General features: G+C 31.4%; 2 protein-coding genes and 2 long non-coding RNA genes across 4 annotated transcripts; all 4 read right to left on the bottom strand.

Moving 5' to 3' along the window:
• Positions 1-2,833: 2,833 nt before the first annotated feature.
• Positions 2,834-3,752, bottom strand: LOC145323285 (uncharacterized). The gene has a single exon (XM_080165712.1). The coding sequence runs from the start codon at positions 3,732-3,734 to the stop codon at positions 2,958-2,960; it is 777 nt and encodes a 258-aa protein (XP_080021838.1). The 5' UTR covers positions 3,735-3,752; the 3' UTR covers positions 2,834-2,957.
• A 19,163-nt stretch (positions 3,753-22,915) lies between these two features.
• LOC145323284 (uncharacterized) lies at positions 22,916-26,892 on the bottom strand. The gene is made up of 5 exons (XR_013880911.1): positions 26,795-26,892; positions 26,256-26,414; positions 25,601-25,705; positions 23,955-24,044; positions 22,916-23,086 (listed from the first exon to the last, which is right to left on the bottom strand). It is a non-coding gene; the product is annotated as an uncharacterized LOC145323284 (long non-coding RNA).
• lobo (coiled-coil domain-containing protein lost boys) lies at positions 25,879-41,644 on the bottom strand. Its single transcript, XM_080165374.1, has 20 exons — positions 41,610-41,644; positions 40,335-40,368; positions 40,082-40,118; positions 39,399-39,466; positions 38,553-38,629; positions 35,780-35,854; positions 33,210-33,325; positions 32,781-32,883; positions 31,902-32,021; positions 31,512-31,576; positions 31,233-31,320; positions 31,059-31,126; positions 30,878-30,931; positions 30,038-30,074; positions 29,016-29,110; positions 28,604-28,681; positions 27,319-27,423; positions 26,795-26,867; positions 26,256-26,414; positions 25,879-25,884 (listed from the first exon to the last, which is right to left on the bottom strand). Exons 2-20 carry the CDS (start codon positions 40,354-40,356, stop codon positions 25,879-25,881), a joined length of 1,446 nt encoding a protein of 481 aa, XP_080021500.1. The 5' UTR covers positions 40,357-40,368; positions 41,610-41,644.
• Positions 41,645-42,160: 516 nt separating this feature from the next.
• Positions 42,161-43,202, bottom strand: LOC145322986 (uncharacterized). Its single transcript, XR_013880854.1, has 3 exons — positions 43,107-43,202; positions 42,572-42,645; positions 42,161-42,260 (listed from the first exon to the last, which is right to left on the bottom strand). It is a non-coding gene; the product is annotated as an uncharacterized LOC145322986 (long non-coding RNA).
• Positions 43,203-52,607: the final 9,405 nt, after the last annotated feature.

Below are 52,607 nucleotides of genomic sequence, written 5' to 3'. Positions count from 1 at the left end.
ACTCCATTTTATGGAAGCTTCACATAAGTTTGGGGTGATTTTAGGATATTCAATATTTGGACTTAATTCGTGTTATGGTTTTAGGGTAATATATCCGCTTTTCCTAACCTTCCAAATACATAACTCCGAGATGCTAGGGCGTAGTTGCTATTAAACAAATATAGGATTAGGACAATTATATCCATGAGAAGCGCAGAATTAGGATTCAATAAAAGTTTCCAATGTTTTTAAGCTAACAAATGAGAGATCGTGTTCATAAAAAAGTTAAGACAATAATTTTACATTCTAATGCAAATAAATAAAAAGCGAATAAGCATATTTATTCTTTCTTGGTTTAAGTTATCAGATTTGTATCTTTATCTACTTTTATTTAAAAGCTTGGTAATTGGGTAAGGCATAGTATACTTATTCTTGGGTAGTATTTACTTATAATTATTAATGATTATAATGTATTGTAAAAAGCCTTTACGAGATCATCTGTAAGTTTCAAGGTTTTTAGGATAATTTTAAAGATTTTTTCTTTAGGGTGTTGACCCCCCTACATCCACCATCATAAAAGTCAACAACCATCTGAAATACAGACAGTCCCTGTTTATTGAATAACTACACAAATAAACGCAAAAGTCTTTTGAATATAATGCCTATAAATGTTTACCGAAGCTAAAAATCACGAAATCTTTCACAGATGGAAACCATAAAATTATAGAATGTTATGTATTACAGACAATGCCATACATAATACGGACTTTAGTTATAGAGTAGTTGAGCTAGAAAAAATTGCATATCTATGTATATTTTATAGTGTATAACTAAAGTAAAAATTTTCGTTATTGAAAAACTAAAAATTCTTTGAAATTCTATTATATGTAGTTTAAAGAATAACCGCTAGAGGACTCAAATGAAAATTTTAATTTTAAAATAATACCTAAGGCATCAAACAAACACCAAGATAATTGTAGAAAATATAATAATGTAAATAATTTTAATTTCATTGTAACTTATAATTTAAAAATTATATAATTATATTGTGAGAAGAAACATATTAACCCAAAAATCTAATAGATATTTTTGGATACCTCAACGTGTAATAAAACTGTTCACATGAAAGGGTTTTTTGAAGGAGAGTACAAACACAATGTGTATGAACTTTTCGATATATCTGTTTCTGACTTTATTGCTTTAAACTTGATTGTCAGTCTGTCCGGCAGAGGTGTTATCAGTGGTGTGCAGAGGGCTTTGCTAGGTGGTGCGCGATTAGCCGCACCTCAAAATTTGGCACTCCTAACGAAGAGTCTTCGATAATAACAATGAAGTTTGAATGGCGGAAATGTATGAGATAATATAGATCTTTTGCAGATAAAATATCCCTTCCTTGAATTGAATATTGAAACTCCATAAAACACACATATACATAACCTGAATTCATGGTTTAAATATTATGTCTTATCAGGAAGGGAGGGGATATTGGACTGTAAATTATCGAAGCGAAGCCGTTATTTAGTCTGTTGGTTGGTCATGAACTTGTTTAGAAACTAAATGCAATATTTTATGCAATAGCAGATCATATAATATTTTTAATAGCTTTGGAATAGGTTTTTGAAATAATCACTAAACCTCAAAATGGTAATCGACACTTTCAAAATTATTAGCATCCTGCCTTCATGCTATTTTAGTTCGCCCCTAAAATTTGGGGACTCATTATTTGACGGGATATGGAAAGACAAAAGAATAGCCTAAAACTATCATAAAGACATATGACATAAATGATAGCATAAATTCATTCTTGAACCTATTTGAAACTTACTTAAAATAAACAACCTCAATGGGTTTGAAAAAAAACCTTAATACTTAATATATTGCGACTAGTTGCTTCACCCTAGCCTGTAGGGGAGGGCGAGAGAGGTCAGGAAAATAGCTTAAAACCACTGCAAGATATTTTTGAAGCTTACCTAAATTGTATAACAAATTCGGACCAGCAATTTTTGAGATCTTACTACTTTTACAGCCATTCTATTGTAGAAAAAGTTGAAATTATATATGAGGGCTGAGCTATTAGTTATTAAATAAAAGTTTTAATGGCTGACAGTTACCCATATTTAATAAAAACATAACTGCAAAAATTTTCATAAGCATAGGTATACATTTTCTTTTTAACACAATATTGAAATAATTTAGTTCAGGTTTGATACAGGAAAAATGGAAATAAAAGCTAAAAATTATAAAAAAAAAAACATCTTGGATAGAAGGACAAAGTTAATTATAGAATTGCTACGCTTCTACAAACTTTTTGCGTGGTATTGACAGAATTAAAAGTTTTTACATCCCAATAAATATTTCTACCTTAGTGTACTAAAAAACATATTATAGGACAGAAAGGGATATCATATCTGAGGAAAATAAATTCATAAAACTGATTTAAATCTTTTCATTTTGATGTACGCCGAAATCTGTCTATAATACGATGAGATAAATATCTAACTATTGCTGGTTTTGTTTAAATTTTATAGTGATAGTAGAGTAATTGCTTTTAATGTGAAAGAAATACAAGTACCCAAATTCTTTAATTATCTTATTCGTTGGCTTTAAAACTATAAATACCTTTATAATCAAATCTTGATTGGGTTTTAAAAGTGTCGTGTCCTTTTTCACTAATAATTATAATCTAAATAAGTGGTAATTTTGTTCATCATCATTAAGTGTGTACATCAATTTATCGTCAATTGTTTTGTTTATCAAAATTCCTTGGTTTTGTCAATTTCTTAAGATTTTAAGTGTTTTATTTGCTATATTATTTATGGGCGTTGTCAATCTTGTTTTAATAAAAAAAATCAAATTTCATTGGAAGTATAAAATTTATTATGGTCATACATAAAAACATACATAATTTAATAAAAATAATGACTAGAAATCACATTTTTTAATAATTTAAAAGTAACGCAGCTACTCTAATGTAAGATTTACTGCAGATCATATTCCAGCATAGTAGCTAACCGTCTAATATAGTCCTGAGCCAAAAGCAAGGACTCGAACTTTGATAAATCCTTGTTTTTATCCAAACCAGGCAGAACGCGCTTTAGCCTACAAAAGGCAGAATTTATCTTATTCATCCGTTTTCGTTCGCGCATATTGGCGGCGATACGGCGGGCTTGCAGGATTTCCAACGGCGGGATTTTTGGTGTCTTACTGCTGGTTGATCTCGGCGATGGTGAACTCTGGGGTGATGGAATAGCTTGGCTTGTTTTTGTGTTAACATTAAGGAAATTTTGTTTTGTTGGAGGAGAATTTTCTTTGTCTGATTCGGAATTACTTGAATTAATCCCCCATTCGAAGGAACTAGTGTTTGCTGGAGATACATTAGAAAATGCGGGAGATGCTTGGTTTGATGTCACAAATGTCGGTGTCATGGAGGATTGATAATAATTTAATTCTGCTGTAGAAATCACTGTTTGTTGTACCATTGGAGACATTTGTCCTTGGTTATATTCATTAGAATTATAACTATTTTGTGTATTTTCATAGTTAATAAAATTATCATACAGATTTTGTCCATTCTGCATCATATCTGGGCTGCATGGAGGACTCGAAATAGCACTATCTGGTGATACTAAACATGCTGCTGTGCTTGTATTGTCATAGCATGCTGGATTAAACATATTACTACTCTGATATTGATGGCAGGAAGGCAGAGAAGCATTCTCAAAGAAAACATTATTGTAGTACTGAGTAAGATCCATGGTTGGTTGTTTACTCTGACCGCTTGTGTGAATGGTTATGCGCGCGCTTAGACGTGCAACTCGAAACTGACGGTCAACCCTTGGTTGACCGAGGTTTATATCAGTGCACGAATTTTTTCACTTCCCATGGAGCTCGTTATGTTGAGCTGGCTTTTTCATGTGAACATCAAAAATGTTTTATTGTGTTTCATGTTAAAGAGTTTTTAAAATCATTTTCTTAATTTTAAGAAAATAATGAAATAAGATTCAAAAAATTACATGAAAAATAAATGTTTTTTATGTTTCATTAAAGTTTCCGAAGATTTTAATTTTTTTTCTTATTTTGAAAAAATAGGTAATCAGAGTTAGCTTTAAAAAATAAGATACGAAAAAAATTGTTAAAAACAAAAACTTAGCGGTTAGATCATAATACTTTTAATCCCTTATACAAACGCATTAGAGTACTTAAAATGGTAATAAATTCCCCCCCCCCCCTCCATAAAAAAGGGAGATCCCTCCCCAATATAAAAGTTCATTGATAATAACACACTTAGTATAAGTCTATATATCTATTAGACTCATGATGTTTAAAATATTCATTTTTTGTAAAAAAAAAATGTTTTTAAATTACCTACTATGAATTCAACTTTCCTATTTTTCTTGTTGTCTGTCTGTCTGTCTGTCAGGCAATTTGGTTGGGTTTATTCTGGTTTTTCCTATTGCCATCGCCCCTAATATTTGTGTATATTTTTTTGTCTGGAGCTTAATATTTCAATAACTGCTGATACGATTAAGTTAATAATTTACATAGGTTTCAGGGTGGTTTAAGATTTTTATATTTTTGTATTTTATTCTAAGGATCGTTTTAGGTTATTTTAATGCCACTTTCTTACCCCTTTAAACACAGAGTCCCTTGGTAGGTGTGCAATAATGTGCTTAAGGCTTTTTATATATTAAATTTGTCTTATAATACCTCGAAGAGATGTTTCAGTTTTTTTACACTGTTCTTATTACGTATTTGTGTATTTTTCTATTAATTTTTCTATTTTTGTCTATGAATTTAAATCTGTATTTTAGAATTGTTTTTGTTTTGTTTTGTGTGTTATAAAAAATATCTATCCACATGATTTTTTAAAGCATTTAATTGCCCTATTTAATTCAATCAAAGATTGAAATTATATAACTTTACTTTTGGATAAACTCAATAATGAACACTCTTTTTATCTCAATTGCAGCTAAACCATAAAATTCTGTTGATGAATGCGCGCATTAAATCTCCTATAGCGCGCGCCGCGCCGGTCAGATATTAATCTCCCATTCAATGTGAGGATGATAAACAGGATTTAAACTAATTATAACAATAGACTCGGTGGGTTAAGGGTTGACTAATTACTACCCACTGCTAACTGGCTGTTAGTAAATGGAGTACTTTTTGAGATGATACAATTATCATTTTAATATTGATAGGCGATTTAAGACTTTATGTTTTAAAATTCTTTAAGATATTAAAAGTAATATCTATATATTGGTATTTCTTCTATTCTGACAGAGTTACAAACGGACATATTGCAACAAAAAAATGTTAAAATATAAGTTGCACCATTTTACAAAAGTCTAAGTTTACTAAAAGCCGGGTGTTATCATACTTGTTGAATGGACTGAATTGTTATATAACCTATTATTATATGGTGGTATAATAACATGTATTGTATGGGTCAAAGTAGCGCATCCTAACACCCCCCCCCCCAAATTTTTTATTACACCGTTATTTTTACACCTGTATAATGGATGCTGTATTATATAGCTTCTAAGTCATATATGTATTGGTATATGATGGCGTAGCTACTATTTAAACATAAACATTCCGATGGTTGCTAAATTAAATTTAAATCAAACTACAAACACAATGAAAGACTAATATTGGTATATCTACTTGATATTTCTCAAAATTATATTGAAGAAAAGCTTAGGTGTTATTGTTCCTTATTATTGTTGCGCTACTTATGTATATGATAGTCATTGTTAAAAATGATATTTTTAGATTATATTAAAAACAAATTGTGCTACATATAGACATAATTGTCCTTGTTTACTTTATTATGTTCAGATTATATTTAAATTTGCATCTATAACAATTACATGATGTTTTTATCATGTTGCAAAGTCAGGAATTCTAGGGATTAGAAGTTAATATATAAATAAATCAGTGGCGTGCATATTGTTTCAAACAAGGAGATGTGAAACTTTAATGGGTTGAAAGAAGGGGAAATACAGTTCTTCTTAATATCTTATTTTAAGGGAGGTTGTTGTTGACACTAGCCCTACACCCACCTTCCGCAAGCTACTGAAAAAAATCAATCAAAGTCAATCAAGGAACAAAATGTTTAAAAGATGAGCAAAATTTCAGTGTTAGAACTTCCAAGATTATACTACAATGTTACAGGAATCTTATTTGTTTGCTCAAAACTGTGATTTATTGGTTCCAACCTTCCAAAGTATCAAATTTTTAATTCTAATAATTTATATCTACAGGAGGGGTAATTTTGTTTATTAGAATTTGATGTGTACACTAATTTAATCGTCCATTGTCTTATCCCTGAAGATCCCTGCTTGTTATGTATGTAGACATCCTGTAGTATTTTATAGAAAACTAGCGGATTCGCCCCTAGCCTCTAGGGGCTTTGCCCCAAGAGATTATAAAAAAAATAAATAAATAAGAAGGACCAAGGAAATCTCCTGCAAAAAAAAAATTTTAAAAATGGGGGGGTGGTTTTTTTAGTTTTGGGGGGGGTTAGGGGTGTCCCACCCCCAGGAAAATAGCTTAAAACCATCACAGGACCAGTAGGTATAATCCCTAAAAAGTAGAGCCTAATCGGTTCAGCGGTTACTGAGATCTTAAGCTTCAGACGGACAGACAGACGGACAGACAGACAGACAGACAGACATCGTTCTACTTTGTATTATAGATAACAAAAATATAATAAAATTTTAAGTAGCCTTTATTATTGGAATATAGGAGGCAAAACAGGTGAAAAGGTTAGAGCTGAAATTTGATTTAAAATAGCATTAAGATCTCAATGGACAAGTAAAAGTATTATCTTTTTATATAATAGGATAAAATCTAAATTTATTAAAAGTTACAAAAAATAGAGTTTAACCATTAAGAAATAGGGAAAAGATTCCTGTATCTTCCATTTTCCAATCTCTTTAAATATTGAAAGACTTCCCTGAAACTACAATCGTATATAAAATAATTATTAGATCAGCGTTATGATGTAAATAATTATGTTAATGTTTAATTTTGATTACAATTAAAAGTATACGTTATATAATTGTTAAATTTTTTATTAAATCCAAATATTGCCATAAATAACTTATGTACGTAATTATTCTTGGTTACGCATGTACGTACGCCTTTACATCTAGTTATAGAGCATCTACGCTCCAATAAAAAGTTTAATTTGGTTCAGACATTATAATCCCTAAATCCAGATATCAACCTCAATATCTCCGATAAAGGGTTTCTTCAGGGAAACAGGGGTCATATCATTACAAACTCTGTCAAACAAGGATGACAACATCCATTTAAGCAAAGCTCTGAAACGTTAGGACAAACTAACATTAACACTTGTAGAGTGTCAGAACTGGAAAAAAAAACAGAATATAGATGTATAAGCCTAAACAAAATTTTAAGTAAATTTTTAGCAAACAGTTTAAATACATGATACTGTTCAAGAACATACTTACACTTTTATGACTTGATTATAGTGAGGCTACACTTATAACATCTTGTTGTATTAGGAATCAGCATTCCAAAAGTCAGATTTATAGAATAACTATTAATTGTATCACTTAAAAATTGTTGTAAAAAGGTTAAAAAGCAACATGTTTTAAATGAACGTACGGACTTTCCGGAAACGATTATAGAGTTTGTACGCTCTCTTAATCGCACCAAGCTTTATAAGAATCATCATGCAGAGGTTGAAATCGATAGGACAATTCTAACATGTTTGAATTAACCGATACGCACTGACAGACCGATCATAATTATAAAAAAGATTTATTTTTAAAAATTGCGTTTTACCTTATATACATCTATGGGCGAAACTTTTGTTCCTGTCATTGTAACGTCAGGTCCAACAGCTCAGGATGACTGAGGGGAGAAATGTCTCATATTGCGCCTGTTTGAGGGCCAAGGCCTTCTCTTTACTCTTTACTTTTCTCTTGTAGGTTAGGCTTGCTGCTGCGTTGAACAGGTTGCTGTGTCCACTTTAAAGGTTCACCTTAGCCGAGCCGACCTGTTTTCGGCTAAGGTGAACCTTTAAAGTGGACACAGCAACCTGTTCAACGCAGCAGCAAGCCTAACCTACAATTATCTATATATTATATGCAAATATCATAATAATAAATTATTTTAAATATTGCAAACACTTTGTACCAGCATCAACAAAGTGCAAGCGCCCCTAACTTAGAATATTGTGATTAATAAGGCTAAGTTTATTTTAAAATTATTACTATTAAATATGTACACTATTTCTAATATAAGTAGGGCCATATTTTGTTAACGTGATGCTAATGGTCATTTAGGCCTGTAATGCTGCAGTGCAATAAAACGAGGCGAGCAGTTATTGCACAGGAAAATAAATTACAAATTACAAACAATTACATACATATTTTATCACATTACTAAAAGTATATATACTAAAGGTGGCAGGCTGTAACTATCCTGCTTTTGGCTAGATTTATTTAATGTTTTATTTATTACCTATATTACTGTAAAATCTTTTCTTAAATTGTATTTTGCATTATAATATCTGCATATTATTACTTATTATCAGAGATAATAACTCTTCTTTCAATGTTCTTGCTCTTGGCCTTAAAAATTATATTCAATTAAATGTTCCTTTTAATATATCTTCCAATTGCTTATTCACATTTCTCTCCATTTTAATTTACAATTAATATATAAAGAAGCCGTTTTGTTTATTAAATACATATATTGCTATTTTTTATTTTGTGTAAATTGTGATAACTTATGTTTTTACATTTTTCCAATTTGATATTTCCTTTGCCAAAGGGTTGAATTGTTTATACTCTTAGTTCCCATAGCTGCCACAGAGGACTTGTGTTGCTCAGGTCTAATTTTTCAAAATATCTGTTTCTATAAAAATACAACATAATATACTAATACATTTTTTTCAAAAATGTCAAAATTATAGTCTTTAGGACATTTACTATATAAATCTGACATGGATCTTGAAACAATGAAGCAGGCACTTTTTTGTAAATGTTAAAATTTAAAGGCCCTACGAAACAAAAGATTTTGCATATATAGGTATTTAATATTGAGATTTGGTCCAGACTTGAACCCACACTTACCAATAAAATTACAAATTAATGTATGTATATATCAATAAATAGGTAGGCAAAAGGCCGGCGATTAAATTACCTAATACAGTATTAGAGAATGGAACAACTAATGTTTGTGCCTAAGATTAAATTTTCAAGAAAAATTATAACCCAATCTAATTTGATTTGTTTTTTATTACAAAACCTAAATGGAGCCATATCATAAATTTGCATGTTTTTTGCAACTTATTACGTTTAATATGAAATTATGTATCATTATATTTGTTAATATGAAAACCTTCAAGAAAATTATAGTAAAATTAACAATAATTTTCTCAAATTACTTGTAATGAAAGTTTTCTTTTATAATTTTAGACTACCTACCTATGTAATAATGTGCAAAATTATGAAAAGTTATAAGATTAACAACTAATGTCCTTATTTTAAGTTTTGCGCAGAAAATTAAAGCTTTTAATAAGAAGAATTGTTTAATGTCTCTCTTTCTTGTCTCACAGATTAATTGCAGGGAAATAAAAAAATTTTTATTAGTTTGTAAATTAACTTAATTATAATTATAGGCAGAGTAGTGATTTGATAAATTGTATTCACCAATTTTCAATGATTGGGATTTCCTTATATAAAATTTTATTTTCTCCTTTAAAGAAAAGCCTGTAGTGCATTTTTTGTACTAATTTTAACAATTTACAAAGTATTGCCTGCAGTGGATTTTTCTACAAATAATATTTAACTGTATAAAAGTGGGGGTTCTGCCAGATTTCTCTAGACATGGCAGTTGTTTTTGGGGGAAATTTCATGATTTTATCATAGAAACTATATTTAACTTTTTGTATGTTGAAAATAACATTTTATACATCAAAACCCTTTGTAGATTAGAGAGATTTCTGAGCATTATTAATTAGTTTTTGTTTTCAGGAAGCAGATAAAAAATAAAAACTGTTTAATCAATTTGATTATTGTTAACCCCCTACTTTCTATACACACAATGCAAGCAGTTAAGTATCAATATTCAATAATGAGCAACAATTTTCATAAGCCTCTATATGCAGTAAATTATAAACTTTGAGTACATCAAGAAATAAAGTTCTAAACAATAAGAAGAAGACATACAAATATGAAATATTCTCTTTCATATAATCTTTTTGTCATATTTAGATTTCTAAGATTAATTCCAACCTCAGAGAGTAAAAAATGGCTGATGTGTTTACTCTCAATACTCCTAATTTTAAGTATGACACTAGCATCTGGCATTTACATTCTAAGCTTTGATTTAGTGGGATTTTGTGCTTTATTTATAAATGTTACATTCAGCATCACTGGCGTTATCTGTGTTTTCATGAGTCAAAACTTGTTAAATCAGTATCAGGATATTTTCTTAAATAAAGAACTTGAGAGTCCAATAAGAAAATATGTAATTTTGATAGCTTTTATCTGTTTTGTGTTGTGTGAGTTTACATATTTTCTTCAACAATTGGAGACAAGTTCTACTCTAGCTATAGTTAGATATGTAGGTGAGCATGTATGTTCCATCATTGCAGAAATACAAATTTTATCTTTCCTGTTCATGCTGGGATGTGTTATCACTCATTACACAAATTATTTGAAAGAAATTGTTTCTGACAGAGATAGTTTGCTCATCTTCTCTGTTAAAAAAGCTATTGAAAACTATCATTTACTACAGAATTCTGTAAGTGTTGGCCTTTTGTTGATTTTCTCTTTACAAACAGTAAACTTGGCATTTTTCATCTATATTAATATAAAAAATGGACTTAACCCAGTTCCGGCTTTGTGGAATGTTAACATGATAGTTATTCTAGTCTACATTGCACTTGTTGCTGATGATGTTAATCAAGCAAGACTTGGATTTGTTGATAATCTTTGGTAAGTGCTCTGGCATTATTCAATTTGTCTGTCAGTCCATCCACCATTTATTAGTCAGTGATTTCACACAAAATTCCTGCTGAGCACTGTTAACCCCTTTTCTCACTTTTTAAAAAATAAAAGTAAAATCAGGGGGAAGGTAATTTTTTTCCATGTGTCCAGTCCCTATTGGTGGCCCTACATCCGCAAAGGATTAACCTGTTGCCACCTTACCCTGCAGGGCTACCTTAAGTAAAAACTAGTCGCCCATATTTTAAATTTATTTCAAACATAATTGAAGGAGGGGTGGGGATGAAGGTTATCACTACTTAACAAGGTACTTTGTCAGAAAGCATTATGTTATGTATACTCCAAACTATTTAGTCTAATTATACTTTTCAAAAGTTACATTTTTTGGTTTGTTTCAGGGATGAGTATTCTGAATTTTCTAACAAGACTAAATCTATTATTCAGCCTCAAATGAAAAGACTGAAATCTGTGGGCCCAATCAATGCGGAAGGATTCTATGATATTGATAAAAAGCTTTTACTCAGTATTGCTGCAACTCTCCTTTCTTATGTTATTATTCTTTTACAAGCTCAAATTTAATCAGAATTTCATGATTTGAGTATGCAACAATGGTAAATATAGTTGTCTCTAAAAAATCTAATTATTTCTAGTTTCCAGAAATAGCAGGAATTTCTGAAAAATATGTGCTTTTAGTGAGATGTTTAAAATTTTTGGAGACCCAAAGCAAATATAATCCTATTAAATAAAATAGAAAGGTTTGTGTTTTTCTGTTAAGATCTTGCCAATCACTAAACAGATAAAGTTCTCCATTTTCAGGAAGCTTCACATAGGTCTTTCAATGAATTTTGGTCTTTTGATGTAAGGAATTTTAAAGCAAACAAATCTAATTCTCAAAGTGTGGAAGAATCAAGTAAAAAAGTAACAAAAAATTATTCTATGATTCAACTATGCTTTATATTACAACGTGGAATTAACAATATCTTTTGTCTGCAAAAAATGTGGCTTATACATATATTGATACAATAATATACACTGTTTTGTAAAATTTTAAAATTAGCAGTTCATGTGTAATAATAGTTGTCGCAAATATAGACATCAAAAACAAAGGGAAAAGTAGGTGACCGGTAAAATCCGTAAAGGTTGTGTGTTTCAAGTTAAAAACAGTAGTAGAACGATAAAAATTTATTTTAACTTTTTTTTTAATTTTTGTCTATAGTTCTTTTCAATAAGATATACACAAATTTAGTGAATATTATCGTTCTACTACTATTTTTAAGCCTTCTTTTACCTTTGTCACGTAACAAAGTTTCATACTTTTCATTCATGATATTTTTCGTATATTTTTATCTCTATGTGTTGAATTTTATATATTGTATTTTACTAATTCACAGAATAAATGTATTGCTTTTTATATAAAAATTTTAAAAATATATTTGATTAGATATCATGAGAGGCTTTATTTATTTTCGGCCTTTAAAAAACAAACAGACAAAGCATGGGAGGGATTAAATCCAAAAGAAAATTACTTGATAAATTAGTCAAGACTTAATAATCTGTCTTCAAACTATATCCCTTAATGACACCGTAGTGGTCATTTATTAATTCCCATTGTATTTGTGAGGTCTGAATTTCATAGTGTTTTGTCAAAACTAAAAAAATTAAGTTTAGCATAAGATTGAAATGAACAATTTTCCATAATTAGGGCAAGTCCGTCCGTTTATTTGTACGTAAGCGTGATATTTCTATAATTAGCAGCATAAAATCTGTATGTCATATGTCCTATGTTTAAGTAATTTATATAGGGATAGATAGATTTTTTATTCAGTTTAAACAACAATGGAAATTATTTTAACACGTTTTTACTCCACATTTGTTAATGTTCGTCTGTCTGACCGACAGGTTTATTAAGTTTTGCTTCAATGGATACTGTCATTCTTGTTCCGATAAGTTAGCCAAGTGACGATATGTTAAATGCACGAATTGACAAACCGAGAAACTCCGTAGAGCCTGCATAAATAAAACCATATTAATGACACATTGATCAAGGAAGTTCTTTCGCTAAATGGAGCTACTTAAAAATTTTTTGACATTGGAAGAACATTCTTAAAAATTTAAATTGAAAGGAAGAATATAATATTTAAATACACGTCTATACGGAAAAGGTCTAGTCGTTATACAGTCAATTGAAAAAACCAAAACTCTCCCCCCCCCCCCCCTAAACCACTGCTCTAAATTCTTGGCCCGCCCATTCATTTATACCCCCCTGCAATTAGGGCAAAAGTAGACCAAATAATGATTGATTACGAGAAATTAGAGGGGGACCACCCGGCTTCCAGATTTTAAGTAGTCTCAATTCTTTTATTATATAATCAATGAGTTATGAAAAGAATTTATTTAAGCCTATTAACATTACATTTTTGTATGATTTTGTTTTTATTAGATAAAGTGCTTTAAATAGTTTTGGTTTGGTTTCATATATGTTTTTGAAAAAGATATTAAAGTAACGGGATAATTTCTATTTGGAGGGTAAAATAATTAACTGTATTATGCACTTAAATCATACTTTTTTTAGATTAGAATCTTTATTTAAAGATGTTTATTTTTATAGGCAACGTTTTACTAGATATAATAAGGTTGAATCCGTGATACTTAGCATAAAAACTTGTTATGATAATTCCTGTAACTGTTAGATACAATTTAGCAAATCTATAATCATTACCAGTAAAACCGCATGTCTAAATTTAAACATGATTATGTTTAGAATATGGAGTTCTAGTATCATTACGAATAATGTTTATTATTCTCACCTTTTCCTTCTATATGTTTGGCATATTTCCTGATTTTGTAGTGGGACAAAGCGACTCAAAAATCAGCTATGTGAAGTCATAAAAATGAGGCATTATCCATGTCTTTTTTAGGTTTTTTTTCCCACTTCTCCTCTCATTGTTATGACGTCAGATGCTTATTATTAAGTCACTTTGTTCAACTACCTTATTTCATTACTTTTCGATACTCTTGATACTAGAAGCTAACGTCGTAGGCCCATCAAAAACCAATGGGAAAAACATATATTCTACCCAAAACATTACACAATAGACCATAAAAAAACTTAAGCTCATTGAATGGTAAACAAGGACGACAACATAAAAAAGGCAAAGCTTATTTAATAATTTTTTTTAAATTTGGTGACAACATTTATCATTTAGTATTTTCCATTTTGGCTTTGAAATCAATTTAAATCTGCTGGATCAAAACCAGCTCTGAATAGAAATACTATCTCCTAGGCTATCATTGGAAATTTTATAGGTTTGGGCCCTTTTTCATTTCATTTCATGTTTCATAACGAACAGTCAATTCGTTCATCGTTTCATAATGCCAATCATAACTGTCCCTGACGAACAGACAAACATAACGTAATTATATAGTAGCTCCTCTACTAAAAAAACGTACATAAAGATGAAAATCTTTATGATATAATCATTAAAAGACAAATAGCTGTGTAAAGCACAATAAAGGGATAAATATGGGAATTAAATACATACAAATTCTTTGCTCTCAGGGATAAAGGGGATATTGCTGATATAAAAAAAATGGGAGGGGAAATTGGACTTTAAATATAATGGACCCCATAGTTTTATTAATAATTCATATTATTCGATGGTTTAAAACTCTTATTAAATCTTTATTGGTAGGTATAAACTTATGAACTAAAAATTTAATCTGTACAAGTGTTAATTTTGTTTATCATCATTAAAGATGTATGTATATCAATTATCATCTTAAGATATCGGGATAAAATCACATTGATGTAATTCTATCTTTATGACTATAATATACTGTTTTTGATTTTGTATTTTGAGCTGTTTTACGTTTTCTATATAACGAATTAACCTTGTTATAGATTATTAAAAAAATCTTTCTGTACAGCTATACCTTAATCCCTGACCTAAAGTCTTAATCCCGGATAAATCACGACACAATGTCCAGACAAATGGATGGTTCTATAGTCCTGCTAGTACTGTTGTTTCATTGGTTTTAGGTTATTACCATGGAGGGAAGGGACATTGGACTGTAAATTACACTTGTAGTCCAAGTTTATAACCTTGTTAGCTAAAAAACTTTGTGTTTTTCATTTGTTTATACCAAACTATACAGTAGTGTTTACACTTTTCAACCTATAATCTAAATCTACTACAGAGGGGTTAATTTTGAATTTTCATCATTAAGAAAAAAAATATCAATTTATCTTAGGTTGTCTTAATCCTTAAGATCTCTATTACCGACAAGAATTTAGATATCTAAAACAAAAACAATATGAAGAAGTAAGTTGTAAAAGAACAGAGCTGCCTAGAAGCAGTACGATTGTCATGGATGTTTCATAACTTAAGATTCTACAAACACTATGGTTTTTTTTAGAGGCCTAAGCATCCAGAATTTAGTTTACTTTTCCTTCCATCTGCTTGGCTGTACTTTTGAATTTATACTTAAAAGCTTCGCTACTCATAGATGTTTTTTTATCCTTGTTCATAATATTTTCTCCTAGACCCAAAATACAGGGACCATTGTTATAACTAAGTTTGTTAATGTGTTACTATTTTATTGGGGGAGGGGGCATGATACTACCCCCCGTGGGGTGCTGCAGAGGGGGGGGGGATTAATATTCCCCCTGGTGGGCAGTTGAGCCAACCATGGCAGACAAAAGTGTGACTTAACAGGGAATTAGGGATAAGATGAATGGAGATCAATGTGTTTTAAATTCTATTTCTAGTACTAAGAAATGTGAGGTAGGAATTTAAATAATTAAAAATTAATTAAAATTTTATGATTTTTTTACTATTCATGGGGGAAAAGTTACAAATATTACACACAATATTATGGGGATAAGAGTATTTATTCTCTATTGCCCTCTCCCTGAATAGAATACAAATGGGTATATTTTTCTTGGCACCTACAGAAGTCAATTCATCTATGTATTACTGACTTTATTTAGCGTTATTTGCTCCGCCCCTAGACCCTATCAACATTTCTCTTCAGAGAGAAAAGAAGTAATCTAAACTAATCATCTTAATTTAAAATATATTTTTGGATAGGCACCGATGGTTTTAGGTTATCGTTATTTATTTTAGTTTTTAGGTTATATTATTTTGAAATATTCCCCTTTCTTCGTCTTAATAATAGTCATTTATCGCATAGTATTGCAGACAGCTTTTCGTGGATAGTAAAATAAAAATTTAAAATATTAATTCCAGTTTAGTTGTCCCGGGCCATCGGGGTATTGATTATATGATTTTTATTTTATTATTTGCGGAAATTGTCTATAATACAATACGAAACGTGATTTTTCATTAAGCCGCAAACCGGTTTTAATCCAGCCGATATTAATACCATATATTGGGAAAAAATTTGAAATCTTTTCCAAGGATTTGGTTAATAATAAAATATTGACAATTATCATTATTAAGACGAAATGAATTGTTGAAGCAACTTAAATACCGTTTGGTTCTATATCCATAGAATTAAATATTAACGTATTTTCTGTTTATTCTAAGTGCTAAGATAGTTTAGGCTGTAATACTGCTATAGCAATACTCTGATTACAATATTGCATAAAAAAAGACCTACGAAAATACTTTCTTAAATGTAAGTTTTGCTTTTATATAATTGTAACCTAATATACAAACATATGTATTATGTAACTACTTCATTTAAAAATCGAATGCGCCCCTAGCATCTAGTGGCCATGTATTCAAAGAAAAAGAATACGCAGAAAGTAGCCGAAAACCAAACCAAGACATTTAAAATAAAATAGTAAAACTTGCCTGAAACAGAGTATTTGATCTATTAAATTGTGAACGAGACCTGATAAACTATAAAAGTCAAACCATGTTTTTGGGATGTTTCTGTTTCAACCTCCAAAATAGATAAACGACTTTATAGAAATAATCTTATGAAAGGCTATTTTGATTGATTTGCTTTACTGCTACCGGAGCCACCGCTTTTATTTAAAACAGTTGTTGTATGGGCGTGGTTAGCGATGAAATATTTATACTTGTTGAAAGTGGGCGTGGTCACCTATCAAGGATGCAAATGTGGTGTGTGATAAAGTGGGTGGGGTTTGTTTACATTCTGAACATTTGTTAATATCTTGAAATAATTAGAATATGATATCTGCATAGTGTTTCATATTCGAAAAAAGACACAATCTATAATATAAATTAGCTTGATGTCCGTCCGTCCGTCCGTCCCTTAAGATCTCGGTAACCACTAAACCGATTGAATTCTACTCTTCAGAGAATTTACCCACTGGTCCTGTGGTGGTTTTAGGCTATTTTCTTGAGGGTTTGGACAACCCCAACCCCCCCAAAAAAACAATAAAATCCTCCCCCATTTTTATAGGCATTTAATTATTTAAAAGTAGTGGTTAAAGCTCAAGGAATACTTATTTTTTTTTTAATTACCTCTTAGTACAAAGCCCCTAGAGGCTATGGGCGAAACCGCTAGTAACAAATAATAAGATCTGGAGGAAATAGGAAGGGCCAGTTTGTGCTGTTGTAATAATATGCTATTTTCATCATTGGGTAATGATGCATGTGCGGAAGTGAATGAACACCAATTATTAGAATGTTACAAAATGGATGTTTGTTGCTTAAGATCTTTAAATAGGTTTAAACGTGAAGAGACTAGATGAGGGAAGGATTTAAGCTATATTCCATGAGGATATGGATATATCATGGCATAAATGAGATTAAAATTAAAAAAAGAAATTATCAGAGGAAAATATCCATAATCCAATTAAGATATACAAAATTTTCCCTTCTCTAGATATAAAATAAATTATTGGTTTAAAAGTTTAAATACGGCTACACTAGCTTGATCATCCCTTTTTGCATTAAACCGTTTCTAGAGGGATTCAATCCTTGAATCTATGGGCGGAGCCACAACAATTTATTTTATAAATTTGCCCCCCAATCCGACAAAAATTGAATTTTAGACATATTATTAAACATAAAATTATGTGTCTCCAAGATAAAACTATTCTAATTGTATGTTTTAAATGGATAATGATTTTTTCAAGAATTTACGACCTCAAGTTGACCTGCTTATTAGCTGTTAAAGATGCTCTCATAAATACAGGGATAGAACCACGGACAATAAACTAATATTTTCCCAAATTCTGCCTTGGTTAGCTCTTTATTGGGGGGAGAAATGAGTATAGATTGGTATAAAAGCACCCCTTAGGTAGCTATTATCAGAAGCAATAAAAAAGCCAATGAGTTTAGGTATAATGTTGATAAGTTAAGATATATAACAAAAAAATATAAATCAAAAATAAACACTTATAAGGTAAGAGTTTTAAAATATCATTTGGTTTAAAAATACATTACTTATAAAAAAGCTTCACTAAAATTAAAATTGAAATACAAATTGATGAACAATAAAATGACACAGATAAAAATCAAGATTTAGATGGACTAACAAACTAAAAAAATATCAAAGCATTCAGTCTGTTTGTCTGTATGTAGCTTAAGATCTTGCAAACCTCTAGGCTATATGGATTTCCTTTACAGAGCAGGTAAGGTTTATCATTTTTGGGGGATGATACTTCCAAATTACCCCTAGAAAAAGAGACCCAACTAAAAAAATTTACTTAAATCTTTTCTTTAGAAAACCAAATTGCAAGTGAAAGACAATTTTGTATATTTATACCCTTAAATTTATGATAACAAATCTATTGTTATAAATAAGTCAATTCATTTATTCATCCCTTAGTTTAAGATTTATACATAAGGTATAATTAATTATCGGTATTTATTCCCCGACTCACTATGTAACATCCGTAACACCCCCCCCCCCTTTTTTTTGAGGAGGAGGAGGAGGGGTGGGGCGGTCCCTTTGATATCTCGTAACTAGGGTGTAACTATGTACCTATAATTATTAATTGGGTTTGCTGTGCTCAAATCTTTTGAATGTATCAAAAAAATAAAGTAGTAAGTTTTTTTTTGTCTAAAGCGTAAAATCTCGGAAATTGCTGGTTCGAAACGTCTGTACTGTTCAAGGAAGCTTTAAAATATCTTGAGGTGGTTTTCAGCTACTTTCCCCGCCCTCCCCTAGAGGCTAGGGGTGAGGCAACTGGTCTAATATAAAGTAGTGATTTTTTATCCGCAAATAAAGATCTCGGCTTGGTCAGAATTTATTGTTCTTTTTGGAGAAAAACTTTCTATGTGTTTGGATTGGTTTTAGGCTATTTTGTTTATCTCCCCTAACATCCCATGGAGGCTAAGGCGAAACAAATAGATTAAAATAAGCAGTTTAATATTTGTTTGTGTGTCCTCTTATGTATGTTCATTGAGATCTCTAAACCGGCTAGTCTAAAACTTTCGGAAATATTATTATAGGTCCTAATGCCCTAGATTTTAGGGATATCTTATTGCTAGCTCAAAAACTTTCGGTTGAACATTTATTGGTTGGTTCCAAACTAGCAGTGTCCAAACTTTTAAACCAATAAACTTAAACTAGAGTAGTGGTATTTTTGTCTATCAACATTGGGTATGTATGTCAATTGATCGTCCATTGTCTTATCCCTTAAAATCACTGCAAAATATCCCATTGATTCAATAAAATGTGTAATGTTTATTATAAATAATACAATAATATCCTGCAGATATTTCTTATTAAAGCCCCTAACATATATTTTAACAGTTAGTTAGTTGATTTATTTTGTCCATATCTACTACTCTGTATACTGAATTCAAAATATAAATGCCTTGAATTAATCCATGTATGATATTTCAACTTTGCAGCAAGGTATTTAAAAAAATATTTACATTTAACAGACATACATACTTACGTTGGGAAATGCCATAGGTGGTTGCGCTACTTATTTTAGGGAGTTTGAGTGAATGTTCTTATATTTCAATGAACATTTGAAAAAAAATTCAGAATATCAACAATACAAGAGAAGAAGCTTATTATGCCTATAAAAAAACTAAAGTCATGCCAGAATACATTTAAATTTACCTACGGTAAAATATATACTGGCCTATCATTGGTCATTTGTATTGTATACCTTGTATACTGCAGTATACCAACAAAAAAAATCAAGAAAATTTGAACACACACGACGAATAAAAAGTCTTTAATAGGCAATATTATATTCTTAAATGCTTCCCCCACTTAAAGAAAATACTAATCAAAATTTCCCAGACATTTAACAAGTAAACAAATGAACATTTAATCCAGTGGTCAAATTTAGGTTGACCGCTGACAGATTACATGGCTTGTCACCGGGTCAAATTACATCATTTGACAAGATTCGGATCAGGTGCTCCTCACTCTCTCTCTCTCTTGTTTGTTTTTCTCTCTAATTATCATCCATAGAGATCATAGTCAAAGGTTATAAAGCCGCGGGTTGTCGTTTGTTTCAACAAATTATCGTTGAGAAAAGAGCAAAACATTACTGGCAATTATGCAAAAAGACAATACTGATTACAACCAGTGGTATGCTCAGGGAGAGATCAAACCCGGGGTTCAAAAAGAGAGGAAAGCAGGCCTTCCCCTCTTTAGTCTTAATGGGGATGTAGACAATCTAAATTATGATTCAATTTTATTATGAATTTTGCCATCTACATAAACATATTTTTTTTGATGGTTTGTTCGAACAGTGTACACGAGCGGTCAAACTGACATTTGGCTGAAAGGAGAAAGGAGGAGGGAGGGGCGGTAGGTAGTTGTTAGTAGGTGACAGGTGATTTTTGATAATTAGAGACGAGAGGAAATGGAACTAATCAGTAGCAGGGGGGAGGGAAGGAAGGGCTTATTATAAAAGAGAAGAAAGATTAGAAGGGAGGGGGTGTTTTTATTTGTCATTCAAAATACTTAAACATATAATTTTAAAATATATAAAGCAGTTTATTTTTAGAATATTTTTTGTTTTAAATTTTTAAGGTATTGCATATATTGTTTACTAGCTGCGCTCTAAGCATCTAGGAACTTTGGGTAGTAAGCAACAAAATAGCCTAAAACCACCTTATGAGATTTTTAAATAATATATGTATATAAAATAATAACTATTAGACCTCAACAAAGCATTTAAATAAAAATGTACTAAATTAAAACAAAAATGCATGTAACAAATACTTGCTATTTGTTTCTTTTAATATTGAAGCCATCCTGCTTATCGATGTAATTTCATTGTAACAAAAGAAATACTTTTTTTGGCAAGAAAAAAAATCGTACCAATTCTGCAACTAATATAGTTATTTAGTCAACCCACTGAATTATTGACCTATGTGTATTTATAAAAAAATTTTGTAATTCTAACATTAAATAAAATTAAATCAATTTAAGGGGTGAATATACTGCTTACTCCAAGGCTTAATTACTCCTTGCTATCAAATTTATAATATGATTATGTAAATTTAATATTAAAAAGGGGGGGGCGAAAGTGACACTTTTTGTAACCAAAACTAAAAGTCAACAAGGAACTCAACTAAAAAAAGAGTTACAGGTCTGAGATTTTGCATGGCAGTTGCTTTATAGGGGTACAATATGGAACTGTGAAGAAACGGCGGCGCAACCGCCGAAAACCGCCGTTTCCCGCCGAAATTTTTTTTGCCTTTTCTCGGCGGTTTTCGGCGGTGGCGCCGCCGTTTTTTCACAGTTCCATATTGTACCCCTATAAAGCAACTGCCATGCAAAATGTCAGACCTGTAACTCTTTTTTTAGTTGAGTTCCTTTGACTTTTAGTTTTGGTTTCAAAAAGTGTCACTTTCGCCCCCCCCCCCCTTTTATTGCAATAGTAAATAAATTCTATTTCATTATATGTTGTTTTTCTTGATGATGATATTTCTAATGTGTAGATGTTGTTATCCTATCCTTCTGATTAGAGTGTGGTGGTAGAAAAATTAACAATTCTAGCCAATGTATCCAAATTTAGGGTTTTCATGCAAACTTACAAATTTTTTCTCATCTCTATAATTTACTTTGTCTGCCCGTCAGTCCTTCCGTAACGCTATGGGGAAATGAGATTTTCTCAGCTTCTATTAAAGTTAGAACTCTGACTTTTCTTGTTAAAATTTCCATCATATATTTGAGTATATATAACAACCACAGCGGTAAAACAGCCGTAAAACAGCTTTTATTTATTTTACTAATTTTCCAAATATTCTTGGTGTTTTTTGTCCGATTTTTAAAGGTTTTGTGAAAAATAGTATCAAAATTAAACTTTCCGACGTTCTAAGAAATTTTTGTGTTTATAGATGAAGTGAAAAGCTTTATTTACGTTTTTTTGTACACATTTCTCTATTGCTATTCATGATAGATTATTGATTTGTTGTCCAATACTGTTGTTGTATTGTGTAGGCACCGCAACTTTGTTGTTGGCAAATCTGTGTGAAGAAGAAACTAACGAAGGATGAAATCTGCACCCAGAATTTATTATTTATCCCCCTGGACGGGAATTAGATCCCCTATCAAACGAGGAAGCGTTGTATTGACACAAAATTGCATTCAATGTGGGAGAGAGGTGGCAGAGAATTAGCCTAAAAATCCAAAGACCAATGAGAAGCTACCACAAAAAATTGGTTAGCAAAATATTAATGGAAGTAGTAAGTTTAATAGAGACAAAAAGACCGTTATTTTATTGTAAGGAGGGTAGATACACTGCCAAAGGTATTCAACCCACAAAAAATACATAAAAAAGATATAAAAAAGAAAAACTTTTATTGTAAGAGTAGAGTCTTTACACTAGGTTCTTAGGGTATAAGACGTAAGATGAAAAATTGTTTTACAGTGTACATTCCAAAATATAATAAAAATTATCTCTGCCAAAGATTAATATTTTAAGTAAAAAAGGTTAGACATTCTCATTTGTAGAAGGCAAAAGAACAACAACAAAAAAAACAATTTAATATATATATTTATTTATTATGTATAGTTGATCGTTGATAGTTAGATCTAATATAATTTACATGTTTCTTTTTAGTCGGGTTCAAAACAGGTTTTATTTCCAGCAGTTAATTGATCGAATGTGGAGCTGTTTTGGAAAGTTAATCATCACTAGCATGATGTTCATTAAGAATAACCAGTCTGGGATCTGTTCGAATCTTCTTCTCAACCTGAAATAAAAACAAGATTGGTTTGTATGAAGACCAATGTTTTAGAGATTCTTGGGGTACTAAATGTACTTCATAACATTACCGACAAGCTGACGATTGAGTTTTATTGGGCATAACATTTCTTACGGATGAAAAAAAACATGCTGATATTTGAAATTAAAGAATCCTAAATAACTTTGCTTTTGATCCCATCGCAATATGGTCTGAAAAATGTGTGACTCACCTTAAAATGACCATATCAGCAACATACTAAAAGTGTCGCTTCAATCACAATAAAAAAACTGCATTTTGATCCCAACGCAATATGGTCTGAAAAAATGCGTGACTCACCTTAATGACCATATCAGCAGCATACTAAATTTGTCTCTGTAAACACAATGGAAAAAAAATGCTTGATCCCATCGCAATATGGTCTGAAAATTGCGTGACTCACCTTAATGACCATATAATATATCAGTAGCATACTGAATATGTCTCTTCAAAAGCAATAAAAAAAAGTTTATATTTGATCCCATCGCAATATGGTCTGGAAAGTGCTTGACTTACCTTATTGACCATAACAGCACCTTACTGAATGTGTTACTTCAATCACAATCAAATAACTTTATTTTTGATCCCATCGCAATATTGTCTGAAAAGTGCGTGACTTACGTTATTGACTATAACAGCACCTTACTGTATGTGTCCCTTCAAACACAATCAATAATCTCTATTTTTGATCCCATCGCAATATAGTCTGAAAAAGGCGTGACTCACCTTAATGACCATATGATATATCAGTAGCATACTGAATATGTCTCTTCAAAAGCATTAAAAAAAGTTTATATTTGATCCCATCGCAATGCAGTCTGAAAAAGGCGTGACTCACCTTAATGACCATATCAGCAGCATACTGGATGTGTCTCTTCACCCTCGTCTCAACAACGCTGATAAAGAACTTCTTTGTTTGGACTTCCTCCTAAAATACAGAAAGACGACTTTTCAAAACTACATTTTCAAGTTTAGTAGGTTATCTACTTTATAACTATCAGGGAGGGAGGTAACATTGGTATATAATTAACACTGGTATCCAAGGTTATACAACCGCGTAATGTAATTAGTTGGCTCAGAAACATTGACCAACTTTATCAAATTTTGATTGGTTCGTTCGAACTATTTCATTCTAGCAAAGGAGTATTTTTGTTTATCATCATTTGAGATATATATAAATTTATCTTCCATAGCGCTATCTCTTAGGTTCTCTGACAAATATAGAAAGATTTACTTCTTTTTTATTTACTAGCGGCTACGCCCCATAGAGGCCTCTAGGGGCACTTGAGGAGGGGGGAGTCGAATTTGATAACCCAATTTCTTATTTTAGATTTTAAAAGAAAAATTTTAAAAAATATTTTTTTTTTTTTTTTTTTTGGGGGGGGGGTGCCCCCCCCCAATCATTTTTAATTTTAGTTAAAAATGAAAAAAAAAATTTGGGGGGGGGTTGGGGGTGTCCCACCCCCCAAGAAAATAGTTATAAACCTTCCCGGGACTTATGAGAAGCTACCCTGTTAAGGAGAACCCGATCGGTTCAGCGGTTAGCGAGATCCTTTGGTACAGACACACAGACAGACACACAGACAGACTCACAGACAGACAGACAAACATCCTGTTACTTTAGTATAAGGATTTGCGGATTTTAAAAGATTTATCGAACAGCCTGCTTAAATTGTTATGTAACTTTTAATCATGGCTCAGCAGCTGCGCGACTAAGCCACAAATTTGGATGCTTTGGAAAAAATGTTGATAACAGGGATTGCCATTTTTGGACCAGGTTTAGACTTCCAGCTGATTTTAAAATTGTAAAAAAATAATTTCCCTTAGTCTTACAGACGGCTTACACAAGGCTTCCTAGCCCTGCATTTATTGTTCTACTATTCATGGACATTACTTTTTTTATCAAAATATTTGTTTAAAAATTAAATCAATATTCCTTTAGCTATATTAAAATCTTTGTATTGGTTATTCGTTTATTTCTAACGAAAAACAGAATAAGCAAAAATTGTTTTATAATTTTGCTGACTTCAGTTTCTTATTTATAGTTATTCGATTATTATCAAATATTGCTTTTATTTTACATTTGATTTTATAAAATATCTTATTATAGGTATTTATAAAAAGAAGATATTTCAAGATTTTTTACACCTATCTATATGATCAACATTTTAATCAATCTATCTATCCAGATATACTTTTCTATCTATATATTTATCCTCTTTATTAATCCAACCTTCTACCCATAGACGTCCAAGCTTTTTTTTTGGGGGGGGGGTAAAATTTTTGTAAGGTGGGGGGTAATCGCCCCATTACCCCCCCCCCCTTGGACGTCTATGCTTCTATCTATCTATGTTTATCTTATCTTAATAAGTTTTATAGTTAGATCTATATGTCTTTTAACTTATTATCGATAGAGCTATCTAACATGTATTTTGCTTTCAATCTGTAAGTCTGTCTGTATGTCCCACTGTCTTTCTGTCCTACCTGTAATGTAGGGTCTTCATCACTCTTTAACTTGAGAGCAATCATTTCTTTCTTAAGCCCATCTAAATTGCCTTGAAGCTCCAATTCTTTCTCTTTCATACCAGCCTACAAATAAATAACAAGGATGACAATATTCATAAAGAGAAAAAAGGGCATAGTCCCTTTTGTGGCAACGCTCCTTAATAGGCGTTTCTTCGTATTTTCACAGTAGCTTTTCACCTACTTCTAGCCCCTGGGGGGGGGGGGGAGGGTGGCTCTAACCCTGGAGGGAAAATTGCCTAACTCTGCAGGGCAATCAAAAGCCATTTGAAAATAATTAAGGTGCGTTGTCACGAAAGGGACTATACCCGAAAAAAACAAGGATGACAACATAAATAAGAAGCAAAGCATAAAAAATGTGTCTGGACAAACTGACAGGATGGACGATAAAGCAGATTTCAACTTTTCTATGGTCATAAGTAAAGAAAAGAAAAAAAGAAGGATAATAAAAATCACAAATCCTTTTGTAACATAAAGAACAGATCGACGGACCAAGTAAGTTGTATACTGGATGCTTTTTGGAAAGGGCAATATTAACATGTTTTCTTTAGAAAGGCTCAGAACCGGTTATAGTCCAGCCAAAATTAATCAGATTCGAAGTCAAACTAGAAATTACCTTAATGCTAATGAGGCATTCCTCCCTGACGGAGAGAGCCTGCTGGTAGGTCAGGTCTGTAGGATACTTGGCCAGGAAGGGAGCCAGGAAGTCCAGCTCCAGGTCAACTTCACTCTTCTCTCGCTCCTTACGTTCTCGTTGTTGTCTATCACGACCACTCTGTAAGAAATAAAGATTTTAAAAAAACAGTAATCGCTTTCTATTTATATCATCCGTACATAAAAGTGCCAGGATGTCAGTCTGTGTTTCTGTACTATATAATCTTGCTAACAGCTGGACCGATATGGTTGTCCTTGACAGTACCTTATAGGTCCGAAAGATTTACATTGATTTTGTCAGATAGGGACCTCCACATTCCCAAGAAAAATCGCAATTGGAAAATTAACCATAGTTTCTCTTATGTCCAAATTAAAGGCTTTGTTTGGTTTTAGACTATTTATCTGACCACCTACCGCCCCGCCTCCCCCCCCCCCCCCCACAGAATACAGATCTCTAGATACAAACCTAAATTTTAAAATATCTATTAACAATGATTATACCTGAACCCTTTGATTTCTTTTAGTATCAAATAAACCAACAGATAATATTGTTTTGGCTTCCTCTTGTAGCCTCCTATACAAAATATTTATTTATAGATCTTGTTTTAAAAATACTTAAAATAAAATCAAAAATCTTATCTTTAAAAAGATTGACAAATCAATTTTAAGTTAAGATGTGCATTGGAGAGAATGATTCAAACACAAAAAAAAGAATGGATCAGCAATATTTGCACACAAAAAAATTCGCCCTTCTCTATCTAAATTAGTGGAATAGAAAAACATACTTTTACTTTTAAAATTTGATTCCCCCTAGAGCATTACAGACAGACTGACGGACTACGTGATATATAGAATATATGAACATTGGTCAGTTATCATAATCAAAAATCATATACTTGGTGAATATTGGTGAGGGGAATCTACACAAAAAAATCAGTCGGATATGTTGCATAACAGCCGAAGAAAATCACGTTTTCATCGTAACAGATGGGCGTACGGACGGCCATTTCGAACTTTAGAGTTGCATCAATTCTTCAAAATAAAATGATTTCCTGTCAATTAACTGTTGAACTTGTTTTTCCGTCTCCTTAGCTCGACTTGCCGCTGTCATCTGATCTTTCAATTGTTCACTGAAAATATTCAGAGATAAAGGGACATATAACTTGACTTGCTGCTGTCATCTGATCTCTCAATTGTTCACTGAAAATATTCAGAGATAAAGGGACATATAACTTGACTTGCTGCTGTCATCTGACCTTTCAATTGTTCACTGAAAATATTCAGGGATAAAGAGATATATAACTTGACTTGCTGCTGTCATCTGATCTTTCAATTGTTCACTGAAAATATTCAGAGATAAAAGGATATATAGTTTGACTTGCTGCTGTCATCTGATCTTTCAATTGTACACTGAATTATTTCAGGGATAAAGGGATATATAACTAGACTTGCTGCTGTCATCTGATCTTTCAATTGTTCACTGAAAATATTCACGGATAAAGGGATATATACATAGCTTTCCTACAAAGTAATGTTTGAACATTGATATCCCCCCTTCTTATTTTGAATATTAAAATAATGGTATTTTTTTCGTTTTTTTGTTTTATACTTTTATAAATAAGGAGGAAAAAATTCCCACCCCCCTTATTTTAAAATTATTTGAAAAATAAGAGGGGGAGGATGGTATCATTTGGTACTTTTGATAAATATTTGGCTACTAATAATAAAAACCATTTAAAAACAGCAATTTTTCATCTGTTAAAAGAGCTAATGACTTATTTTACTATCCCTGTAGAAAAGTCAGGGAGAAAGGGAATATTGATAAACTGTAAATTGAAAGTTTTAAAACACGAACGACCCTTGGCCTTCATATGTTGGTGCAAAAACTTTCGGTGCTTAAATAAAATTTGATTTTTTGTCCAAACTTTTCCACCATTATCTTTGTTTATCGTAATTTTATGTAAAAATCAATTTATCAACTATTGTCTTATTCCCTAAGATCCCTAATAAATTGTATATGTACATAACTCAGCATGGTTTTTTTTTACTGTTTATTATAAAGTTTATGGTTGTCAATTACGTTTTGGGGGATTTTAACCTGTATAATATCAGGAACAATATGAACGATCAAATATACCATTACCAAATGATGATAAACAAAATTTCGAAATTTGAAAAGTTTGGACCAGACACTGGTAGCTCAAACCATTTACTTAAAATTGAATTCGAGTACCCAGCTTTTTTATTCAATGAATGAGGGATTGCGTTATAAAACTTTGGGTACCTTGTGTATGTCCTTGTTTGACTTACGTGTAAAGTTTTCTGAGATAGTTGAGTGTTGGTGGGGTTTGTCTCGGATCCACCATATACACTTGAATATCATCTAACCTGAACAGGACAAAAGTGTATGAGAGATGCATGTCTTACACCCGCTGGCCCGATTTGGTTCCGTTTAGAAGTAATCAGTCAGAAGTTATTCATTCGTTTTCGAATGTTTTAACTAGAAAGTTAAGACTTCTTTTGGGGGTGCAGCCACTTATCATCTGAATCTCTTTATTTACTTATTCACCAGGAGGCTCAGGAGGCAGGGCATAAAAACCTCTCATTTTCTTATCAAGAGGTACTAGGAGACTTTCAAACATTCAGAAGCAATCCCTAAACCCCCATAAAAAAAATCTTTTTCCTTTTCTTATAGCATTTCTTATATGTAAAAATATTTTACCCAATTTTTTTCTGTCCCTCTGGTGGTTTATGGAAAGTGATGGTCCTGCTTAGAATTCTATCCTTCTCTCTGTGGAATGTTAGCTTTATACAATCCTGAATTCAATCATTAACAGGAATTAAAACATAGACAAATAATAAAATAAATTTAAGGTATATAGGCATTAGAACATAGACAAATAAGTATTAGAATAAGTTTAATGTATAGGAATTAAAACATAGACAAATAATAAGATAAATTTAAGGTATATAGGCATTAGAACATAGACAAATAAGTATTAGAATAAGTTTAATGTATAGGAATTAAAACATAGACAAAGAGTATTAGAATAAGTTTCAGGTAAAGGAATTTAAACATAGATAAAAAGTATTAGAATAAGTTTTAGGTACAAGGATTAGAACTTAGACAAATAAGTAAAAAAATAAAATTAAGGTATAGGCAATAAAACATAGATAAATAAGTAAGAAAATAGATTTAGGTACAGCTATAAAAAAAATTATCTTTTTATAACCATCAAAATATTTTTTCTCTAAATTTTACAAATAATTAATCAACAAAAAGAAATTTGGATCAACTGCAGTTCACGGTAAAACATTCCTGTTAACGAATATTTCCAAAAATCTATGAATTTTAAAGGCTGCTATCTGCCATATGGCTGAACGTACAGATCATACCCGCACATTATTTTAAGCGGCATAAGAAAGCTTACAAATAAGCTGGTATAGCCAAGATCCAATGATGCACAGGGAAAGCTTCACTGAAGAAAAAACGCATAAAATAGGTCTTTTTCGCGCATTTCTTTGCACTGCGATATACTTATGCATTATTGATTTATGGCTATTTCAGATTATTCGTATTCTTATGTCGCTTAAAATAGTGTGCAGGCATGATATGTACGTTCAACCGTTTGGCAGCTAGCAGCCTTTAAAATTCATAGATTTTTGTAAATGTATATTACCAGGAATATTTTACCGTAAACTGCAGTTTATCCAGAAATTTATCATAAATAAACAAACAAATACCTCCTCCATATCATAGATTCTCTGAGCAATATTTTTACTAAAACAAAAAAAATATATTTTAATTTAAATGGCATTTAGTTATTTACTAAGTATATTTGCGATAACTTTTATTTAATAGATTCTTCCAATTTTTAACATTTACAAAACAGCCTGCTATATTGCTTCAAGATCCATGTCAGATCTGTACAGGAAATAAATGTCTATATATGAGCTCAAGTTTTCCAAGGAATAAATGTTTAAAACTCATAGTGCTCCAATAATCCATAATAAACTCCCATTGACCAGAACGATATGACCCATTATTTTACTGCTTGAAGAATAAATTCTTTTTTTATTTCATGTTGCTATTTGAATTATATTGAAGTATTAAATTTATATTCATAAAACAGAAAATTTAAATCTATAATATAATAAATAAAAGAAAACTTAGTTTTAAAATAATATGATACTAGCGATACGTGCGTAGTGTGGTCAGATATTGAACTAAAATTTAACAGTTAACAAAACATTTTAACCCTTTTAGGACGATAATTTGAAATAAAAAATATTAGGATCCTAAAATATTTTAAAGAAAGAGGAAATACTTTAATACTTTAAACAGGGATAGGACAATGGAAGAAAAAGATTGATATTCAATCTAGCAAATAGCGGAATAATTTTAGAACGCCACCTCTAGTATTCTATAAGCATCATTTATCCTTTTTCAATGGTTTAAAAGATTCTTGAAAATATTTCTTTCCCAAAAAACTAACTGTTATAAGTCTTTAAAAAAGCAGAATGCCTTGATAAACAAACAGACACCTAAACATCCTAGTTCTAAAATATAAACTACATGCTCACCTTGGCTCCTCACCAGGCGGAACATTGAATTCTTCAATAAGTTTCAAAATTTTCCTGAAAAGATGATAAATTTTAGTATTTTAAATGATGTACAGAAATGACTCTTTAGAAAAAAAATTTCTTAGGTTAAGTAAGAGCTGATAGATCTGTTGGTTAGATCAACATATTTAGTTGAAATCACCTTGGAATTCTAGAGTTTTCTTCTTCTTCAGCGGGTCCAAACTTTTTATCTGGAACTCCAAAATGAACCTGAGAAACAAAATCATAAGTTTTTTTTCTTAAGAAATAAACGAAAGAGTTTAAAATTCACAACACTTAAACAGCTTTATGTCTGATGTAAACAAGTAAAACTTACCCTCAAAGAAGCAAGATTGTCCTCTCTGTCCAAATATTTGTCTTTGAGCTCCCATTCAGTCACTTCTCTTTGGAACAGACCATCTTGCCTGCAAATCATAGTTATTGAATAGTTATGCAATGAAAATACATTTCTAGTATGGTTATCTAAATAAAAATTACAAGTTTTTGTTTTATTTTTTACCATTTTCAGAGCAATAAGAAATTATAGGAACTGTTTTTTTGAGCGAAATGACTTGAAGAAAATAAACTTTTTAATGAGCCTAATTGAATTTTTTACCTGTTATCATGATAGAAAGTGTAGGTTTTTACTTGTTCTTCATTATACTTAGTATCTGTTACAATCTAAGTAAAAAAATTAAAATTCAATAGGTTTTTTTAAGCTATTATATAATTTGTTCTTAGTACATGTATAAGTATAGATATACAATCCAGACAAATACCTGGATCCAGTGTTGGGGACCTTTTACATCTGCTTGCAAATTGTTTTCAGCTCTTTTGTAGCAACTTGGCTGTGTTATTATTTGCGATGCTATTGGCTGATATTTAAAGACCAAATTGAAAGTCGGCATAAGGTTCATGGGGTGGGAACATATAATTCCCCTGTATTGTTTTACTTCAATGAAGTAGGTGTAGGTTTAAAAACCCTTCCTAGAAACTTTCAACTTACCTGTGCAAGTTTATCCTCTCTGCCCCTTCCAAAATGTTCCACAACTCTGTTCTCCCTGAAGTATGTTTGTCTCTCCTCTAGCTTGTCAAACCTGTTTCTATATCTTGCAACTTCTCGTATCTAAAATTGAAAAGTTAGCAATCTATAATTTTAAACTTAATCCTGTAATTCAAAGTAGGAAAAATTTTGGCTGTAGCTAATAAACCCAGGAAATTCTGGTTAAATATTTGTAGTTTTCAGGAAAACCTAGAGGTTAGGGAAAAACAACTAGTGGTATGAACATTGTATAACATCTGCTATTTGACTCTCAAGAATAGAAAAAAAAACATCCAAAAGACACTTTCTAGAAAAAAATTGTTATATCTACTAAAAATACAATTCATTGTGTTATTTCTGTATTTCTCCTAATATTTTATTCAATCCTTAATTTTTAATCTGTAGACATTACCTCATTAGTTATCTACAAATTATAATCTATGAATACATTAGATGGAACACAGTAATAGTGTCTGACTGATTATGACGTAACAAAAAAAATTAGCCAATGAGAGGCCACTATAAATTTTACCATTGGTCAATAACGGCCTCTCATTGGCTAATTTTTTTTTGTTACGTCATAATCAGTCAGACACTATTACTGTGTTCCATTAGATGATTTAACAATTTATATAATATGTGAAGAACCCATTACCTAATATTTTTTCTATTTTTTTTACTAAACACTATTTATCATCTTTAACATTAATAGTCAATATCTTGTATTTTTGACTATACCCTAATTACCATCTATTTATTCTAATCTGAGTACAATATCTTATCAGTTTTATATTTTGTCTCTACCTAAGTTTCCATCTATCTATTCTAATCTATGTCCAATACCTTATCAGCCTTTTCATGGTTACTTCTGAATTTTGTTATTCTTATGACCAATCCATCCTTCAGTAAATAGGGAGCAAAATGTTCAACTTTAGTCTCGAAATATCTATATGAAAGAAAAATTTGATTAAACATATAAAATACTTGTCGCATCTCCCCTCCCCTACTTCCTCCCACATCCCACCCCCCCCCCCCCCCCAAAAAAAAACAGTAAATTTTCCAAAATTTAAAAGACTTTCAGAAATACTACGGCACTCATAAATACTTTTTTTGGTGGAAGGGTACATAATCTTTTCCTCCCCCCCCCCCCTGTATTACACCTATGTTAACTAAACTCACCTTTATCTCATTGTTTTAGAGTAGAAAAATTAAGCAAATTTTTAATTTGTTTCTATCAAATGCCTGCCTGAAGTCAAGCATGCATTAATTTACCTTTCAATTTTCTGACCCAGCCTAAAGATAAGTTCATAGGATTCCTTTGGTATGCCCAAGGATCCAATCCAGGAGTCCATTGTATCCCACGGACGACGGATTACATCCGGTTCAATCTTTAAATAGAAAAATATATTAAAAATAATTCACATAAATTTTAAAGAATAAGATTACATCATGGATTGGGGAGTATGTGAAAAAAAAAAATTGAAAAATCTAAATTGTAAAATAAAAAAATTAGATCCCCCTCTATGGCTTTTAAAAGCTTTTTGTGATGTTTAAACTAAATAAGTATATAATATAACTAACGACTGCTCCCCTATCTTCCAGGGGACTTATTATTGATCAGAGGGGTGTATCGTCTTTAGTATGAAACCAACCAAATATCTATATTTCTGTGAAGAGCAATTTCAAAGATACTTTCTTTTACAGACCTACTTTTTACAATAGACTCTAAAATTACCTATATTTTTTTTTGTACCCACACATAGATAGAAAAATACATTTATATTTAAAATACTAAAAACAATTCTAATACATACATACAATTACATTTGTTAGGTCCTGTTATTTCTAACTAATAATTAATACAAAACATATCTATAATATAGTCAAAATTATCAAAAACTACGACTATTTTGTAATTATAGGTCTTCTACATATAATTACGCTCAGTACATACAATTCTACTTATTATCTATTAGGGACGTGCACAGAAATTGTCCTTCCCTTATAAGGGCACGTCCAAACTCTATATACTTTAATTCTCTAAAATACATGTATCTTTTCTTGTAAATAGCTTGTCTGAAAATTTTGTGTCTTTTTAAACTATTCCAAATTCAAAAGGATTTAATTTTCAGGAGTATTTGGAATAGTTTAAAAACTGTTTTGTCTTTAATATTATGTGTATTTTTAATGTATGTAAACACATGCTTTTTATGTGTTCTATATAATGTATTTTAAGATAGCATTCTGGATTAATTTTGTGCCTTTTTGTGCAATAGCATGTAGTAGTTTCAGTATTCAACAAAAATCCTTTCTTAAAATAGCAAAATCTTCAGAAATATTACAATGTAAATCCCTAGCAATGATATACATAATCACCCCTTCTATACATTAAAAAATTTGGTTGAAAAGTTTTGACACTGCAAATTTCAGCCAAACAATCAAGATCTAATAGAAGTACCATATGTTTTTTTTTATTTTACCAATGAGAGAGCAAAACTTTGGATACAAGTACAATTAAATAATTTAATTAGGGGAAAATTAACCCCAAAGAATAATACATACGAATGCTATCTTTTATACACATTAAAAAAAAATTTAAAAGTTCTATTTACGTTGATACCAAACAAAAAAAAAATCCAAAACCATGCAAAAAAAATCATTATATACTTACTTTAATCTATCTATATACTTACAAAACCTTTTAGAAATTAAGATTTTTTTACTTTTGTAAAAATTGACCTCAATATTTAAAATACTGTAGTGCTTTTTTATCTATATTTTTTATGTTCATTTTTGTGTCTTTGAACTAAATGAACAATTTAATTTCTATGTTATATTATATTATACCTCTTCCTCCTGTTTTCAAATAAATCATATTATCAAAATGTTATTAAAAGGCTTTAATGCTTAATTTTTTTCCCATAGTTAGAAGAATATAAATAAGGATAACAACACCAATAAGTGGCGAAGCACAAAACATTATTGATGGGCATACGGTCTTGGAGATTTTAAGAGCATTTGAGGAATAAATAAGATCAAGAATAGAAATATATTAGAGAAAAAATCATGAAACCTTTCTCACGTACTATATATTTATATTTTGTAACATGACTGACAGTCAGATGGACAAAATAAATTTTATAATGGATGATCATTGGAAAGGGAATCTTCACAAAAAAATTCCGCCGTGTATCTTGAATAGCAGCTGAGAAAATCACATTTCCCTTATAGCGTTACGGGCTGATGGACAGGCGGACAACAAAGTGAATTATATAATACAGCTTCACCACTAAAAATACAATCTCTATCTCACATAACTGCTTTGCTACAAAAAAAATAATAAGAATTCACCCAAGGCAATTTGGGAAGAGAAGTATCACGGACTTTTATTTCAGAAGGGAGGGGGGGGGGGATTTTTTTATCCTTAATTCAATGAAAGATAATATAAGCTTCCACATAAATGTATTTTTGCTGTTTTAGATATCTTAATAGATAGGCATATAGGTATAACGCTTTCCAGGAAAATATTCGGGAATAGTCCCTTTCGTAACATCGCCCCATAAGGAGCGATTCGTCATATTTTTCAAATGGCTTTTTATAGGTTATTTTAGGTTATGTTAGGTTATATTTGGTTAGGTGATTGCCCCACAGGGTTAGGTTATTGGCCCCGCAGGGTTAGAGCCCCCCGAAGAGGCTCGAAATAGAAGTAAAGCTACTGTGAAAAATACGAAGAATTGTCCCATAAGGTGCGATGTTACGAAAGGGACTATACCCAAATATTCTAAAGGTAAAAAAAATCAGGGATAAATTAGCCTTCCTCTCTATTAAGGGACAAAACTTACCTTGTCATCATCGTCTGTCTGGCGGGAAGTTTTGATCAATCCAAATGGAGTCTTTCTGTATTCTTCCTGCTGCTGCTATGGTAAGAACAGGTTTTGTTTTCATGTGATTAGTAACACGTTACAACCCTAGTAAAGTGTCTTGACATGTCATTATGCGAAATTAAGACTATGGACTATTTTTTGTATAAATCACTGTGGGGCAAGAAATAGGATTAAATTGTTTACAGGATTAGTTATGTTTCATCTAGCAATTTTTTTTTTTTTGGGGGGGGGGGGTTGCAAGGAACCATTTTTTTCATTCTTAGAAACCTGGAAGAATTTAAAAGATTTTTCTGTAAATTTAAAAAAGGGGTTCTAGTTCTTATTTCTTTGTATATCTGTTTTTTAGTAAACATTGAAAGTTATTATTTAGAAGGCATATTTTTTGCAACCATATTTTGAATTTTTGTAAATTCGGAAATTGGACTGAAGGAAGCAAATGAAACTAGAACTTGGGATTATAATTAAGCAAAAATCAAGTTTTTAGTTTGTGAAACCCTACTTTAATCCTGTCATTATCCCTAATCAAATTTTTGAATATTTTTCTATATGATTTTCATATAAATCACATGTCCTGACAGTTTAACAGGTTGTAGTGTTTTTTCCCTGATTTTAAATTTATTTTTTTATTGTTGTCAAAAACCGTGCGTTTTTATCTGTATGTACATCATGCAAAAAGGTTAAAATCACCAAAAAATAAACATTTAGAATTTTAAAAGGTTAAAAACAGTATAAAAAATCATGCCGAAAACATTAACAAATAGATTTAAGGTTTTTATATTAATTGCTTGAGGTATAATTCATCGGAAGAAAAAAATTATCATGATTAAGATAGAATCAATTGTTTATCTATATGTTTGTAAAAAATACGAAATATTAAAAGATGACATGGGGTTTTTCTTCAGATAAAAATCCACCTAAATTACTTATTGTTTTTTTTTAAATTTATTTTATATTCATAAATTGTTCCACAAGAAAAAGATATAAAAAATGTTTAGAAGAAATAAAGATTTTTGCAATTTCGTTATTGAAACTTTAAAAAGAAGAATTTTAATTTACAAGATTAATTCTTCATGAAAACTTATGCATTTTTAAATGAAAAAAATGATTGCACCACATGTAATCTAACAACTTAATATAAAAAAGTGTGATTCATAAATACAGACAAACTTTTTAGTTCCTTTGTCTTGTAGATTCTTAGAAATTACATAAATCTATTTTTTTTATTTGAATTGGAGGAAAAGATAAAATCTATATGTCTTTTGTTGCAATTTTTTCAAAGGGCATAAAAATAACAGAATTGCAAAAATCTTAAACACACATGTATCACATTTCAGAAACCTGAAGAAGAAAAAAACATTAAACATTAAATCATTTCATTCCATTCCATGCTTCTTTGGAGAAATACTGCCTTGCTTTTTGTTTTTTTTAATTAGAATGATATGTACAAAAGTGGTCTCACAGTCATATGCTAACCTTTCTTTTTGTGGCTGAGGGAATTATCTTTGAAAAAAGTTAGGATTAATATTCAATCATTATGTATTTCATATATCATAACATGTAAATAGCTATAACCAAATTTAATAAAAATAAATAAAATTAAGAAGTTGACATTAGTTTTTTTTATGTAGTCTCAGATTACTAATTTATCCATAAAATACCAAGGCATCTTAAATGACAAGACTATGAACGATAAATTAATGTACATCCCCAATGATTGTAAACTAAATTACCCCTTCTGTAGATCAAAATTATAGGACAATTCAGCTAGTTTTAACCGACCAATATTAGATAAGAGTAGCCAAAGTAAACAAGCAAATATCAATGTTTTTCTTTCTTGAAAAGAGATTGGGTATTTTTGGTTACTTACTAACTTTATAATGTATAAGTTTACCAAATTTTATTTTTTAAAAATGAAAATGTTTCAATTTTGTTCGCTGTTAAGAGTGATAAGCATAGTGTTTTTGTTTGTTTTTCTTGTTTTTTTATGTAAAGCATTTTTGTAAAATATGATATACTATTCAATATATAAAAATATGAATATCTTATATTTATAGACCAGAGCGAAGCTACTCTACTAATAGCCTTTTTTTATTAGTCGGTTGATCTGACATTTATTAACATGTTAGATATTTTCGAGAGCAAAGTTGTCTGTCATTCTGTATTTCTGTCCTTTCTTTGTTTGTAGCGCTGTGCTCTGCCCGGTTCTCTCTCAGGTATAAATCTATTGTCAACTCCTCTCAATTTGGAAAGCTACTCTATAAGTAAATGTGTCCTTCTGTCGTTATTTTCCTTTTCTTTTTAATATCTATCTTTTCCTGCTATTATTATACATTTCAACTAAATTTGATGTTTTTATACAACATCACAAACAAAGAAGTTAATTTTCAAAATTGTAATAAAGTGAATGACAACCTTAAAAATCAATGCAATGTAATGAAATTAATATTCTTAAAATTATTGCAACTTTTATCAAAAAGATACCCTCCCAATCAAATTTTTAAATAAATTGGAAAAATGAGGGGTTTCTTTTTTCATTTTTGCATGTGGTTCTACCTTGTACCCATTCCAAATTAACCTGACTTCAGGTAAAGCATAGACATATGAAACTTTCTTCCTGCCCATGCTATTATCAATTCATATCAATATATGGTGGGAGTTTCTGTGCTCTAAAAAGCACTTTTAGGGAACCGCCCAGTAGTGAAATTTATGACTCTACCCAAAGCGTTAATACCTTTGGCTGTGGCTTTGGTTTTTTATCTTGTATCAGTTTGACCCAGGTTGTGGTATCATCCAGCATAAGTGTTTTACCTGGAAATTATTCTTTTTGTATTACTTGGATGTTTATCAGAGCTGGATCTTTAAAAGCGTAGCCGTTGCCGTAGTCGTGGTCAGAGTTACAGCCACCAACCTAATAGCGATCTTTAAATCATATTAACCACGCGTTGCCGTGGCCACAAAAAAAAATGCTATCTTTAAATCATATTGGCAACGCGTGGTCGTAGTCGTAACGTGGTTAAAAGTTAGTGTGGCTAAAGCGTTGCTAAAGCCACAGCCATGACTACGGCCACGGCTACAGCCACGCCAACGGCTACACATTTAAAGATCCAGCTCTGTTCATCTGTCTGTATAAGTACTATTGTATTAAGCAAATATCTTTTTGGGTTGTGTTTGAAAGGAAGAGCATTCTGATCCTTTTAAGAAAGTAACAGTATCTGTGTCTGTCTGTCTGTCTTTACCAAAGGACCTCGCTAACTACTGAACAGATAAGGTTCTCCTTTACATTGTAGCTTCTCGGAGGTCCTGGAAAGGCTTATAAGAATTTGAAGGGAGGGTACCACCAACCTCCCCTAGATTTTTTTTCCCTTTTTCTTTTTGAAACTAAAATTGAGTGTGGGTTGGGTCGACTTCTCCTCCCCCCTCACGGGGCACTAAAGGCCTCTAGGGCCGTGGACTCTAATTAAAAATTAAAGTGGAAGACCATCCGGAAAGTACCTCTTTGTTGCTAAGCCATTTTACAATTTTTCAACCAAGGGAATTTTTTTATTGAGTGATGAGGGAAAAAAATATTTTTTTTTACCTGTTCTAACAAGTTCCCTCTGTTTGATATTAAGCCAATAGTTCTGATCATTGAACAAACAGTTTATACTGAAAAAAAGTGCTAGAATGATTGTGTATCTGTCTGCTAATGTTGATGAGTTGTTCTTATAAGTTCCATAATTGTGGTATCAAGCCAATAGTTCTAATTGTTAAACAGTTTATACTGAAATATATAAAAATAACAGGATGTCTTTCCATGTTTGTGTGTCTGGCTAACCGCTGGACCGATATGATTCTCCTTTGCAGTGAAGCTTCTTTATCTAGCTTTATCTAAAACTGAAATTGAAGGGTAGAATTTTCGGGTATAGTCCCTTTCGTAACATCGCACCTTATGGGGCGATTCTTCGTATTTTTCACAGTAGCTTTTCTCCTATTTCTAGCCCCTGCTGGGGGCTCTAACCCTGCGGGACCAATTACCTAACCCTGTGGGGCAATCACCTAACCCAATATAACCTAACCTAACCGAAAATAACCTATAAAAAGACATTTAAAGATACGACGAATCGCTCCTTTTGGGGCGATGTTACGAAAGGGACTATTCCCGAATTTTCCCCCATCTTCCCTTAAGTGCCTTTATAGGACTCTTTGTTTGTGGTCACTAGTATTGATAAAATTACAGTCAATTGTCATCTCCCTTCATGATAAATTCTAAGTTTGTTGTACCTGATATAACTCGGATCTGTTAGAGACTTTGTGTAGCCTAAAAAATGAAAAAAAATACTTCAGTTCTGTTAGATAGCACTATAAAATATAGCTTGTGCAATATTATTGTTTTTTAAATGTTTAATTGTAATATTGTATTTTTGTGAACTTTAAAATTCACAATTAAAAAATTAATTTTATTTTTAATCCCAGAAGAACAAACGGACAAAATCCTAATCATAAAGTAGCTGCGCTAATATAATAATGACCAAACCTGTAGTTGCTTCTATAAACATTGGTTGAGGTCCCTAAAATAAGAAAAAAAATATTTCAAACTCTTACTGAGCCCCCCCAGCACCAACTTTTCATAATTTCACCTTTTGAATAAAATTTATTACAGTCCTTTTTAATATAATCTTTACTTAACCTAACCTAACCTAAAATAAGTATTTTTTACATAAAACATAAACATATAAACATAAACATATTTATTTGGGCATAAAAATTAAACATAGTCATAAAATCAAAAAATAACATAAAAACACAATTCAAATTACTATAACAATAAACAATAAACAACCTAAATCCTAATCAGTTCTGCCCGGGTAGCCATGAATAGATCACTAAGGATCTGTCTACTTTGCTACTACATAAAGTAACAGGTTTGTTTGTGGCGAAATGCGAGGGAAATCATGAAGGCTTAATTGGTTGATAAGGAAATAGATCAAATTAAACTACGGATGGTTGTCTGGCAATGAATTTCAACGCGTTTACGTTAACTGTGATTTAAAATGGAGCTAGGTGTAAAAATCTTAGGGAGTGTTGACACCCCTCTCTCACCCTTGCATGTAATATTTATCGGTAATATTCAGGGATCTTAAGGGATAAGACAATGGAAGATAAATTGATTTTTATCCCAAATGATGATTACCCTTAGATTAAAAATTTGCTTAAAAGTTTGGACGCTGCTAGTTTCAACCAACCAATCAACAGAGTTTTAGAGACGACAATTAAGAGAGCATGTTTAGATAACTTTCTGTACCATTATCATTTACAGTCCAATGTCCCCTCCCATTCTGGGAATATTAAATGTAAAAAGTTAAATCAATATTTTTGGTTCAAAAAGTCCCTTCCCTCGAATACGATAACGAATTTTATGTTATTGAGAATCTTTTTGTTTATTTAAAATGCATAGCTACTTTATAACAATACTAGCGGCTACGCCCCCTAGAGGCCTCTAGGGGCACTTTAAGAGGGGGGGGAGATGAGTTTGATAACCATTTTTTTATTTCAGATTTAAGAGAAAAAAAAATTTGGGGAGAGGAAATTTTTAATCAAATTAAATTTTTTTTGGATGGGGGGAATTTTTCTAGGGGCGATTTCTCTTAGGAGGAGGGTGGTGGTGCCCTTCCTCAAAATAGTTCCCTTCCCAGGACCTATGAGAATCTACCCTGTAAAGAAAAACCCGATCGGTTCAGCGGTTAGCGAGATCCTTTGGTACAGACAGATAGACATCCTGTTACTTTATTACAAGGATTTAGATGTTTACCTCACAATAAACCCAGGCATGTAAAAGCTCAGACTCAGTCTGTTAATTTATCATTGCTTCAAATATATGGAAAAGGAGAAATAAGTAAGCTAACTTATTAGCAGAGTTCATAAGGGATAAGACACCGGACGATAAATTGTTATACATCCACAGTAAATAAAAATAAATTATTTCTTCTGTAGATTTAACTATAAAGCTGTGACATTACTATTTTAGAAAAAAATAATTAAAATTCAATAAAATATCCGAAGTTTTTAAGCTAACTAATGATATGGCGTGGTTATTAGATTTAATCTCTGAATGTTATGTAACAAAAAAGTGTTAAATGCTCTTGTAAAGTCTAAACTACATAAATTGCCTATTGACCAATTAATCTCAAATTTGGTGACTGATTTTCAAATTTTAGTCTACCTCAGTTTTTGGCAATATGACGTGCGGGGGGGGGGTACAACTTCCTTCCTTCCTCCCTTAGAATGCCCTCCATAAATAGATATGTTTGGAGAGGGGGTTAACCCCTAAACCCTTCACATAGGATGAGGCTAAAAAATTGTTTAAAATATCAATGATTCCTTGGTAGCTAAAGAACTTGTGGTTAAACTTTTAGATTTTGATAACTCTTCTTGTTCTAACAAAAACTCTTGATATTTACTCCTGAAATTTTATATAAATTTTATTATCATATAAAAAAATTGCTGAATGCCTTTCTGTTTGTTTGTGTGTGTAGCGAAGGATCTCACTAACTGCTTGGATCTTCATTTCAGTGAAGCTTCTACATCCATGGAAGGTTTATAACTATTTTGGGGAAGTGTTGCTCCACCCTCCAAATAACAATAACTCCCCACCACAACAAATTTTTATTACTTTTTTAAACCTAAAAGTGAAAGTAAAGTGTCAAGATACATTCTATTCAGTGTCCCCATGAAGCCTCTAGGGGCATAGCCGGTAATAAATGCATATCTTACTTTAAATCTGGTGGCATTTTTAGCTTGTACTTGGATTCCTGGGCAAATGTCACCTTCGAGTCTTTTTCTTCAACCTAAGAAGTTACCGAGGTCAAAATATCCTTACTACTAGAAACCTAAATCTACTACATAAATGTATCTCTATTACTCATCAATATTCTATTAGCACAAAAGTTTAGTAAAGTCAAGCCAAAGTAAAAATTTTATTGTTAAAACCATTTTTATGTAAAATAATAAATATGATATTTAACCAGGGAGGGACTGGGCTGTTTATTTCACTATTCCCCAAAGTTTTATGAGAACATGTTCTTTTTCATTGACGTAAAAACTTTGAAGACTTTTATTGAATTCTGATTGGTTGGTTGATTAAGTTGAGTGTCCAAAAGTCTCTACAACTTATTGTAAGCTAACCAAGGGCTAATTTTGTGTATTATCATCGGGGATGTGCATTCATTTATCGGCCTTTGTCATCCCTTTCAATCCCTGTATTTAACCTAAACATTGTGGATAATATAATTATAATATATAGTGTTACCTTTTCATCAAATGTGTATCTAACACCAGAAAGATCCATCTCGGCTGTTTTCCTGTCCACCAAACCTAAATATATGTAGAACAAAGATGACCACATCCTTAAGAAGCAAAGCACAAAATAATCATGGATGGACAAACATGCAGATAATACAGCAGATATTCAGTGTTATAAAATCAAGGGGAAGGAATAGAGAAAAAAGAAGGATAAGATCTATAATAGAAGAAATTTTGAAAATTTATTATTAAGAGATTGATTGACAAATCTGCCACAATGGGTTTGCAAGGAGTGTGTAAACTTTGAGGGGATAAAAATAAGGGAAAGCAGGCTTTGCCTTTCAAATTTAGATTTTAAGGAAGGTGAAAAAACGTCACTATATCCTCTTTCTGCACGCTTATGTTGCTATTTGTTCTTGTTGAATATTATTACCTAAAACCACGTAGACTTTATATCCAAGACCCCTGAGAAGAGAAACCAGCAAAAGGCTCATTTCCAAACTATTTCCAGCTTGTTCTTGTAATACTCTAAAAAAGATTTTGAATTTAGAATAAACTGAGGAAAAAAAAGGGGGACTTTTTTCTAATGCCTAAGCCCTGCAAAAAAAATCAATACAAAATACATATAATCTAAAACAACTTCACCTAAAGTAAAAATAATAATTGACCAAATACCAGCCCCATCATCTTTATTTTCTATGAACTTTAAAATAAGCGGAGGGGTTCTGAACCCGACTAGGCCATAGATGCCATAATATTGGGTGAAATCAATACTTTGAAGTGATTCAGTTTAGTTACCTCATACCAGAAGAAAGTGGTCCCTCAATTGCCTTGTTTGGGGTATAGTAGATGAAATCTGCTATAAATTTTGCACATTTCTCAACCTGAAAAAAAAAACAAGAATAATAAAATCCACATTATAGAAGAAGAATTGAAAATAAAAGGTTTACAGTATCAATATCTAACTATTTAGTGGGTCTATAGGAGATGTATAGAAAAATTGAGGCGAGAAAAACCCAAAAAAAACAACTTGATGCATTTTTGTCTTAAAAATAGTTCAAACTAGTACAAAACTTAACGCGGCATTTTAGGGTAAAAATGCGCCCAATTTCAAGTTTACCTCTGCAAGATCTGAATATGCAATAACAGTTGGGGCCACAAAAGTGCAGATCAGCTTCTCAACCTTGCATTCATTTCTAAAATTAAATTTTCTTGCACGTTTTAATAAGCTAGCTTGCATTTTGATTTTAAAAAATAATAATGACAATATCTATTGAATAAAAAACAATCTATAAGACAATATGTGATCTGAAATTTGAGGTATATTATGCAGGAATAAGGTATAACCAACAAGCGAAATAAATCTAAAATAATATTTGGGGGGCAAATGGAGAGGTCGTCAATTTTACGATGTGTTGCCCCCCAACGTCAGCTGAAAAATACTTAAAGGTTTCATGATGAACACAGTAATAGTGTCTGACTGATTATGACGTAACAAAAAAAAAATTGCCAATGAGAGGCCGTTATTGATCAATGGTAAAATTTATAGTGGCCTCTCATTGGCTAATTTTTTTTGTTACGTCATATTCAGTCAGACACTATTACTGTGTTCTTTCATGATTTTTTCCGAATTAATTTCATTGTTGGTAGAAGCTGTATATTATGTAATAAAATACATGAAATACAGAATGATAAAAAGTTTAGTTCAAATTGTAAAATTTTATAAAAAATATCACAACAATATGCATATATGTTTATTCAACAAAAAAATGGTTACTAAATATATGTTCAGAATTTTTTGTATTTTTTTTTTTCTAAAAGTGTCAGTTAATCAATTAATCCCCTCCATGGAAATAAATTTGAAAATAAAGTGATTGGGGATTTCTATGCTCAAGTGCACATTTTGAGAGAAAGTTATTCATCACATACACTACCAAAATATAGAAAAGCTTTAATAATATTATTACATCAAAATTGAAAAAAACTTACTTTGCAGTTAACAGCATCGGTTTACACTTTGGATGTGAAAATCTGAGCTGTTTAAGAAAATTATCTGCACACATCAACCATAAATTTTCCTTCTCCGAGTTCTTCCTATGTTAAACATCAACATGAATTTGAATTCTACATTTAATTGATATTTTTAATATCAAGTTGAATCAAAAAAGTTTTTAAAACACTTGATATGACCAATCCTATAATTTATAGCAGTAACTTTATTTTGATGAATATAATAGAAAATGTTATTCTGAATTGTATTTACTTTTCAAGAAAGCTTTATGACTGTATAGGGTGGCATTTGGCTTTCTAAACCACCTCAAAGAGGCTAGGGGTTAAGAATGAGCTACAAGGTTGTTCAAATATAAATATTTAAATCTATATCTTATTGAGATCTTAGGCTACAGACAAACTCAGATATACTGTTACTGTTATATAGAGATTAGTAAATTAAGCATTCCACCAATTCTATAAAGATAAAACAAATCTTTCAAAACTTTGTCTCAACAAACTTTGTGACCAGGTAAGCTTTTTGAGTTCTGTTAAAAAAATCTACTTATTCAAAAAGGTAAAATATCACTGATTTATATAAGGATTTGAAACTGTATTTAGATAGACCTGAAAGATTCAGGAAGATTTTCCATGGGTGGTGGTTCATATTTTTTCTTCAACTTCAACAAAGATTTTATGTTTGGAACCTCTCCACCGTCCTGAAATTTAAAAGAAGAGTTTAAATGTGGACATGCAAAATCTAAGTTTCTGATTTTATGATATTTTATTACAAAGCTACCAAATTCTACACATAGTCTTATGTAATATTCTGTTAAATCAATGTTAGTGTAAAAATGAAATGTCTTATTGTGAAATAATACTTTTGGCCTCTAGGGGCACTTGAGGAGGAGAGAGTCGAATTTGATAATTCAATTTCTTATTTTAGATTTTATTTACATTTGACGTTTATTTTTCGTTGAACTCTCTTTCTAAAATTGAGAAATTTAAAAAAATATTAATTTCTCTAGGGAGGGTGGTGGTACCTTCCCCCAAAATAGTTATAAACCTTCCCGGGACATATGGGAATCTACCCTATTAAGGAGAACCCAATCGGTTCAGCGGTTAGCGAGATCCTTCGGTACAAACATACAAACACACACACAAACAGACAGACATTGTTCTACTTTGTATTATAGATTGGTGGAATTAATGGCTGAAAATGATTTTAATTGGCATGGACTTTTTGACTTAAGATTTGAAAATCTACAATCCTATTATACACCGAAGTAATGTTTTTTGTTATTCTACTAACCACTGATCGGATTAAGTTCTCTTATTCAAGGAAAGCTTTACCATCTTGAGATGGTTTAAGGTTATTTAACTTCTCTCCTTCCCATACATGCTAGGGGCGTAGTCACTAGTTAATTGTATAATAAAAAGGTACCTTGCTAGCATCGGATGGTTTTAACATTTTATCCATAATTATTCTTTATATTTTGTTATAGTATTATGTTATTAGTATCCCTAACTGAATTATACTACTTGAAAAATAATTCCCTTTAATCTGAGTTGTATTTCTTAACATGGAATTTTATAGCCGGCGTTTGATCAATATCATTATAGTATTATTAATACATATCAACAGTTTATCAGGGAGGAAGTGGACATTGGTTGGTTCATTAAGTCGATTTTTTAGAAGAGATAACTTTGTGTATCATCATTGGGAATTTACATTGTACATCAACTTTTTGGCCATTGTTTTATCCCTTTAGATCCCTGATAGTTCATAGTAACCCAACTTGTATAAATAAATCTTGTGTCTGTATGTATTTCCCCAGGGATCTTAAGGGATAAGACATTAGATGATAAATTTATATACATCTCCAATGATGATAAACAAAATAATCTTTTTGTAGATTAAAATTAATTGTTAAGTGTGGACAGTGCTAGTTCTTACTAATAAATCAAGATTTAATAAAACTTTTTAGGCCAACTTATCAAAACGTGTTTTATAAAACTTATGGTACCAGTATAATTTAGTTTACACTCCCATGACCCTCTATCCCTGAGTTTGACAAACATATATACCTTCCCCCTTTTTCAATTATCTTTTTCGTCTGCTAGCTCATTGTTTTCTACTAATTGACTGTGTTAATATTCCCGACAACATTGGTCGATTTTCAACGACCAAATTGAGAGTCGGCACAAGGTCATTGTGATAGGGAAATACAGTTTCTTCCTCCAGTGTTTACTCTAATGACATAGGTCATTATTATTTACCAAAGCATCACAGTAGTCTTTTATTTCCTGGATTGCCTGGAAATCTGATGTGATACTACTCAATAGTTGACTCTATAGAACCATCCTTAGATTAACATTTGTATTGCTAATCGTCTTGGTACTTGAGAACATTATTAATGCTAGGGAGGAAGAGGACATGTGCACTTTAAAATTACACAGGTACCCAAAGTTTTTTGACTACGTTATCTTATTCGTTGTCTTAAGAAAATTATTATTATATTGAATTTTTATTGGTTGGTATTAAACGTATATGTCCAAACTTTTTCTAATATTTTGATATTACAGAAGGGGTGTAAATCAATTTATTGTCAATTGCCTTATCCCTAAAGATCACTGATTAAAACAAAATAAAAAAATTTCTCGTATTCATTTGAATCCGGTGGATAGGAACCGGTTCTCATCCATACGAAAAAACTATGTCTAGCATCGTATTATATCCAGCTTTCTACGAATATAAAAATGTACAATCATAAGATAAAAATCAGTTTTTTAGCACCGAGGTGCCGAAGCCGTTTATAATACGATGAAAGAAATAACTATAACTTAATGCGTATCCGTTCTTAAATTTATAACTCTTGTCTTGAATATTAGCCCGATGTGTACATTTAGATCTTATAAAAGGCTGGACCTATCGTTACAAAACTTAAAGGAAAATACATATATCATTTGTCCAGGTCAGATTTTAGGATTTCAGACTATTTTGCAAAAAGAAATCAAATAAAAAACACTAAACCTCTCAAAACAGAATTATAAATTTGTGCAATTTTACTTTATCTGAAAAGACAATAGGAACTTGAAAATGTTTATTAGGTTAGGTTAAGAAATAGTATCCAAACTTGGAAAATTTTGATACTGTTATTCAATTTTGATTGGTTGGTTCAAAACTAGTAATGTCCAATCTTTTCAACCAATAATCATACAGACAGAGGGGGTAAGTTTGTATAAAATCATTGGGGATGTACGTCATTTGATCGTCTATTATCTAATCCTTTAATAAACTGGGGTTTAGACAGATTTTGAGACTTGAGCTATTTTATTTTCAGACATTTATTGAAGGGGGAAAAAGAAAATTAATTTTGTCAGATCTTTTAGGTCCAGCGATTTAATCTTTAACATTTGGGGATATCAAGAGTTATAAGCTATTTAAACAAGGGTGACTACATCCATATTACACAAGCAAAGCTTAATAAATACGTTATTGAGAATTGTCCAAGAATCCTGGGACGGTTAAGAATAATTATAAGCATAGCATATATCTTAAAATGTATATGACGCCTAAAGCATCCTCAATTTTAAGAGATACAACAACATCTAAAGCCTTACAGCTCAGCCGAGTGACTTGCAATGCTTTCCAAACATCTTAAGCCCCCAAACCTTCATTAACGCGGATTTTTTGTTGATGCAGCTTAGACATGCAGCTGAGAAAGTTTCGAAAAATCAGCCCCTCAAACACTCTTGACCTAGTCAAAACCTGTCATGGGTATACTATCGGCAACAAAATTTTGATTCAGCTACAGCCGCAATTTTTAAATTAGCCTCAGCCTACTGAAGGCAAGGCTGCCTGACCCCTGGTTTTATGATTTAGTATGCTTTGCTTTCCTGGAAATTATCATCCTAGTTAATTATCTACAGGGAGTGAGGGGACATTAAGGGGGTGAAATTATTATGATACCCAAAGTTTTATAATCATAATCATTCGCTGATTGGTTCGTTCAAACTAGCAGTGTCCAAACTTATCAATCAATTAATTTAATCTACAAAAGGGGTAAGTTTATTCATCATCATTGGGGATAAACATCCTTTTTTCATCCATTGTCTTATCCCTGAAAATGGCAGTTGGTTAAATCTCTGTGTAACAAGAAAAAGGTGGGATGTTAAAAGATTTATCTTGTATAAGTGGTCAATATAAGAAATAGACTTTTTTATTATAGTATTATAGACTGTTTTCCGCGATTAGTAAAAGTAAAAAATTATAGTATCAATTTATATTTTGTTGTTCTCGAAGAGCTAAAGACATGGGCTAATAAAACAGGGATTGATTCTATGATTTTATTTAATTTTTTTATTAGATAAATGTCTAAAATACGCTACGATGATATTTCAGTATGTCTAAGGACTGATTCTAATCCAACGCAAAATAATCGGATTCGTAATACTGAAAAATGATTCTCTTCAGTACAAATTTATCAATATATCTCATATGATTAATCAAGATTGTTTAAAAGTACCCAAAGTTTTTAAGCCAACGAATAAAAGAACGCTTATTATAAACTTTGAGTACCAGTTTTATTTATGTCCCCTCCCTCCCTTTAAATATAGATGCATCGTCGCTTATCGGTCAGTCAAGTAACTTAAATATGGGAACATACAATGGATGTAGAATATATGTGGATATTATGACAGGGGGAAAATTGTCTTCAATTTAGTTAGCTATTGGTTAGCTCGTTCATCCAGTAGGAGGAGAAGGGAGAGGATGTGGTATAAGTGGTAGATGGTGGGTATCGTTATGTTAGCCAGCTGCGAGCATAACTTTATCAAAGTATATGAAAATCTGGTGCTTCATCCAAGTAATAATATATCGATAGTCGCTTATCGGTCAGTCAAGTATCTTAAACATGAGAACCTACAAACTATCCAACGGTGTGCTTTCACTTCCGCATATTATCATAACTGCATCTGTATTCGCAAAAAGAAACAATAGCAAATAATTTTGGATAATGAGGTGGTGGGTGGCAAAAAAAGAATTGTTAGTTTGTGCTGTTGTACTAGTTTATGTTTCATGCTAGCGGCATTTAAGAGGCATTTAAGTGGAGGGAATTGTCCCCAAACCTCCCCCAAAATACGACCTATGGGAATTTTCACTGTAAAGAAGAACCATATCAGTCTAGTCTTTTGCGAGATCCTTCGGTACAAAGACACAAAGAATGATTGTTTGATTATGGAATTCATTTGCGGAAATTAATGCACACGTTTTATGAGAGTCTATATAAGCTGCCATACAATAAGATTGTATACTTCCTTTTCAATATTTCTTGTCAAAGTATCTTAAATAGAGTAGTTAATAATTAACGCCATTTTTAAAATCTACATAATAAATATACGTACAAGTAGGTAATGTATAGGGAATTAGGCTCGGTCAGGTTTTAGGCTATTTTTCTATCATTTGGATATTGTAGAAATAACCCTAAGAAGATTTATTTGCATTTTAAGAACATACAAATGTTTAAAAATTATTTATTATTTTATTAGGTGAGGTAAGGGATGATAAGGCTAGCCTCGCATGGTTACTCTCTTGCAGGGATAGGGTACCTGGCGGGTAGAACACCCTGCAGAAGCTAGAAAACATCTTTCTAATTTGAAATAAAGAAACCTGAAGCAGGGACAAAGATTTTTAATATTTGGTTAAAAGGGGAGTTTCAAAGGTTTGATAAGAGTGTAAACTAATGTATTTTTTAAAAATTTTGAGGAGAGTAAAATTGGGGGTTTCAAATTTTTAGAGGGGAAACACCCCTTTACCCATTAAACGCCTATCACCTGGAGGTAAAGGGCTTAAATTGTGCAAATAAATAATATATGTAATTTTTTTTTTTTTTTTAAATCGCATTGTTTTCTTTTGTTACTCCTATTTACCTACTTTTGCTATTTGTATATCTACAAATTTGACCGTCTTGACCCTACGAGAAATTTAGGCGACAATTTCCAGTTACTTATTGTATCGTATTATAGACAGCTTTCCGCGGATATTAGAATAGAAAAAATAATAAAGAGATAAAAACCGTATCGGGGCTAACAAACTGGTTTTCATTTTATGATTTTTATTTTAAGATTCGTGGAATATTGTCTGTAATACGATGCTATACATGATTTTCGGTAAGGCTGAGATCTTAAGGGATAATACAATAGACGATAAACAAAATTAGTTCTTCTTAATGCTTCATTTATTGGTTTAAAAGTTTGTACACTGCTATTTTGAACCAACCAATCAAGATTTAATAAAAAGTACTTTAGGTTTTTCGAATGATTTTGAGTGCCAGTGTAATTAATTACAATGTCCCCTCCCTCCCTCCCCGGGTAAACATAAACATATGGAATATTATCGATAGTGGACAAAATAATGCTATTTTTCGCGATCGTACGCAGTCATGCGTCATGTTGGAAGAGTGACGCAAATTTCAGATCCCAGATTTCGCGATTTGAGAAAAATTTACTTTATATTATAGCGAATTAAATCATCTTGCAAGCATTGGTTTTATCTAATAGAGAAAAATAGTAAATCAAATAAAGAAAACTGTGATCTGAAATTTGCTATCATTTCAACATGAGGCATGTCGGCGTACGAACGCAAGAACTGGCATTATTTGGTCCTCTATCATATTATCAAGTCTTATCTTCATGGGAGCTGTACTTCAATAAGTGAAAAATATTTCTAGTATGGCTTCCAAACCGATTAGTATACGCTGGATCAGAACCCGCTCTCAGCCATTCTGAAACATCCTGCATAGTGGCAAAAAAAAACTGCTTTAAAGCAGTCGGACAGCCATGGATGTCATATGCTCTATAATACTGAAAATGTTGTCAAGAAAAATCTTGAGGTTAAGCTTTAACAGTGGCTGAGTAAATCTCATTTCTCCCACATCGTTACTGACTGCCGGACGGACATACATAGTGAATTATAGATTAGCTTCGCTATTAAAAATCCACCAACCCAATAAAGCAAAATATGGTCAATAGTAATATTCATATGAAATTTGTAATAGCAACACATATTGACAAGATATCTAAACTTTCAAAGAAAATCTTTGTAAATGGATATAGGATACGAGTATATTGACATGGTAAAATTTGTTGCTAATATGGACCTCATTTATTGGTTAGTTAGTTCATCTTGTTATTTTAGCCAGCTGCAATTATCATTTTATTAGATTACATAAAATTTTGGTGCAACATCCAAGTAATTATATATCGATTTTTGCATAACTGCAACTTTTATTATGCAAAGCAAAGTTTAACGTATAAGAAGTCAGACTATCAAACATTAACAAATAAGAATGTTTAGTATTTAGCTTTATTGAGAAGTCTATAAAAAATTAAACTTAATTCAACATGCCTAATATGAACATAATTTCATTTTAAGACTTGATTAGAGAGATGTTTCGTTTATATAAAATACAGAAAAGAAGATATAAAGAATATTTGTTAAAATCAAGAATAAAAATAT

The sequence above is a fragment of the Acartia tonsa genome, chromosome 6 (genome assembly GCF_053477335.1).
Source record: "Acartia tonsa isolate MP-2025a chromosome 6, ASM5347733v1, whole genome shotgun sequence".
Taxonomy (NCBI): Eukaryota; Metazoa; Arthropoda; class Copepoda; order Calanoida; family Acartiidae; genus Acartia; species Acartia tonsa.
Note: the sequence above shows the minus strand (reverse complement) of the source record. Positions and strands in the feature narration are given on the sequence as shown.

Bases quoted from the DNA above. Each gene is read 5' to 3' on its own strand.
- LOC145323285 (XM_080165712.1), bottom strand. From the start codon at position 3,734: ATGGATCTTACTCAGTACTACAATAATGTTTTCTTTGAGAATGCTTCT.
- lobo (XM_080165374.1), bottom strand. From the start codon at position 40,356: ATGTTTATAGAAGCAACTACAG. The intron at 32,022-32,780 runs GTATTGGACATA...TTTCAATTTTAG, and splicing joins ACCATGAAAAGGCTGATAAG to ATACGAGAAGTTGCAAGATA. The intron at 31,321-31,511 runs GTAAAAAATTCA...TATGATTTGCAG, and splicing joins ACTTTCTATCATGATAACAG to GCAAGATGGTCTGTTCCAAA.